At 29.7% G+C, this 72,089-nt stretch overlaps 2 protein-coding genes and 1 long non-coding RNA gene across 6 annotated transcripts; 1 reads left to right on the forward strand and 2 right to left on the reverse strand.

Moving 5' to 3' along the window:
* Positions 1-6,635: 6,635 nt before the first annotated feature.
* Positions 6,636-9,386, reverse strand: LOC129313766 (transcription factor TCP4-like). Its single transcript, XM_054957133.1, has 3 exons — positions 9,051-9,386; positions 7,121-8,969; positions 6,636-7,036 (listed from the first exon to the last, which is right to left on the reverse strand). Exon 2 carries the CDS (start codon positions 8,404-8,406, stop codon positions 7,156-7,158), a length of 1,251 nt encoding a protein of 416 aa, XP_054813108.1. The 5' UTR covers positions 8,407-8,969; positions 9,051-9,386; the 3' UTR covers positions 6,636-7,036; positions 7,121-7,155.
* A 31,958-nt stretch (positions 9,387-41,344) lies between these two features.
* On the forward strand, positions 41,345-49,195 carry LOC129314301 (protein SEEDLING PLASTID DEVELOPMENT 1). Of its 4 annotated transcripts, none has more exons than XM_054957699.1 (10): positions 41,346-41,894; positions 42,427-42,641; positions 42,828-42,978; positions 43,509-43,700; positions 44,129-44,291; positions 44,367-44,596; positions 45,741-45,896; positions 46,162-46,284; positions 47,588-47,901; positions 48,932-49,195. In XM_054957699.1, the coding sequence occupies exons 1-9, from the start codon at positions 41,484-41,486 to the stop codon at positions 47,897-47,899; spliced, it is 1,953 nt and encodes a 650-aa protein (XP_054813674.1). In that variant the 5' UTR covers positions 41,346-41,483; the 3' UTR covers positions 47,900-47,901; positions 48,932-49,195. The 4 variants fall into 4 exon arrangements, with proteins under 4 accessions (XP_054813675.1, XP_054813674.1, XP_054813673.1 ...); XM_054957698.1 differs by having other exon boundaries at positions 41,347-41,894; positions 45,717-45,896; XM_054957701.1 differs by having other exon boundaries at positions 41,843-41,962; positions 45,717-45,896.
* Positions 49,196-55,494: 6,299 nt separating this feature from the next.
* On the reverse strand, positions 55,495-59,748 carry LOC129314303 (uncharacterized). Its single transcript, XR_008594072.1, has 3 exons — positions 59,442-59,748; positions 59,147-59,232; positions 55,495-56,097 (listed from the first exon to the last, which is right to left on the reverse strand). It is a non-coding gene; the product is annotated as an uncharacterized LOC129314303 (long non-coding RNA).
* Between the last annotated feature and the right edge of the window lie 12,341 nt (positions 59,749-72,089).

Genomic DNA, 72,089 nt, shown 5'->3' on the forward strand with positions numbered 1-72,089 from the left:
TATTCGTGCAATTATTTGTTTTTACTTCCACCTTGCTTCAGCGTAGAACATATTTTCTATCATCAATTTCCATCAAGAAAAATATGAAACAAATTGATGCACATTTATTTTAACAATAGTAAAATCTGTGATAAATTTTTGTTCAAGTGAGAGAATGTTTTAAACTTTCATTCGTTTTACATTACAATTAAATAGTTGGCTAAAACAATTGGTTGGTGTCAGAAACCACATCATCCACAAAAATTATTTTTCATTTTATTTGGATTTAATTAAGCTTAAAAGCATTAATTTATTAGCTATAATACTAGTTGATCATCAATGTCTATGTACATTATCCTGTCACATTATCTATAATATTCTTATCCTCAAGCAAAAATATATGATATATTTTGTACGTACTTTTATCAGAATTAATTTAAATAATTAATAATTAATTTTGTGACGACCAATTTCAAATAATTAATTATTTCTTTGAAAAGACTAGCATTATTTATTAACTCAAGGCCCACCATGACCGGAATGACACCCTGTCCGCGTCGTTAATTCATTATGTTATCACAACTAACAAGTCATTCTTCCCCATCCGAACACAATTGAGAGAGAGAGACACAGGCACTAGAGAGTGACCCCATAGGAGCGTTTGATAGAATATTTATAAATATTATGAATTTACATTAATTAATTAAGTTTAAATCGATTGGTTTTCACGATCTTGTATAGACCGTGATAGGTGAACAACACAAATGAATCAAATGAACAAAGATTTAATTTATAATCATGTAGTCGTCAGTTATTCCTTATCTCTTAATTGAATGGGTCAAGGATAATGTGAGATAATTAATTAATTAATTAATTAAAAGTAATTATTAATCTGATCCATATAAGTCAATCACTCAATAACCAAAATACAATATTTTCACTTTCTTCATTATTTTTAAACTCTTTGAAAATTACAGGAGTCTAGTAAATTGTATATCTATCTATACTCGATGTACCACAATCAATTATGAATTCTTCAGATATGCACGTCACTTTACTTGAATCTTATTTAATTTATTTGAATTAAGATATTAAAGTTAACAGTGTTTCTTTCTTTACAAGATGAACCAATCCTTAAATTTAAATTGACTTGGGATCTTGATTATAGGAAAGTTATCCTGAAATCTGACTTAGGGAAACTCATGGATGTGATACATAATAACACGCCTCCTCTTGATTGTCCAAATTATGGAATGATTGTTCAAATTAAATTACTTTTAACAATCAATTATATTGAAACCAGATTGAAATTACACGGTTCGTTTTAGATATTTAATCTAGTTTAGTCTTCGAGTTTTAGTTTTGGTTATTCTCATCCTTACTTGACCTCTTGAATCACATGGGGATAGATGGAACTCACAATCTTCCTTTTTCAAAGTACATGAGGATTCCATTTGAGTTACAAGCTCTTAACAATCAATTTTTCACAATTGAAATGAAATAATAAATGTCCTCTTTTTATTCCATAAAGTATAAAAGAAATGGAATAAGTGGCTTCCAGGGTTTGACTATGTCTCAAAGCTTAAAAGGAGTTTACGTAAGTATTTATAAATTATCTATTTAATGAAATTTTCATATGGACGACAGATTTTAAAAATACAATATCATGTGTTGGGGGTCAAATCTTTATTTTAGACCAATTTCTATTGTTGAAATAATCAATGTTCTCTATATATCTCTAATTGTACTTTTCACAAGTAATATTCCTTCGGATCATGGAGATAGAAAAAGATCCTTCGTCTTGCTCGTGAGGTTTTATGCCAATAGTATTTGCTTGCGTCAATAAATAAGGGGAAAAAAGGGAGAATGATAAAAAAAAAAAAACTTTAAAAATATGCAAATGATAATTATATAACACGAAATGCAACAATTATTTAGAGTAGTTGTTTGTCAGTGTATAATAGTTGCTGAAACCAATTGTATTATTTCGTCAAATGACAAAATGCCAGACATGTATTCATGACTTAAATAATAATAATAATTATTATCACATTTCATCATATTAAAATATCATTTACATATTTTAATGATATTCTTGTCATATTTAAATATCATTTCATCATATTTCTCACGCTTGTTAAAAGTCTCATCTCAGGCACACGATAGCTTAGATCTAAATTATAATAGGAGAAACTCAGAATTTATTCAACTAAGTGTCGATCCAAATTAAATGTTGTGAATTGGGGAAAAAAAATCATATCACCAGAGATATTTTCAATTTAATTTTTCTAATACTTGCTAAATGTCCCACCACACATAAAAAGATAAAAATGTAGGAAACAACTTATATATTTAATCTTATGTGTTGAACGTAATTGTTTACAATTAAATCAAAACTCGTGTATCTTTTATAAATTATTTATTTTATAACATATTCTTATTATTAATATTATTAACACATTAAAATGTACATGTCTTGATTTAGTTTGACAAAAATATATTAAATATATAAGATCAAATATATAAGTTTCGTCCAAAAATTTGTGCAAACGATGGTGGTGGTATCCTGTGGAAGGAATTTAAAGTTAGATATTTAATTGGTTTGAATATTCGTTTTATGCAGAAGATCAGGTAACCACTAATTAATTTGGAGCCTAATGATAGTCAAATAAGAATTAATTGATAGCATCAAATTATTATCACATAATTATTTAAAAAAACAGTTATTCAATATGATAGCAACCTTTCATTTTTTTTTCCATGGTGGTCAAGATTATTGCAACATTATTTCAAAATAAAACAAAATTTCCACCAATAATTGTACCAACAATGCATAGTTTGTTTTGTCATGCAAATCAATGCGTACAGACAAAAAGCAATGAAATGCCAAATTATAATAGACAAAAGGGCATATGCTGAAGATTTAGGCGCCCATTGTATTAATCATTCTTTATCATTCATAATAGCGACAAAAAAAATATTTTCATAATATTTATAGGATTTAGTCAATACAGTGAGTTAAATTTTTAAGGATATGCTTAAATATTTGCTCGGGCAAGAGGTAAAAGAACAATTTCATAAACTATGGGGTCAAAATGTAGTTAGTAAAAACTTTAGAGGCTAAACTAGGAGCTAGCGTTCATGGGCCGGGAATAAATATGAAACCATTGGGCTCAAACGGCATATATATACTTACCGGGTCAATTGAATTGTACCAAAAAAAAGGTCAATTGAAAAGCATTAAAAAGAAAAGTGAGTTAAAAACCACTCAAAACTTGGTTCAACAAATAAGAGTTGCACTAACGTAATTAGAGGTTAATAGTTTGAATTCTAAGAATGCAGCATCATTTGTGGTAGCTAGTAGATTTATCTAAAAGCGTCTCATTTCAGCTCAGTAAGATTGAGTGTCCGTTTAAATTTTAATTGAGTATAATAAATTATGAAAATAATTAATTAAATGATAAATTTTAATTATAATTGATTATATTATAACGCAATCTGTTTGGATATTATTTTTTTAAAATTAATTTTAATAGAACTAAAGTTGTTTAGATAATTTAAGCAGAATCAATTTTAACTATATAAATTACTATAAAGGACATTGCTTTTTAAAATTAAATTATTAATATATTCATATCTAATATTATTAAATTTGTTAAATTTTATTTAAGAAATAAAATATACTATTTAAATTACATATCTGATTAATTCTTAAAATTTTGGTAACATAAAAAATATAGCAATGTCACAAATGATGTAAAATCTCTCTCTTTAGAGCTTTGCAACAATATTTGTCATGACTCTAAATTTTAAATTAATTTTTTTCTACAAATTAATATTTTATTTGAATTAATTTTATAGTAAGTGTCGAGTGAAGGATAATGATTGATAGAAACTTATGCTAACAACTTTTTTGAGGATACAAAGTTTGAATTTTATCAAAAAAAAGAGAAGAGAATTTAATTTTGTTTGCATTAAATTATGTGCCTTTTTTTGTAATTTTTTCTCGGGCCTTTGTTTATAATTTTTTCCAACACTTTTTGATAAGATTTTCAACAAAAGCTTGAATTGGCAGCTTTTGGAAAAAATCAATTTTGCCCCCAAAAATTGATTAATCACAAAACTTGATGTTTGGATAACTTTTCTTATTAATTGATTTTTGGCCTCAAAAATTGATTAATGAAGCAATCAAAAAGGCACTGAGTTTGTGGCTCTAGGTCCTTATTAAAGTTCTCTTCGCTTGACTTATAACAAGTTTAATATACTAGTTACTCTATGCAAGAAAAAAAGAATCTTTAAAAGAAGAGTTAGGGCTTGTTTAATTTTGTTTTTTTTTTGTTTATACATTCTTAAAACAACTCTATAAAGTAATTTTTCAAACAAATTTTGGAAATAAAAAAAAATATTTGGATCATTATTCTGAAAAACATATTTAAAGTATGAAATAAATGATGAAAGAATTATTCATCTTATTAACATAATTGTCATTAATAAAAAATAATATTTTCTGTCTTTTCTCTAGTTTTACGAAACAAAATATAAAAAAGATATTTTTGGTTTTTAGTTTTTGAGAACAACTTTTTTTCTATTTTAGAACACATAAAAAACATAATTTCAGACATTTTTTATTTTTTATTTTTTATTTTGAAGCAAAAAAGTGTTTTGAAAACAGATAATCAAACAATTCTTTAATGAATTAATCTATGAATGGCTAGTCAGCTCGTGCAGTTTATACTAATTGATATGCTCCGACAATATTCGGATCATATAAATTAGGCTTAAAACTCATTCTACCGGGCATTATCAGTTGTCACAGGCTTACGGAAGTGTGATATATCTCGATTTTTTACTATTACGTCTTAGCCTTTTTGGATATATCGATTTTCTATTTTTATAGCTTTTATCTATATTATTTTCCATGATATAATTTAATTTTAATATTTATATTTTTAAAAATTTTTCAAATTGATTACTAATCTTATGTGAAATAATATACAATGATTATTAAGAATTTATAATTTTGAAACGAATAACTCCTCACCTTGATATTATTTTTAAGAACTTATTTTGGAAAGCACGAATGATCTGTTTTGGTAAATAAATAGAATGATAATATTTTCTAATTTTGTTTAAAAGATATCGAAGACTTGAAAATAATGCAGTCTTGGAAAACTAACAAGGGAAAAAATCGAAGTCACATGTCAATGACATTTTCTCCAACATAGCAAACCTCATGTCTAACAAATACCTAAGTTTATTTAGCAACAAGCAGCCCATCTTTCCACTTATTAGATGATCGCTGCTGTATTTGAAAACATTTCAAAAATCACAAATTGCTTCTGTCAAAACCATGTTCTGGCACTTGCAAAAATGATTCTTCTAAACTCACATTCTTATGAATGAATATTTTTAAAGCAAATTCATAGCTAAGGCACGCCAAGCCACTCAATTAAAAATAGACCTGTTACCAAAATCCAGTAGCATATAGTAAAAACTTGACAAATTTTCAACGCTTTTGAACAATTTTAAAATAGCTTGCATCTAAAAGACATGTACATCCAACGAGGCATGATATCTCAAGTTTGAGTTTGTGTAAATTATATAAAAAAATGCTATTAGAAGAATTATCATCAATTAGACTTTATAATACTCAAGTTTGACCCAATCAGATAATCTAAAAAAAAAAAAAATACACATCCAACTATCTAAATCTGTTTTGTTGAGGCATGAGATAATTAAGTATATGCTGTGTATTGTACAAATGATATATCTACGTATACCTCCCAAGAATTTTCTCCGATCCTAATCAATATTTCTCTGCACATCAATTTGAAGATGAAGATCATTTCCCAGCCGTACATATCATAATAAGACTTTTGTGAGACACTGAAATTGACGGGGGAAAGGGACCATCTACTCTATTTGTCACTGCCACTAACCCTACCATACAATTTAACATCTAAGAGTTCATATTTGTAATTTGGTAGTATTATTTCAATATATCAATATAAAAATTTACTAAATACATGGACTATTTATCACAGTCATAAAAATGCAATTCATTCTTCAAATTCTATGCCATTTACTAAGAAACTCCTCTTATAAAGGGACTAAGATTGAAAAGAATACAAAATTTGAATAGATTTTAAAAGTCAAATGCAAAACACCCATTTTAGTACTTCAAGAGAAAGGATCACTTTAGAAACCATATATGAAGAATGCTCCTGCAACATTTTTTTTTTTTTGGTCAAAGCTCCTGCAACATTGATGATGATAGTTTCTTCTGTTAATAGCTTCTACTGTTCATGGACAATGACTTCTCAGTAAAAAATGCTCCCAAAATCGAAACATGAAACAGTTATTAAGAAAAAAAAAAAAAACAGCCTAGAAGGCAGTGAAAAGGAACAGAACAATGATTCATTCGTATTTCCTCCAAGACATTCATTCACAGACACAATGCAACAGCCTCTTTCTTTTCTTGTATTGACAACGTAAGCCTTTGAGCATATTCCAGATTCCAGAAAAGAGAAAACACATTGTCCCTAACCCTCCTTTTAAAAACAAGACAGCAAAAACATGTCACAATGCCTACGAAGGAACTTCTTTTAATCATAAATGAAAATTCAAAACCAAGCACGATATATAGCCCCGCAAGATTCAGTACTTTGAAACATCACTTGCAACAATCGATTCGAGCACAGTAATGGTTAAAACTGTGTATTTTAGGTAGTCACTTCAAAGTGGCAAAGGGGTAACACAGTGATCCAGCAATTATGAAAAAAAAGACGCATAATGAAAATAGTCTCTGGTCAAACACAGGCCAAAACAAAATTAACTGGAAAGATCACATACAAAACCGGGGATTAGGAAACCTGGAAAATTCGACCCAGATTTTCTTCTTTCCCACGGCATAAACACGCCATTGAATCAGTGACTGAAACCCGAATCCAACTCCTTGTACTTATGATGCTTCTTCAATCTCGATTCCCTGAAAATTCCGTTCGTAGTTCTCGATGAAACTGCAAGTATTCAATCATCTTGAGTGCGACCATGAATCCTGGAAGAGAAAAACAGAGTGAAAATTACGTTACGTTGTAAGAGTGAAACAGAGAGGTGCCTTGATGAAATTTGAAGGCGGCACCTTAAAGGAGAGGAAAGTTCGGGATTCTGATGCGTTCAATGGCAAGAATCAGAGGAAGCAGAGGACGGCTTGTCAGAAACGCCGTCATGCTCCTCTTCACCCTGGATTCGTGCTGGGATGCGGAAACCGGAGAAGCTAGTGGAATCAAATCCGATGCCGCCGGAGATATAAGACTGGTGATGGATTGTCTGTGGAAGATAGTGGTGGTGGTGATCAGTCGTGGAAGAGTCTATCCAAGCACGAATCGAAGGATTGTTACTGGACTGAAGGGGTCCCCTCTGAGTAAGATACTGGCTCTGGCCGAACATCGGCGGCAACGGAGTTTGCATCAGTGACGGCGAGTTGAAGAGAAATCCTCCTCCTCCGCCGTGGCCACTGTTGCCAGTATCAGCAGCAGCACCATTCCAAGCCACCATTCGATGCAATCGACCATGTTCCTCTGGGAAAGAAGCCCCATCGAATCCCAGTGGAGTCGTTGCAGAGAATAGTTGCTCGTTTTGTTGATGTTGATGGTGGTGCTGAGCCTGAGCTTGAGCTTGGTGAAGCAGAATCGGGTCCTGGAACGACTGGAGCGAGAGCCTTAGATCCTGGTTTTGGCAGGCACTACTAGTTCGCGAAAGCAAATCTGGTGGATAATTCTGAAACTGAACCGACGAAGAATTTGTCTCCGGCGCCGTCGCCGCAGTCGGGAAGAAGGACTTGATAGAGTCAGCAATGCCAGTGTCCATCGGCTGCGGCAGGAAACCCGACCCCCCACGATTAGGGTTTTCGCCCAATTGCTCCAAAATTCGACAGCCGTTTCCTGCCGGCGTACTTGTTTCCCGGCTACCAGAAGCCATCGTATCCGCCGCCGCCGCCGCCGCACGGTGAACTGCAATCGTATTCTCGTTTTCGTTTACATTCTCGTTCACCTGATTCTGCTGTCCCTCCTGCTCTTGCTGGGCATTTTGATTTAAAGTATTGGGGTTCCATGCGGGAAGCTTGGCAAGCTCATCTATGGCAGCTTTAGCATTCTTAATGAGCCAATCGACGGCTTTGCTTGGGCGGTCGTAGCCGAGGCGGTCTTGAACGTCGTAGAATTGAATGGCAGTATGAGCGGAGAGACGAACCCGCCGATCCCTGGGTCCCTTTGCTGTACAGACCTTGCTGTGACGGTCCTTGCGTCCGGTAGAGCGAACAATGTGGCCTCCTTGAACCTCCACGATCTCTCCCACTCCACCCCTCACCGCCAATCTCGACGACGTCGCTGGTGGTCGCTGGTGATGACGATTGGTACTCTCCCCCATCTTTGTCGCATATTCGACAGTAGTAGTGACGGAAGAAGAAGGATGCGAAGGCGGAGGCGGAGCAGGAAGGAGATATGACCGTTTCTTCGGAGGATGAAGAGAGCTATGTTCTGTATCTAAACCTGCATAAGAGTGGTTTTGCTGCAGATATTGCAGATGGAAATGAAGAGCCGGATCTTTAGCAGACGGAGAAACTGAAGAATCCTTATCCTCGTCGTCTTCTCGCTCTACATGCCTGGAATTCAGAAGCGAGTTTTGATGAGGGAAATGATGGTGGAGGCGGTAAAAGTGATGACGGTGGTTGCTTTGAGGATCCAGACTCAGCCTCGCTGTGCTTTAGCTCTCCCAGCTTTTCAAGAGGAAGTGAACAGCAGGATTCTGGTTTGATTCTGCTGTTCTTGTTCCTCGGTTAGAGCTTCCTTGAAGACGATGACGATGAGGATGACGATGGGGATAGCTTTTTACAGTGAAAGGGGTTGCACAAGGAAGTGTGGTGTTCTCGTGCGTCGTGCAACCGTCGTCAACACTGATGAGATTGCTTTTGGTGAGGCAACCAAAAGTACCTGCCATTCACTCAATATGAGCAGAGGTTCCATTAGCAGAGAAACAGAGAAAAAGCAAAAGCTCGACTCAGAAAACCAAACCAAATCAAACCACGCCCCCTTGAGAGAGCAACAACGTCGTTGAAGAAAGAAAGAAAGAAACCAAACCCTCTCTTTTCTCGTCCTAACCCATCTCCTTCTCCTCTGTGTCTCTCTCTCTCTGTGTCTTTCTATCTAAGCAGCACCACTTTATGGCTTTTGGTAATTGTGCTTGTCCTTTATGTGCCGCTATGATTAACCCAACGAACCGGGGAAAAAAAATCGAAGAAGATAACATTCCGGTTTAGTTGGGTCAGTTAGGAGTCACTGGTTACTTAATTACTTATCATTATCGTTATTACTCACTGGCTTGTTCCTCACTCAGACTTGCGAAATTTTCCAGATAGTGGAGAAGGCGCGAGGTTGATGTAACAGGAAATTAAGAGGGGCTCGTCCGGGTTCCGTTGTATGACACCTTTGATGATGATGATGATGTGGCGGTGTTTACTCAGAATGGAGAGCTCAAGTGTTAAACATTTATTTTATCTACTATTATATAACTCACTTTTAAATAACTTATTAAAATTAAGAAAATGTAATTAAATTATTGACATGATCCTGGTCCTTATATTTATTCACGCGAAAGTCCACGCCTGCCCTTTAATACTTACCTGAACCTTGCCTCACTCGAATGCCTCCTTAAATGCCAATAGATCATTGATAATTAATTTTGCAAACATAAAACCATGTGGATTACACACAACCTCAGCCACTCTTGTCTGAGATATAGATAAACTAAACAGCCAAAATATACATAATCCCTTGAATTTGGAAGCAGTTACATAAAACTTTTCTCAACTTTAAAAATTTAAAATTATTTTTTTTTTACCATAAACTCCTCTGCTATTTTTTTAATTACCGTACTAACAGAAATTGTTATATCATGTTTAAAAAAAAAACACATAATAACTTTTGTTATTATTAACTTAGATTGAATGTCATATAAGCTACTACATGCCTTTTCAGTATGTCATGTCAACTTCTCTTGATAGGATAACAAAAAAAAAAAAAAAATTCTGCAGTAAAACAATAAAAAAGTTATGGAAGTTTATATTAAACTTTTAAAAGTGAATGAATGAGTTATGTAAAATTGCTTCAAAATATATACACATAAATTTTGTATATTTTAACCTGAACTAAATGCATACTCTGTTTTTTATGTTATAACTAAATACATGATTTATTCAAACATTGAGTCGAAACAAATGATAAATTATAAAATACTAATTCTTTAGAACTAAGAAATATTAAATATGAATACATTATTATTATTATTATTATTATTATTATTATTATTATTATATGGCAAGTGCTGTTATAATGGTGCTTGATGGAGATAGATAGATCCTTTTTACAATTTTCACATTGCCATCACCTTCACCCGCTGCTTTATGAAACTCTCTCTCTCTCTCATCTACCAAAATTACTTTATGGGGTTCTTGAGATCACTGGGAATGGCATCTTCACCACCTCTCTTTCTTCCACTTTCCTCTTCTGCAACAACATTGTGCCCTTTTCTTGCCTCTCCCTTGTCATTTTCTCCCTTCTCCTTTTACCATTTTGCCCCCCTTCTTATCACTATTATAGAAAAAACTACATAGGTCCCGTAAAAAAATTAATTGCCCACTTATAAATACTGTAATTTAACACGCCAGTCCAATTTTTGCTTTTTTTTAAGGTAACTTAGTATGCATTTTCATTAATATTTGTCAAAAAAATTAAATTTTTACAATCTTTAGTGTGTAATTTGAAATTTGGGCAGAAGCTTGCACAATTTACTTCTGATCTAACCTAAATCATAGTCTTAAATGTGGTTAAGTGAAAAAGTAATCCAAATATGGTAAGCTCATCTTCCCCGGCCGAGACTTGAGTTAGAGTTGATAATTATATTATTGTCATTCATAGAATTAAGAAATTATAAAGATTGAATTGTTTTGAGTAAAACACCTATAAGAACCGTGTTATTTTAATTCAAAATTCAGAAACTACATTAATAATTGAATACAAATTCAACGACTGAAAATTGTATTTTATATTAACAAAAAGTACACCAACTTCCTTAAAATTATACATTTTTTAAACATCTATATAAATATTTTCAAAATAAATATAATACATAAAACCTAATTTTTTTTATTCCATCAATAGACTCTAAAATCTGGAATTTCCTATATGAATAATTCGTACTTACACTACCACACACAATGAAAATTATGAATAGGAATGGCTAGGCACATCCGTCCTTGCATACAAAAGAATGTCATGATGTGTCACGCATATGGAGTTTAATATTATTAAAAGTTTAATTTTATATTTATAATTTTTTTATTATAAAGTAATATTTTATATTTAATTTATCGATTATTTATCACAATACACCATTCCAGAGTGTGTGTAAAATACCGGGAAAAAGAAGATTCATGAACATTGTGCTGCTGCCCTGTGTAAATTTCTTGTTAAACATGCATGGTACCATTTACAATTTATTTGTTTTATTTTTGGGCCAACGTATAGACATGACTATGAGTACACATGTTTATAATAGGAAAATAAAGAGAAGGTTATTTTTATTTCATTTATAAGTTATATCATTAAATTTTTATTATAAATTTTTAAGAGAATTATAATTAGGTCTGTATAGAAAAATTAATTACTGTAAGGTCCATCAATAATTGAACTAAACTGCATTGATAATTACTGTAAGGTTCATTGACAACTGAACTAAACATTATTGATAACTGGTTGTGTTGTCAATACAATTTAATTTAATTGTTAATGAATCTTGCAATAATTAATTTCTTTATGTGGGATTTCAATGTAATTTTCCCTAAATTTTTTATCCTCTATTGAATATTGAAAAGAAAAAATATATTATTAAATTACGCATATTTAATAAAAGTAAAATTAATATTTTATTTAATTTTCTAGATAGAATTAATAAAATTTAAGCTTTTTTTAATATCAGTAAAATATATTAAAAATCATTTATAAATATGACTGGAAGAGCAGTTAGCATTATTTATTTAAACAACAAATTTATATCAGATATTGAATTATTGATATTGACATATTGAAGATAAATCCGCAGCTAAAGTGCTTTTTGTTTCTTTAATTTTATATAAAATTTCATTTAAATTATTTAATTTTATAAAAATTATTATATGATGAAATATTTTTAAATATTGAGATGTTAAATTAATTTCTTAAGATAAAAATGATTGACATAAAAATTAAGTTATTTGAAACCAACAGTATTAAAATTACAGGGACTAAACTAAAATTTTATAATAATCATAGTATACTTTTTTTCTCCTACTTTCTTTTTTAGTTTGAAAAGACATCTTTATAGTTGTGTGCGTGTGTTTTTAATTCCTAATCTATATAATTCGTTCTTCCTACAATCATCAACTATTCAGTTCAAGCAGCTTTGTGTGGGTGTCTATATATATATATATATATATATTATATAAAACTTAGGATCATGATCATTCAGATAGACTTCAATGAATGCACACCAGCTTTCGACCCAATAAACAAATTCCATTCATATGATCAAGACTCGAGGAACAGCAATTCTCCAAGATGAATGATAGTGATACGAAAACATGTCACACTAAATTAAATATTAATATATGTGGATGCTTCTCTAAGTTTCATATGTTTCTTTCCAGAGGAAACTCTTAAGTATAATTATATACATAGAATATAATTGGTCAAGCGACTCTCAGATCTGCTATTCAAGTGTGAGGACCATCTCTTCTCCTCATCATTTCTACACCACCATTTTGATATGTTGGTGACTTGAGAATCAATTTTTACCTTTTCTATGAGCTTTTCTTCACACATATGGACCACACAATATATATATATAGAAACTAATTGTGGAACATCTATTTCAGAAACTAATTGAAGATTGAATCCCAGTAAACCCTACTTTAGAACTGTTATGATCTCATCTGTGTATGAGATATTTGTTTGCACAAAAGATTTTTTTTTTCTCCTATAGGAAAAGGACCACTTGTTTAATTATTTGGTATGAAATAATGCACACCATTAAATTGAATGCACGTATAAAAAATCACAGAGAATTATAAAAAGGGAAACAAAAAGAGCAGTATATAAACAAACCTGGCGTGGTTGTAAGAGAGAAACTTGTGAAGCAAAAGCAGCTAGCTTGGGTTTCTTCTGAGTTGAGGCCTGAGGGTGAGCAACGAAGAAGAATACGAGAAGTTAATTTGTGATGAGTTTTTGTGTCTGATCTTTTGGCGGGGAATTTTTCAGGCTTTACTTTGGTTTGGAATATATCTGCCGAGTTCTAAGGACGATATATATAATGAAAAAGAGTAAGAGCTCAGATCGAGTAAGTTCTTTCTTCCTTCTCTGTTTCACTTGTATAGTTCTCGTTGAACCTCTTTGGCCAATTTGACAAGCTTTACAAGCATTACACACGCGCGCGCGCACAAATTTCAAAATGTCTCTTGTCAAGTTTCAAAGATTATCTATCATTAATGCCTTGTATGCAGCACATTTTAAGTTTTTGAAGCATATATAGTCTGATCGAGTTTTTTTAAATCTCATAATTCGTTGTAAAATTAATGGTCTTCAATTTATAAATACTATAGACACAAATAATTTTCAAGGTATATATTGTTCATTCATTCAATATACTTTTAATTAAATTATACCTCTAATGAGCTGGATAATTGTCTTTAAAATTATTCACTCTTTTCATATTTATTCCTATTTAATGAAGCATCTCAATTCGAAAATCTTATTTCTTATATCCCTAATTAAGAGTAATTTAAAAAAACATAATTAAGGAGAACTATGTATTATGAATATAATATATATATATATATATATATAATGCATCAGTGTCTTTCTTTTTCTTTCACACACACACATATATAATTGAGCTGAAATATTTTGGGACAAGGGTGATGCATAAAAAATATTGATGGATTTTCTTTTAACTTGAGTCCATTTGCTTCTATACAACTTACATTCCAATAGAATCTCAAAATTTTTGTTATCATAAATATAATTAAAACTCATTATATTTAAGTAAATGATGAAATGAGGGGGAAAAGCCGAAGTGTTAAAGTTTGATTGGAAAATTGAAGGTCAAGGAAATAAGAAAATACAACTAAGTTTTATTCTAATATTGTTTTAATATTTCAACTATATATGTCTGCCAAGGCTATATATATTGAATAATTAAATATTAAATTACTTACTGTATAATTAATTAAAGGAAACAAAGCTATGTAGATTCCGAGCTCTACTTTCCGTGCGTGTCTATTAAGGCAAATGAGCTTTAACAGAAGAAAGTGAATTTTAAGGTACAAGAAAGTTGGTAAGCTCGATGCAACTTTCATAATTAGTTAATTACATTGCAACCATAATTTATAATATTTTCATTTGATAACCAGAATCTAAATGCTGATTATAAGCTGTTTGTCTCCTACGTTTGGTACTGTTGGGTAGTATTCTGGTACGTGCTACTGTTAAGGTTGATGCTTCCGAATCCAAAACAGTAAAAACAAATCACAGATCCTACGTAACCTTAAGTATAAAAAAAAGCCCCAATTGAAAAGTTTGCTCAAAATTAACTAATCCTACGTAACCTTTTAGCGTAGTGGGGAAGAATAAAAATATCCTTGAACAGTAACCCTCTGATATTAATCTAACAACCTAGCTATCATGTCATATAATATGAACCTGAAAGTTCACTAGCTACGTAGCTAGCTTTTGATAATGACCGTTTACTGGGAGATTTATTAATTAGGGATAATCACGTGAAAACTAACATGTCTGTGTTTAAAAGATTACATGTATAGGAAATTATTATAAGAGCGAATTAGATCAAAGTTTGATCACAGTCCACGACTTCTGATCTTAAATAAACACACCGTGCTCGAGGCACAGAAGGCTCTCCCTTTTAGGAGAAATAGTAAAGCAAGGGGGACAAGAAACCATGATTTCTTTCCTTAAACGAGAAGCACCATACGAGGTTTCATTTTCAAACTCTTCGTGGCTTTCATTTCACCCCTCATTGTGTTTCTATATGCTATTTCTTTGCTTTTTTTTTAAAAAAAAATTAAGTTTCGTATTTTGAGAAACATATGTAAACTAGGCAATTTTCTTATGCCCTTACAATATGGAATTTGATGCGTTGGCTACACTTTACTTGACTTCTGAATAGTATAAATTGTTACGTATTTTATACTATCTTTGAGAAAATTAATCACTTATTTCTTATAAATAAAAAATTGAAGAAATTATTATATAGTGATATATTGATTTTTTTTAATCTATGCTAAGTTTAGTGCTTTCAATAATACATGTTTAATCAAACACGTTCGTGCAGCACCTGAAATTTGTGACGCGTGAGTCATGATTTTTTTATAATTCAAAGGGTCATATTATTTATGATTCAAAATAATATGATCTTTCATAATTTTTCTATCATACTCCCTCCCTTTAATATTACAAAGTACTTTTATTTGAATTATACTTCTAATGAGTTGGTTAAGTATCTTTAAAAGTACACATTTTTTTATATTTACTCTTATTTAATTAGATATTTCAATTAAAAAAATATTATTAATTATACCCCTTGATTAAGGGTGTTTTGAAAAACATCATTACTTTCACCTTGAAAGATCCAAAATATCTTATGGGATTGTTTGAAATTTTTTTTATTTTATTATTTTGAGAACTGGTGTTTTGTAAAACGTATTCTAAAAATAAAAAATAATAAAAATAAGTATTTTTTTATTTTTTCTTGTTCTCTAGAATGACAATCCTAAAGCACTTAAAAGTTATTTTTATTTTTTTATTCTCTAGAACAACATTTTATATTTTTGCCTTCAAAACACTTTTTAAAAATATGTTATCAAAAAGATTTTTTTGCTCTTTTATTTTAAAGAACAAAAAACTGTTCTCAAAATAAATTTTTAAAGACGCCCTTTTTAACATCTTATTAAAAAATGATTTATATTTTTTAAGGGGGGAGTAAAATGATAAATGTGTTGCTTCTTTAAAGAAGGGACGCATAAAAAATGTACTGTTTACTGCATATTTTTCATCAACTCTACTTAAGCTGTGTGTGTATGCGCGCGCGTTTTTTTTTTTTTTTTGGGCTACCACGTATCTCAATTTCATAACGTCTAAATTACAAGCTGCCATGAAGCCTTAAAATATATTTTGCATCTTAGAAGAGAGAACACCTTAGTAGTTCCAAACAGCTGCTATATGCCATCTTATTTATTATATATATGCTTATAAAAAATAAGTTACAGTTAATTATAACTTATTTCTTATAGATTGACTCAAAGATAATATATTTATTCTATTACAAAAACATATATATTGTCTCAAAGAGTAAGCCATATATGTATAAGTATATGATCTAATTAGATATGCACAAAATATACCAATCCCAACAATTATACTTGTGCCCGTAATAATTTGTTGATAAGATTGAGTTATATCACAAGGTGAAAATTGTGGCTTAGTTTCAATTAAGGAATTAATTACATGTACATGTGCGTCAACATATATTTTTTTTATGTCATCTTCAATTACCCTAAGAAATCTAGGACTAATATTATCATCACTCATTCAGACTAATCTAGACCCCCCCTATTTGAAACCATTTTTATCATGAAAGCCTCACCGAAACCTCAAGGTTGGGGGACATGAATGTCTTCAACATTTTTATTTAATACATCTACACATCCTAAGATTTCAATCCAAGACCCCAAAATAAACTAATTTGACTCTCTCAATCAATCAAACCAAGCACCACTTGGCTTTCATATATTGCTTAGCTATTGTTTTTTGTTATTGTGTATCTATATATAAATTGTACTAGGAATGATTGTGTCTACTGAGGATTTGTTTGGTTACTTGACTTTGAACTAGAATATATGTTTAAACATTTCTAGCATGCTTGTGTATTATCTTGAAATGTATATATATTATTTTGAATCTTTTCAAGCTTACTAGTGTCTTGGATTGGAATTTGATGACATATTATTATATGTGATTACTCAAGTCCCTTCAAGCATGCTTGTGAATATTTGAAATTGTATAAGAAATAAGCATTCCTCTTTTCAGACATACTTGAGTATTTTGAAATCTTGTGGATGTGACCAATGAGTATGTAGCTCAACTGGTAAGAGGTTATGCTAGCTTAACCAATGGTCTTAAACTCAAGTTCTAAGTGTGCAACTGTGTTAAATACTCATTGGGAGAACTTCGTTGCCAATGTAGTCTTACTTGGCTCGACCTATGAATAATGGGTAATTGTATTAAAAAAAATTCTTGTAGATGTGACACATTTGTAGAGAGTATAAAGGTGGATATTATGATCTATTGTAGATGTGCTAAGAGATTATAACTTGATTAATGCCATGCGGTACACCTTCACTCGATGCACAGTGGATGGTTTTCTGCTAAGGCTCCTTTTTTTGGTTTGGGATTATGGGGAAAAAAAACACCTTCTTTTGAGGAAAGGAGTCTAGTTCTAAAGGCAATACACTACTTTTGGTTGAGCATATCTTCAATCTAGACTCTAGCTAGCAGTATAAAGTGGTTAAGGTGAGTTATAAGGATGGGCCAAGATTTTCGTAACTTCTTTGGTTGTTTTAAATGAGTAATCTTTCTTCCTTGCTATGAAAACTGCACTCCCATTATCATGAAATTAGTTTGTGAAGTGAAATCGTGAAAGTTATATATGGATTGTAAAATGAATTTGTACTACTTTGCTTATGTGTGTTAGAATATCCTATGTTACAAAGACGTTAGATCTCATATGTTTTCTTACAATTTTCAGGTGAGTGTTCTGGTAGAATATAAGGGAAGCCACCAGAAAGTTGAGCGATAGCTCAATTGTCTTGTATCATGCATGTCCAGTTTATTTTGTTTGTTGCCATGGCTTAGGATTGTGTGTTTAATTTATTATTTCATTGATTTTGAAATATTTTAATAAATATGGTATTTTGGTTCTTTTAGAAGTATTTTAAAAGAGTTTTTATTGAACTTTGCGTTAAGCCAAAATATTTTTAGTAAAATTCTTTTTCATCTATTTAATTTTGGGACTCATTATAGAAATGATTTATATAGGCTTGAGAGCCTCAGTTGTTTTATTAGAATCTTATTGATTGTTAACGTGCCAAAGTTTTATTTAAGCTATTCTTTACTATTAAAGACAAAGCACCGCGAAATGGCAAAGTATTTTTCCTTCACCAAGAAAAATCACTGTTCAATAAGACTGTCAAACTTGTGAGTATAAATAAATTTATGATAAGAATGTAAACTCAAATCATAACTTGAATTGTAAACTAGTAAGAGTTTATTTTTATTAATAAATAATCATTAAAAATATATAATTAAATAATTAAAATATAAAATATGATTCTAATTTTATTTTAATATATTTTAAATATAAATAGAAATCATTGAAATTAAATTTAACTATACTCAACATAAAAATTTCAAAACAAGGCAACTTATTTTTATTGTTTTCTTTTTTATTAATATTAATTTTTTACTTTTTGAGTTTTATTTTTCTTTGAGCTATGTCTTACCGCTTCTATGAGCGAGTACCACACAGTATATACTAATTTTCTCAACTCAATTAAAAATTGACAAGTTTAGTGAGTTTAACCAATTGTATTTAATATGAGTTATAAGTAAGTTGACACGATTTTATGAATTAAAAATGTAAAAACAGTAAACTTAGAGAATTAATTTATGAGTTTAATTGAGTTTTATCTAATTTAAATTTATGAGAGAATTAATACTATTTTATAAATTAAAAATATAAAAATGATAAATTTAAAAAATTAACTCAAGAGTTTGATAACATGTTATATAATTGTGTATTTCTTTGTACTTTAGCGTGGGATTGTGCGTGTGTTTTTTTAATATTGTCGTATAAATTCACCTATTTAATAATATAATATAACCTACCGTGCGTCGACATGCGCATCCAAATCATAGATATATTTGAAAAATGCAGAGATATTAAACTATATTATTTGTATCGAATTGATAATTTTAATGTACATGTTGGGAATATTTTTTGGTCCTTCTTTATAGGCGTGTCTTTTATGTTGTCCAGAATGAGCAGCGAATGAAAATTTGATTGGTCGTCACGTGGTTAAATCGGATTTGGTTTGATTTAAGTAAAGAGACTAAATCTTAGACCTCGGAATCTCAGATTGTCACAGTAATATAAGAGAAATTTTTGCACAATCCCAATGCACCATGTTATTTGTACTTTGTCCAATTAAACTACATCAATTCAATTAAATAAAATTATATGTGTTATTATTTTTAATGGCTTTATTTTTTATATAAAAGTTTGCTTTATCTTTTCTCTCTTTGTTATCTTCAATGGTGAATCTAATTTATATTTAAAATTATCTAACATTGAATGTTTTTATTAGATAAAATATGGATAATATGGTGCATTGAATCTATATAATAATTTCTCCAACAATAAGCAGTTATATGATAATTACTTTTAGTTTACTATATATAGTAGTTCATTTCCTCATGCAGAACATTAATTACATACAGAACGGTAGGCTAAAATGTTTTGATAAAATATAATTAGATCATTTTTAATTTTTCAGGAGTCTTTAGTCGTAATTCATGGTTATAGCCTCTTAAAGTTATATATATTATAATTATGTAAATTAATTTCTTCTATGTAATTTTAACTTTAGGAGAAAACTTGTAAATAGAGGCCGTGTCCCGTGTATGTACCAAGGATTACATTTTTTAAGTGAACGAGAAGTGTAATCCGCATTTTCTTTCTTTAGAATTGTCTTTATTTTTATTAAATTACCTGTATTTTCATTAATTTTATTGCCGTAGGTAAATATTTATATGAAGAAAGGATAACTTGGTAGGGAAGTAAAGTTAAAAGAGGTGATTTAAAAGTCAACTGAAAGAAAGCGAGAAGGAAGTAAAATCTTGAAAAATTGAAGGCAAGTTTTGTGTAATATAATGCAACTTGTAGTGTTTGGGAAAGATCATGTAGGTTTTAAAAATACGAACAAAATAATTACGATGAAATGGAGGGATCATAGCCATATTTTGCTCTTATAATAAAACCTCAAGATCCATTTTCTATTCTATTTGTCTAAAATCCTAAGAACCTCTTTTATTTTGGCAAAAGTACTAAGAAATAAAAATATCAAACAAAGCATTCTTCTTGTAATTTTTATTATCTCTTTGTTTTATATTTTAAATATATATTTTTCATCAAGGGGTATCTCAGAAACACACGCGTGTTTGTATTCAAAATTTAATGTTTTTATATTAAAAAGTATCAAACAAAAATATAGATATTTTTTAATTAATTTTTTAAATTACTACAAAATTTGTATATATAATTTGAACCAGGCAGAAAAAAGATGTAAATAATAAATATATAATGTTGTACTAATAAAAACATCACAATCACAATATTGCTAAATCTCCAGCTTTGCATCAAGCAAGACAAGAAGCAGATTGATGCACAATTATTTTTTCGCGAAAAAAGACTAATATACAATTATTTGATTGACAATAAAATTTAATTCATAAATTTATGAAGTTTAGATTATAAGAGGGAAATAATGCTTTTATTAAATTTTGTGGTCTGCATATAAAATAAAAAAAAACGGCATCAATTTATTGTTACAACGGTTATTTATTTTATTAATGTATTGCAATTATTTAAATTACAATTTTTTATTAGAATCAAATAGTTGGCACAACACATTGAATTTGAATAATAATAATAATAATAATTAATTATTATTATTATTATTATTATTACTATATGCCAATAGACATCATCCACTAAACTTGTTTTTCATTTGGTTTGGATTGGAAATATTATTAATTAATTTGCTAGATGATTGTCTGTCCCGTAAGACGTTAGTTCATTTTCAGAGCCTATGGCTATGAAAAATTGAACATCACATTATCTTGTCGCATTAAAATGACCCCTAGCTAATTTACTAGAATATTCTTGTTCTCAAACAAACGGAATATAAATTTTGTTCTTTTTATATCAATCATTTAAGATAATTAGTTATTTCTTTGTAAAGAAGAATCATTATTAATTCAAGGCCCACCATGATTGGGACGACACCCTATTCGTATACCACAAGTCGTTGTACTCAATCCGAAGAAAATTGACAATGTCTCCAAAAATCATCGTGCCATTTGTGAGTCAATTTTCAAGATTGAAATAAAAGTAAATAATAATAATAATAATTACTCTACTGTAATTGTACTTTCACAAGTAATGTCCCTTTCGATTAAGAAGAATAAAAATTTATCTTTTTCTTAGTATTTACATTATTCATCAATAAATAAATGAAAATACAATCGGTAACCCAATTGAAAACAGTTCTTTCAAACTCCCAAAAACGTTTTTTTTTCCCTACATTTATATATACTCAAACCCGAGGCTTCTTGCTCAAGCAGTCATAATCTCTTTCATAAGGACCAAACCTGTAGTTAATACAATTAATTTACGTCTCAACATAAGGAGAGTTTAGAAAGTTATGTAAATATTATAAATCAACAAAAATCATGTAAATAGATGCACCATTATTTTTAGAGTTTTATAATTTGAATAAGGATTAATTAACCAATAATATTTCCAAATATTAATTAGCTGTATAAAAAACGTAGAAAGTTATTGAATATAATAAAAGCTACGTTTCATTTTCTTGCTTATTCGTCAATGTCATTCCAATTTCCAACATCATTTCAAACTAAAATGAATTTTTCCAGCTCGTTGCCGATTACCACAGCATAAAGTCGCCTACAATAATTGTGCCAACTATAAATAATTTGTTTTGTTGTGCAAATCATTGCATACAGAACGGTCGGCTAATTATTTTGATAACAAATATAATCGGGGAATTTAAAAGGTAAACTTGAAAAATAATTTTATATGTGCATTTTTGATATGTAGGGAATGCTTACATGTCCTTTTTATTTTGAAAGTTAGAATTATCGATCCCTACATTTGCTTCTGGTGTTAATTAAGAATATCCTATACCCTACGTAATAATACAAATTGACACACACACACACACACACACACAATTGCCAAAGCTCGTGAACTATCTATCAATTAATTTATATAGGTTAAGCTTCATTCGTCAAAAAATTTAATATCATACGCATGAACAATGAAATCCAATTATTAGTCCTACGAGACAAAAAAGCATATACTGAAGATTTAGGCGCCCATTGTATTAATAATTTTTTATTATTTATAATCGAGACTAAATCAAATTAATTATGATGCATATATGGGAAGCGATATAACATCATAACAAAAAGCATTTATGCATTTTGTTTAATGTTCAATTAGTGACAAATTTCACACATGAATTAAATCATAATCGAGATATGACTAAATTGTACAAAATTTTCTGTAGCTTGATAAACTAAGGATCAATAAGTAGTTCACTCTTAAAATTTGTCTTTTTATAATTTTTAAAATTGTGTATACAATTGTTTGCTATTAATGAGTTTGTTATTTCACTGGAAAAAAAAAAGTACGCCAGTTATGTTCTGGTGTCAAATTAAAAATACAGTATAACAGTGAAGGAAAAATGTTATGTTTAAAGTGTTGAAAATTTGCGTTGGGGAAGCATGTAGAGTGCCAAAAAAAGATGGGTTGAATTAATTAGACAGAAGGTTGTATTGTCTGTATTTCTTTGTAGTTTAGGGGAAAAAGAGGAAAAGGGTCCCAATATTAATTAGCAGGGCATGAAGGTCTGTACTCAGGACTCACTGTGGGTCATATGTCCCGTTTTGCATAAATATGTAATTATATACCAACAACATATTTATAATATATATTAACCTTTCTTTCTGTTTGTTACATTCACACACCCTGACATAAATATATGAAAATAATTAAAAATATATATTTAAAAAGAGATGATGTATGATATATATATATATATATATATAGAAGCTGCACTGTGACTGTCTATGTTCCATGTGTTGTCTACCTCTCCATTAATTCACTATTCCTTCTATCGTTTTCCGGTTACCGTTTCACCTACTGACACACTTCACAACCACTTGAATCTAAATATCTCCAATAAATAACCGCAACACTCAATTTAATACTGTAAAAAATAGGCAAAATTAGCTGTGTAGCTATATATAGTTTTTTTTTTTAATGAAAAGAAGGTTGTTGAAATTTTCATCTTGTTATTTCTAATGTTTAAGCAGAATTTTCCAAAGTAGAAAATAAACTATATGTATAATAATCCCTATATTTTACTAAATTATACAAACCTCCATTTTATTTTTAAAAATTACACAAGCCATTTGTGTGTGTGTGTGTGTCTGTGTTACTCGGATGATTCTTGAATTTTTCTGACATTATATACTGCTCCCTTTATTTTTAGGGGAAATTTATGAATTTTTTTAGAATATTTCTGTATAAATAAAGATATTGAGGTTTGTGCAATACTGTAATTTTAATAAAATTAAGAGATATTGCTATTAATTTTAAAATTTGTGCTGGGAAAATTTAGTGCAATCTAAAAAAAAACTCAAATAAAAAATTGATAATTTATTAGAATAATTATAATTATAACTATACCACTTATCAAACTATTAAGTCTTTTTCTATCCAAACAAAGTTATATGTGAGTTGGGTCTTTATCAGGAATCTCATTTCTCAAAAAGTTCATATAAAGATAATTATATTTCATTTATTGAAAAGGGTTTTCACATCTAGAGAGATCTAGTCCACATCTTTAAATCGGCCAAAAAATAATAATAAGTTTATGAGGCAGATTGATAATTATCAACTAGATATATAGCTACATAGCCTTTATTAATTGGCTTTGAATCATGCTGATCCATGATTATCACGGGCAACTTTAGAAATATTAATTCTTCCATAATTAAATTCATGCAACATGCCAACTATTAAGCAGAATATATTTACACTGACAGAGAGAAGCTAAGCAAGCAAATTTATACTCCTCTGACCCTTAATATAAGATGAAATTAACTAACTTTGTGCTTATTAAGAAATTTCAGTTATAACCTTCAAATTGTAAAAAAATTTAAATTCTAAAAATTATCCTTCTTTGCAATTAATAATCATAATAAATTGTTGTCTAGGAATTTGAATGACAATAGAAAAAAAGGGGTAAGAATGAAAAAAAGGCATTAATTACTCTAAATTTATCTTATATCAAGGATAAAAAAATTTCAAGGCTCGTCATATATTAAAGATAGGAAGGAGTGAATTATATATAGCCTGAGAAATATAAGATTAATTTGGTCTTTGGCTAGAAAACAAAAGGGATATAAAATAATTTCTTGTTTATATATAACATGCTAATGAGGTGCTAGCTGGTTATGGGACATGCATGTAGGGTTGGGGCAATAAGGAGCATTAATGTGAGCGGGACGTGAAATGGGTCCTCAAAGTTGCCCTAATTTGAGAGGCCATGTGAGCCCTCGGTCCACCACAAATCATTGGTGTGGACATAGTTGGAATTTCATCTTTCTCTCCCAATCAATTCATAATTTTTTTCATTAATTTACTTCTTTATATATATATATATATATATATATTCAATAAAGATCAATATTTGGAAGGATGAAAGGTAAGTTCACAAAAAAAATAAAATAAAGCCAGTTAAATTCCTAATTTTTTTTATAAAAAATAAGTTGTAAATTCAGGGATTTTGATTGCAAATGATATATTTAATTAATTTATAAATATAACTCTTAATTTACAACTGTTTGAATAAGTATTTATAATTTTTTTAAATTTATTATAAATTTAACTGTCATTAACTTGATCAATCAGGACTTTACTGTGATTCCACCTACGTGTTTTGAAGTGGATTTTTACCATAATAGAAATCCACTCACATTTTTCACTAATCCAATTAGTACGTTCAAGATGATTGACGCGAGAGAGAGAGAGAGAGAGAGAGAGAGAGAGAGAGAGAGAGAGAGAGAGAGAGAGAGAGAGAGAGAGAGAGAGAGAGAGAGACGCCATATTGAAAGAATTGAAATAGACGTTAGGTGCGAGTTTTGAAAATGAATTGACACCCTTAGCCAATATAGTTTTATAAAAATTTCTGTTGATTATAATATACATATAATGGGTAAAATATATAAATGTGCTGAGAAACTATAACTCGAAATACCCACATACATAGTTCCATATAAAAAAAAGTCCATTTTTTACTATCGTGTTTGCTATATATATATATATGTGAATAAATTAAACAATTAAGATTCTAAACTTCTGTTAATCTTTGTAAAGTGGCCCCCATAAACTTATTAGAGTGATTACATATGCGATCTATTATTGCTGAGTTACCATACTACATTGCTAGGGTCATATATACATATAATGTTATGTATATGCGTATATAATTAACTTTTCACATGCCACCTAAATCTCTAACTAATCAAAAGGATTAAGGAATTCCTTTTGCAACACACACACACTTGGTGTGCTTGAAACTATACTCTATTAAAAAAATATAGTGTATTTTTAATTGAATTTCACTTCTCAATAAAATAGTTACTTGTCTTTACATTAATATTATTTTTTTATATTTATTTCTATTTAATAGAGTATTTTAGCTTAAAAATATATATGTAATTATTTATTCAATATGGACATTTTTAGAAAAAAAAGGTAAAGATTACATCTTAAAAGATTAAAAATGCCTTATATTTTTTAATATTCAATTCCTAAAAAATGCCTCATATTTTTTAACGGGAGAGTATCTTTTACCCTTAGTCCTCTTTAGTTGACACTAAAAAAAATTATATAAGTTATATATTACACTGCGTGTGGTTTCAATGCAATATAACTCGATGTTTCTTTGTTGAAAAAAAAAAGGAATTGATCCTTGTTATTGGTCAATTAAATATTTTAAAGGGCAATGTTATTATAAGGGCCTAAATATTGAATTAAATTGAAATGGTACCACAAGTGCAAAATTCAAAATGAGGGCCTAATTTATAAGTGAAATCTGTTAATTTCTAAAGATGTTTTTTCAAATATATTATTATTTGAAAATTATTTTCCTTCACTAATTAATGAATTTGACTTACAAATAATTTACGTTCTGAGAGTTGCAAAGCGCTAGAAATGATGACATGTTTGACAAGTTTTTTTCTTTACAAATTAGTGAATTTTATTTATAAATTATTGTTTTGATGATTGCAAATCATGAAATGAGAATAGTAAATTTTTAGATCAATTGACTAATGATTAATGAGAGCGACATATTATATTTTTTATGTTGTAATAAAAAAGGTAAAAAATAAATATAAGTGCAAACCCTCAAGCACAAGGGTGTTCACGAGTACAGTTTGGTTCAATTTAAAAGTAAAATTAAACCGACCCAAATGAATCGGTTCACCAAAGTTTGGAACTTATTTGATTTTTTTCATTAATTAGCTTAGTTTAGTTTTTGAACAGTTTGGTTTTTTTGATTTAAGTTAGATTTTTTTTTTTGTGATATATTTTTCATAATCAATACATCTAATTTATTTATCAATGATTTTTAACTATTAATTGGTATTTTCAACTAAAAAAGATTTCTCCAAGGCAAAAGAATATTTTTTAACAACTAGTTAGCACATTTAACTATCAAAAACTAATATAATTATAGACAATATTTAGTTAATTGTGATATATTTTTTTATTAGCAATTTAAGCTTATGAAGAGAAAAAATTACAGAAATTTATAAAAAAAAATACTCCCTTCCTTTCTATATATAAGAGAAAAAAACTGCATTATAGAATTTAAGAAAGTTAGTTAACTATAATAATTTTGTCTGAAAATAAAGAAATTGAACTAAAATACCCTATATTAATCAACATAAGCATGCATTAATTTTTTGTAATCAATGTAAATTATAATGGATGATTTAGAAAATGTATAATAAATACTTATTGAAATATATAATTTTGCTTATATAAAAATATAAGTAAAAAGTGATAATTTTTTTTTTACAAATAGAAACGAAGTAATATATAATAACTATAGTAAGGTTTTGTTTGGTTTAGTTCAAGTTTCAAGGGAAAAGAAAACTTAAACCAAATCAAATCGATTAGTTTTATTAAAAGAAAAACCAAACCAAACCTTATCTGTAATCGGTTCATGTTAGTCTACCTTGGTTCGATTTGATGTACTCCCTCTGTCTCACATTGTAAGGTACTTTTAGGGAAGATTTAACATTTCAAAATATAAGACATTTTGATAAAAATAATGTTTTATTAATAATACTTTTTCAATATTATCATTTCCATATATTCTCTCTCTTTAATATTTTTTTATCAATGGAGTATTAAATGAAAGAAATTTTTTAAATTTTTATATTTTTATTTTAAAAAAATAAAGTTATAAAGTATATTTAATAAAATTTATTGATATGTGAGATTTTGTTTAATTTTTTTTTATAATTTAGGATGGAATGAGTAGTTGGTTTGGATCAGTTTTGAGTAACTTTTTCAAATTTATCATTAATTATCAGCTTGATTTTTCTTTTTTCTGGAAATTTGTATGTGTGTGTGTATCTAGACACACTCGAACGCAGCATTACACAAGTTGAAGTAATCCTAATGACGAGTCTTCATTGGTTTGAAAGCTCCATGTGGTTTAGTACGAAAAGAAAAAGAATAGACAGAAGACACAAATAATTAAAAAGGATACATGCAAATATGCATAAGGCCTACGATTCATTGCTGCCACCTAAATAATAAGGCACATTTTAATAGAAATTTAATATCTCAAAATATAAAATAATTTAAAAATAATAAAGCCTTATTAAATATACTTATTTTAATATTTTTTTTATTTAATTTCTATCCCATTTCTTTTTAATATATTAAATAAAAAACTTTAAAAATTTGTATTATTATTTTTAAAAAATAAAATTTAAAGTGTACTTAATAATTGATATATGAGCTCTTATTTAAAAATATCTTATAAATTAAAAAGAACGGAGTATTAGGCCATGGAAAAAAATAATAATAATAAAGAAATCTGAGACAGCTACAAATGTTAATGAAAGTAGGGCCTTTGCATGCACTGTATAAGGAATCTATTAATTATTTCTTTTTGCATCATTAATATTGCTTCCTGTCTTTTCGGCCTTTGTTACTGATTCCTCTCTTTAATTTGTGCATTTATGTGTCTAACTAATCATTCATATCACTTGTGGAACCCCTTCATCATCGATAATATTATTATTACCCAATTCTAATTTATAAGATATTTTTTAAGAACAGTTGACATATTATAATACAGGATATTTTGATAAAAAAATTTCATTAATAATATTTTTTTAATATTATCATTTTCATTATATCCCTCCTCTCTCTAATATTATCTCACAAAGCACTATTAAATGAAAGGCATCTTTGTAAGGTTATATTTTTGTTTTAAAAAGATAAAATTATAAAATATATTTGATATGGTTTTTATTGATACGCATAATTTTGTCTAGACATGCTTTATAAATTAAAATGGGGGAGTATATCATTTCAATTTTTATTATAATACACCTCCAATCACTTTATCAAAATCAAGAAAATGTGGTTAAATAAACAGATTTGTTTGAAAATAAAATAACTTTTTTGATTTCAAAGCCTAACATCATGGGAACCTAAGAGTATTACAATCACCCCTTACTAATCCGAATCCTCGTTGTGTGGGGCATTTTATTACTAACTACAACCTCACAAATACCTTGGAGCCAGATGCTTTTAACATGTTTATTTGACGCGGCTACATATAATAGAGCTTAAACTTAAAATTTTAAGATAAATTGATTCAACTTTCTTAACTAGTTCAACCAAGCACCTCTCGCTAAAATATTTTTTTTATTTTATCCATAGTATTTGAATGAATTTTTTTAATATTTGCATCACATTTTCTCTAATAGTTAATGACTTTAAGTAAGGGGTTGATCCAACTTAACCAATAAAAAGGTCTCAAGTTTGAGGCTAGAGCATGCAATAATAATTAAATTCTCAATGGGAAGCATGTCTCTAAAGAGACGCCCATAAGCTGTTGATCGGATTATTCTAGGTCAAATATTTGAGTAGGTACCGGAGCTTGTGAAAAAATAGGGGTAATATTGAAAAATTTTAATTAATACCTCATCATCATCAAGATACTTATGATAAAAACCATCCATTTCTTCTAGAGTATAGGTATAGGATATTAATTAACATGTTCTATTTAATTATTATTACAGTATTTATATTTTGCTTTGAGAAAGAAATTAAAGCATGAGATTAAACGTGGCTTAATTAAATTAAAGGATAATATAATTGACCATAGAGTAATTACTGTGTTCATGTGTGTTGCCAGCTCAAAGCTGATAGATCTCTGACATGCACTGAGACTGGCATCAAATTACGACCATCGTGTTGATGATTAAATTTGTGAGCAGAAGATCCGTGCATTTCTGTGAATTCGCAATCCTGAGATGATATTAAATTTCATGCAATGGACATTTAAGATTCACCATGTATAGCAAGTTGCTCTAGTTTTGCATCAGTGAGAAATCAGTATCAGCAAGTAATGGACCTGCATGCACGTGATTCTATCACTATCTCATGATCGTTTCATCAACAATATAGCGCTCCCATGTACAAGTTGTCAATAATTAATATTAATATGCATCATTATGTTAGTCATGAATAATCATGATCGTTTCAAAGGCAAAAACGACAGTTCGTATTCATTAGATTCCTTTAACTAAGCATATTCAAGAACTTGTCTTTGGGTATAATCACCTTTGAGTTTGGTGTTTTGAGGAAGCGTTAAAGTTGTCACCAATGTGATGATAAGGTGGTCACACATGTTCTAGTTGTGTAAACAACTTGTTCTTCTTCTTTTTTTTCCACAAAAAAAAAAAAAAAGTCGTGTTAGGCTTTGGCCATCAGTAAAGTTTTGTGCAACCCACTATATGCCATCAAGCAGTCAATCAAATTAAAGTTGTAGATGAAAATATAGCTTGTCGAAAATATAAAAAAAAGTTTGAGAAAATGATTGATAAATTTTAAGAGGATTAATTAAATCTTAAAGTGTTAAATTTTAAAAATTTATAAGATTTTTTTAATTTTATAATTTCGTTGTGATAAATTTATAATTATATTTTAAATTTTAATATAATAAATAAATTTATTTATTCTTTACCCATGTTGAAATTTTTAAAAATAAGTTAAAAATTTATCATAATAAAATTATAAAATTAAGAGTTAAATTAATTTATAAATTTTTTAAATTTGATACTTTAAAATTTAATTTAAATTAATTAATCTCTTTAAAATTTATCTATCATTCTCAAAATTATGTATAGGACCAATGCGAAGAAAATCTGTAAAGGTTTGTGGATTTAATTAATTAATTATTAAAACTAAAAAACAAAAACAGAATGAAATTAAAATTAAATGAGAGCTCAGCTGGACCTCTCTGTCTGTGCGTGTCAGTTATAGAGAGCAGCTTTTGACAAAAGCAATAAATGGGACCCATGCAGCCCCAAAGGTAATTCCATACATCGTCCTTCCTTCTTCACTCTCCTCCGCCTGCAAGCCGAGCTCGCGATCCAACGCCATAGTTATGTATCAAAAGCTCCCACCAATATGGCAGTGTCCTTTTATTTTCAGTACGAAAATTAATATAAGTCGAGTCTATCTCAAGAATTTATTGATTTCAAAAAACGTGCTGTCATTTAAAAATATAAATATTTTTAATTAAATTTTATTTTTTTATTATTTATTTTTAAATTAACTTTAATTTTTTATATTTACTCTCATTTAATAAAATATTTTATCTTAAAATAAATATAAAATAATTTATTTAATGTGAAAATTAAAAAAAACAATAATTATATTTTAAAAATTTAAAATATTTTATATTTTTAAATATTTAATTTTTTTAAAAAAAATTTATATGTTTAAATGAAGGGAGTTATCCTTTGATCAAGTTTGCATGTTTATAGTGAAATTAAGTAGAGTTTAACCTTGTTTATATATTAATAAGGCATGAGTCACCAACAAAGGTTAGATTTGATTTAAGAGACTGGTCTCTCTCAAACTATAACATGAAAAATTAATATTTAAATTTTTATTAAAGAAGTGCTAACATTTAGTATACGATTATATTTTAAATAAAAATATTTTTAACAAAAAAATTCCCATGAACAATAAAAAAAATGCATGAGTCATATACTCGTATAATTGCCAGTTGAATTGATTTTTGTGGGCTTTTGCTTTTGTTGGTATCTTTTTCCCCTTTCAAACCATCTAGTTAATTTCATTTCATATATTAAAAATAGAAGAATCACGTCTTGATAATGTGAGGCCCATCTTGCTCGGGACTCTGAGTCAGTGTTGTACGTGAAGAGAAAAGCATAAAGAATATTACTTACAGAGAGGCACTAAAACTTCATTTTATAATATTTATTGTAAAAAAAAATATAAGACATCAACGACAACCATGGTCAATCAACACTGGTTACGGGTGAGATAATTAAGCAAAATAAATATACATATGACACCATTGTGATGCAGATTCGTTTGGAATTTTAGACTACATATATGCGTATTCCTACATTTTAAAACCTGTTGGAAACATGTTTTGACAACTCCAAGACAAAATTATTCTCGTATTAGTTACTTTTGCTAATGTAATTTTGACCAACATGTTTCCAAACACACACAAGATTATAATAATATATTATGATGGCATCAATTGAGTACGTCATAGATGCCATGTAATATAAAACAACTATGGCGTAGGTTAAATTGAGAAGTAATATAAATCGTGATGTTAAAGTTATACTTTATACTTGTAAATGCTACAAATCTTATATACTTTCTTGTTAAAAATTGTAAAGAATTTTTTAAAAAATTGAATGTTCAAAAATGTAATACATTTTTAACTGAATTTCACTCCCACTATAAAATAGTTAATTATTTTTAAATTAATTTTATTTTTTTATATTTATCTCTATTTAATAGGATGTTTTATTTAAAAAATATAAATTAATTTATTTAATAAGGGTATTTTTTTTAAAAAATAATGATTATACTTTAAAAAATAAAAAATATTATGTATATATATATATATTTTTTTTTTCCTCATGAGTTGGCTGCACGTACGTACTATATCCAAACAATATCATGCACGCGTCAAACTATCTACTTGAAAGGCAATCTATATGTCCACAAGTTTCCGTAGTATTTGTGCCATAATTGCAATGTAAGTTTAACAATCATGATGTTGATAGAAATTAGTAAAAATTCAAACACAGTAAAATGTAATAAAACACAATAACGGTGGGTGAAAGTTTTCTAGAAGTGTCTATATATATTTTAATTTTATGTTTGATGGGTCTGAAATCGAATAAGGAACCCGCTTATGATGGTTAAGTTGATGAGATCGATGAGGACCATGGAATAATGTGTGGTTATGAGGGCAACAAAATAAGGTTGATGTGTGAGCTGTGGCAGATTGTGAATATAATCAATAATGGGGTCCCACTTGGATTCAATTCTTATTATCTGGATCCAGTCCTGCCATGGATAAAATGAATGAGACTGAGAGTTTTCTTTTTGTGAAAAACTCCAGGTTTATCTTGACTTCCTGAGGGTTAACTAATTTTCTTTAACAAGTTTTTTTATTTTTTTTAAAATAAAAAATTACCAGGTTCAAATTGAGGGTTTTAATTTTTTTTTGAGAAATAAATTTTTAAAATAATCAAGTATAAAATAGTTTTAATATAGGATTTATTATTTTTATAATTTTTTACTACTAGGCAGCATTTCACATTGAAATTTCACCTAATTATATTGTTCAGTAACATCAAGTAGTAGCATTTCTTGTAGGAAGCGATCCCTAACATTGTTTAGGTTCATTTTAATTGCATTTGCTATGATGATTGGTACAAGCTGTCCACTACCAAATTCCAATATTTTTGTAGTAGTGAGAGTGTCACAACCATAAGTCATCTAGGTAGAACTTACATTTTATCAATGTGACCTCCCGATATGGGACTCATAACAAAGAGTCTATTAATAAACAAAGACATTGTTATGGGATGGTGGCACCAAAATCATCATCTATGAATTATTCATTTCTTGATTAATTAGGATGGAAGCCCAAACTATATATATATATATATATATAGGGTTGACATGCAATTTAGACTTGAACGATAGATTCAAGGGCGATTTAAACTTTAAATTTATATTTGATCATTTGATGCATTTTGAATTTTAAATAATCAAATATAGAGCACTTTCACCCTCACCATTAAATTAAAACAAAAATATTTTTTTAAAAAAATGTGGCCTTATGCGCACTTAAATTCTACTCACTTTCTCTCTTACTTTCCATTGAAAAAAATTTCACATCAAACCTTATTTTTTAAAAAATAACAGACGTTTATTTTAATTAAACAATGAGGGCAAAATTGCCTTAAGTTTAGTTGTTTATAATTAAAAATGTATCAAATACAAGTTTAAAATTAAAATTATCTCTTGACTTATAGTTTACGATCCAATTACATATTAACCATATATGTGTATATATATATATATATATCCAAATGTAAAGAGGATATATTCTCAATATTCATATACACGAGAAATGTTGTTGCTGAATTAGTGGTTTAGCGTTAAAACGTGAAGCTGATGGGAGAGGACAATATTTTATCTGAAGTCATAATTAGCTGAAAATGTTGTAATATATGGTCAGATATTCAACATTACTTTTCCAAGTGTCCTTCCCCTTCATCCACACAAAAATGGAAAAAGTAATATTCTGTCCACACTTTGATGTTGAACACTGAAAAATGTAATGTTTTTTGTTCAAGCAAATTAAAATCACACCTCTCTCTCTCTCTCTCTCTCTCTCTCTCTCACAGAGTGCATCTTCTTCTCCATTTGACGTCTCTGTCTGTACATCTATTAATTCCGAGTTTGATCTCTCTCTGTGCATCAAAGGTCACACTGCCTTGGCTAGACTCTGTAATTACAAGTTCGATCAAACACAAATTACACATCAGAAAGTTACGTGGATCCAGCCAATGAATAATCACATTTCAAACATATGTGTGAACAGCACTAATTTATTTCTTATACATTGGTAGACACGTTTCCATGCATCGCACAGTTTGATTAATTAGTTACATATGTTGTTCATAATTTACCAATTTTATAACTTTCTTCATATTTAATATTCCATATTTATTATCAGTATATATTTGCTTGATTATGTAAAAGATCAATAACCATAAGAGATGTTAGGATGTTCAATTGAGTTGATTTGAGCCAATATAGAAGACATGAGGTAGGATTGAACTTAATAAGTAATATAAATTAAAGGGATATAAAAATTAAAATTGTAAAGTTTTGAGCCAATATGTGATTTTTTTTTTTTTTTTGCTTATCTGCTCTCTTTGCTTATTTCCAAGTAGTTGCTCCCCCCATTCATAACAAGAGGAAATTAGGAGTTGCTTTATCGGTATGCATTTGCCTGTATAGATAATGCCATTTTGAAAGAGAGATACAATTAATTAAGATATTAAAAGTTAGACTGATTTTTAAACGATTAAGATATCAGTTCAAGAGCTAATATATATTTATATATAATTATAGTAGAACCATGGTTAGACCATACACGAATAAAGCATTTAATCCAACCAGAAAAGGCACCTATTAAACAATTTTAATTTTAGTTCAATCAATGGAGTGGATCCAGATTTCTATACTATAAAAAAAATCAAGGGAATGGATCTTCAGAAGTTGAGAATTTGTAAATTTCACGGACTTGGCCTTTTTTCTATGGAGGAAAGAGAATATTTTATGATTTAGAGAAATTAAGTACATGAATGTGAATTAGTGTCACCACCCACCAAGAAATTAATGCAAAGCGTGAAAAGGATAGTGGTGAAGGCGTGCTTTAGGTGGAAATATGTCCCCACTTATGAATTTAGATTTTGATGCATGCTCTCCCACAAAATAGGAAAAAGCTAAATCTTATATTCCCACCGTGATGTTGAAAAAATGCCATTGTTCGTGTTCAACTTAAATTATCCCCTCCATTTGCGCACGTCCACGTCTCGCCCTTCTTTGCTTAACAGCCAAGAATTTTGGTAAATTCTACACCTCACAAGGTCTCACTTCTACACTCTATAGTACATATATAAATTAAAAGAATACATGTGAATACATTTAGATTCGTTTGGTTGTTAGAAAGGATGATAATGTAATTGATTGAAAAAATCAAAACAAAATTAAACTAAATCATTCATTCCTTTCATAGTAATTAAGCATGATAAAATTTAATGTACTATTTTTCATAGATATCGGAATCATCACACTATCTATAATCTAATGAATTATGACTCTCATTCTTATAAATTAAATTATCCTTTTCTTTTATGAATATGATTCACCTATTTTCTTTTACATTTTGATCATTTTATTTATGCTTTTATTTTTTTATACATTCTATTCCTTTTTTTTAGCAACCAAATGGGCTCACTTATAGTCTTTTCCCAAACATATGCTTAATCAGATCAACAATTAGTTGTTTTAGTAGCACCGCTGCCTCTACTCTTGTTTTGGAAAAAAGTCTAGAATTGACATATTTATATATGTACGTGTATATATATATATATATATATATATCTCTCTCTCTCTTTTTTATAGGAAATTACTGGGGGTACAATGTTAAAAAAAAAAACGAGTATATTACCATCCATTGCTGGCTCATGTCCTTCTTAATAGTCTTTAATTAATATAAAAGATTATTTTATCTGTAATATTTCTTTCGTCTTAATTTATAAGATATTTTTAGAAGATATTCGTCATCTTTTCTCATTAATTTATAAGATACTTCTTCCTCACTTTCAAAGAATAAAGTTTTATCAATGATATTTTTTTGATATTACCCTTCTTATTATATTATCTCTTTTTTTAATATTATTTCACAAATAGAGTATTAAATGAAGAATATTTTTAAAATTTTATATTTTTGTTTTGAAAAAAAATGTTGTAAAGTGTATTTATTTAGTAAGCTTTATTAATAAGTGTAATTTTCCTAAAAGTGTCTTATAAATTAAAATGAATGTAGTATTAATTTTTTTTGCTTATATGTCGCTTGCATTGATATTTTCTAATAGGAAACTAGACAATCTTCTGATCAAATGAATTGAACAACCTCATCTAATGAATGAACTTCGTTGAGGGTAATTTTGAAACTCAAAATCATTAACTGATTTTAATTGTCATTTTGATGATAAGAAAATTATGAAATTAATTGTTCCTAAAGTTTTACATTGGATCATTAACCATGATAAATTCACTATTTCAAATTTCCAAGTTATTTATTTTCGGCCATAATTGACCAAGGCGTGCTCGATCAACTTATAGCGCTAATTACTTCTTTTGGTCTTTTTTATAAGATGCTAGCTGCTAGTCACTTTTCTAACTTTATGAAAATTATTTAAAGCTAGTTATATGTGTGAGTGTGTGTGTGTTAAAATCTTTTATATTTTTCCAAAATTACTCTTTGATCGGTATAGCTTATTGGGAAAAGAAGACCAAAAAAGTCATTATAAAAAGATAGGACATTTTGAAAATTAATCATGAATGTTTCATTAAATTTTCTAAATAATTAATCTTATAACAAGAGTCAATGTATAGGATCTTAGAAATAAGACAAGAGGAAATATTGCAATTTTTAACTAAGTGCTGAAATTAAACTTTTAACAGTATTGGTTGTAGCTGTCACTGTTGTTATTTACCATTGTCGCCCCCTTGTATACATAGCCCAATATTTAATTTTATTTATCAAAGTTGGAGTGATAATAAACTATTTATGTTCTTTATAAAACTAATCAAAGGTGCTCTTTCAACAATATTTTTTTAGTCTCAAGGATGTCATGATAAACCAACTATAAAAATAATATACCAATCTTTAATTGTCACAAATATTCTTAAGTAGTAAAATTTTGATCTAATCAAACAATTTCAATAACATTTTTTTTAGAAATGATGAAACAAAAGGAAACATTTTTAGAAATCCCATTTTTCGGGGAGTGAAAGAGTCATTCTTAAAAATGCAAAATCTATCGTATTTCATCAATTATCTCGAGTCCTTTTAGCCCCCATCGTGATCGAAAGGAAAAATCTTCTTCGGCTTACTGACACGGCACTGCCTCTTGTTTTGTTTACTTTGCATTATTAAAAAGGTAACACGATGAATAAAATTAATTTAATTGATAAGAATTTAATTCATAGTAAACAAAGTTATCGGTTCAAATTTTGATGTTAATGTGAGATTTTTATTAATAAATAATATATAATTATTTTTATGAATTTTTTTTATCCCGGAAACATACTTTGGCTTTGATAAATTCTTGAAAAACTTTCACTAAAAAAAAAGAAGGGACGTGTTTGCTTGTCCAGACGGGGGAAAAAGAGATATTTTTTGACGATTATTTAGTTGCATCAAGGGCGTTTATATCTTGATATTTCTTATCTTGAAAGCGACAAAAAGAGAAAAAGGAAACGTGCTTGAAAGTGACAAAAGGAAAAAAGGAAACGTGATTAAAAAAAGCATCAATACTTGCATAAATAACATTGTAAAAAGCTTAAAAATAATTAAAAAAGTATAGTAAACTGTGAAAATAAAACCCATAAGCAATTGTTTTTTTTTTTTGTAGTAATAAGCATTTTTTTTTGGTGAAGATAGTAATAAGCAATTCTGTTGTAGGATTGAAGGATCGGATCTAGTGGATTTAAACTACTCTCGCATGGGCTGACAGGCCCATTTAAGATGTCACGCTTCATTTCACTGTTTGTTATTTTATTTTATCTTTTGAAGTTATTTTATATGGCTTGCGACTAGCGACCCTGTTCACTGTTCATTTTTTTTTTCTAATAAAAAAAAAACTAAGTGAGTTGGCTGTTAGGAGACTTACTAAGGTTCGAACATGCCTTCAAACTTATTAAACACTGACAGTAATATTTATAAATTACTTATTAATAAGGTTTTTACATCGATAGTAAAACTTAAATTTCATGATTTGATGGATTGTGAGTCAATCTTTATCAATTGAACTAACATTTACTGGTTATTCAATGTTCATTATGATACAGCCGCAGGCAAAAATGAATTTAGCTTTGTTTGGTGGGTATGAGTTATTTGGGCTTTGTAAATGATTCAAGTTGGGAAGTTGGGCTTCTGTCAGGCCCAATTTGAATCATCGTCACCATTATTTTCTCAATGCAAGGTCTATTTAAACTTGTTTAACAGCGTGTTAATTGGTTATGTGTTTTTTCATTATATGTTTTAAAGTGGTTGTGTCCTTTGTAGGTTTAAGGGACTACTTATGGTCTTTATTAATTATGTTCACCAAGAACTAATGTTTGTGTTGTAATTTTTATTTGAAAAGGACTAACTTAGTCTTTTTGAAACACCATAGAAGTCATTATTAATTAATTTATATTTTTAAAAATAATTGATTAAGATTTTGATTTTTTATAATTTTTTTATATTTTTTTCACCCGTATCCTAAGGTGGAATAGATGTAACAATTTATTTATTCAAGCGCTGTAGCTAATTATTTGGGTGGAACGTAATAAAATAAAAGATAATTAAAAATATATATAATCTACTCATTGTCCTGTATTTTGGATTGAATGAGACTCATAAAAAATATTTTATATTATGGTTTGAAGGGGTGAGCATTTAACCTTATATACTTAATACTTTTATCCAGATAAACAAAAACAAGTGACTTAAAGTGTTAAAAATATTAATAACAAAAGTTTGTTATAAAAAAATAATATAAAAGACTCACACATCTTGATTTAATTAGATAAAATTAGCTTAAATATATTAGGTTAAGTGCATAAGTTTTTCTCCTTTTATTTTTACAGGTCTATGTTGTGCTAGTTTAATGAAGTTGTTGGATGAGATTTTTTTAGTCAACAATACTTCCTCTAGTTCTTGTTACAGGATTCATTGGTCTTTAACATGAAGCACTTGATGAGATATTGATTACATTTTTTAATACTATTTCTATTTAAATGTGTTAACTATGAGAAAAAATGTAATGTAAATTTGAACAAAATTAAATAAGAACAAATTAAAAATTTATTCTATTTTTAAAAGAATCCAATAATTTAATCAACTCTCACCGTTTTGATGAGGTGATTACGTATGTGTTTGATTTTTAATTTTCTAAAAGTCAATTTGTTAAAAATTTATTTAGTAAACATTAGTTTAGTGAAAGTCAATTGCTATAATAAATTTGTGTTTGAATACATTTTTTTTAAAATTAGCTTGACAAACTGAAAGTCGTTTGAATTAATGATAATTTAAACTTTTGAATATGGAATGGTAAAAAAGGATATTGATTTTTGACAATTCATAATTTTTATTATACAAATATAATATACTCTCTTCATCCCAAATCATAGGGCACTCTTAAAGAAGTTTTTCCATCTCAAAATATAAAATACTTTGAGTAGATTAAGGTTTCACTAAATGCACCAATTTCAATATTATCTTTGTTCTCTCTATAATTAATTTCCATGACTTCTCTTTTCAATATATTAAATGATGGATATTTTAAAAATTTTTTATTTTTGTTTTTGAAAAGATAAGGTTGTTAAATGTATTTAATGAAATTTATTGATATGAAATTTTATCTAAAAGTGTCTTAAAATTTGAAATAGAAGGAGTATTAGAAACATTTAAAAAATGTGAAAAAATTTTAAAATAACATATAATTTAAGATATTAAATAATAAGAATAAAAATATATAGTTTAATATTATCTCATTTCAAAAGGACTTTCATAAAGTAACAAAATAAAACTTTTAAATTTTTACATTCAGCTCATCTTAAAAGGACTTTCAAAAATCACATTTAATCTTATTAAATTATATCCAAATAACTTTTCATATCTCAGATGTGAGAAAATGATTTTGGAATGTAACAAGTGTAATAATTAGACGGTGCCTAAATGTTACTTATAATATAAGGATTGGGGGGAGTATAATTAAATATTTACTTATTCATAAAATACAATAACATTGTGCAATCAATTCCATTTAGTGGATAAGACATTTTTTTTTTGTCCACAAAAGTTTATGTGAAATGAATTTAGAGAACTTACAATTGAAGCTATTGAGTCAGTATGCTTTCAAATTCAAAAAATGTTTACAATCACCCATTAACAAAATTTTTATATTGATAGCAGGATTTAATTTTTCAATCTTAATTCTTTAAGGTCAAGGCAAGGTTTGTTAATGATTGTTTTATATAATGTTTTTTGTTGCTATTTGTCTTCCTTACTGTGTTTTGTGGTTTTTAAACACGACGATATGCACTTTTCTAATGAACAATTTAATGCACGGATTTTGCTGGCAAGAAAAAGAATTGAAGAAATTTTAACGAATCAAGTAGGCTTTTTTAATTCACGTAACGCACTGAAGATAAAACCCTCCCCTCCTTTCCTCCAAACCAAACAGCCTAGGAGAGAGAACAGTTCAAGTGAGTTTAAACTTTTTTTTTTTTAAATTTTAATTCAATTCAATTTAAGGAAGAAAAATTAAAAAAAAAATTTGAGGGTGAAAAGACTAAATATCCTTCACTTATTATATAGAATAACTAATTAGTAATTTTTTTATTATAATTATTAATTTATCAATATCACTTGCTAACTTTACTTGTTAATTTATTAACATTAATTATAAATTACTAAGGTCAGTAATTTACAACTGATATTAGTAAATTATAACATCTATTAATAATTTATAACTAATTTTAATAAATTAATAAATAAAGTTAATAATTTAATAACTGATGTTGCTATTTATAATTAAAAAAATGATATTAAGTTTTATATAATTATTGACATATCAATTTATATAATTTATAATTTATATTCGTAAATTAACAAGTGAAGTAATAAAATTAATAATAAGTGATTCTGTATGATAAGTGAAAAGTATTTTAATTTTTTTATCCTTAAAGTTTTTTTAAATTTTTTCCTCTGAACTGAAATTTTAATTTCTTTTAAACTTACCTGAAGTTAAATGTTTACACTGTTACCTGACTAAAATTCTCCATATGCAAAATGTTTACAAAGTGAGAAATTGGAAATTTAGAAATCACAATCGTAGGATATTTGAAGACTGGACTGACATAGAAATTAGACACTAGAACACGCAAACAGACAGAGTCCAGAAATTCTTTGATTTCAATTCCATTCGCTCCAGAATTTGCTTCGTCCCACTTGGAAAGGAAACATTTTCCTTTGATTTACAGGAGCAAGCAAGCCTCTCTTCCCGCCAACACGGATGCTTGGGTTACCGTCATTTCACCGTCAACCTTCCTTAATCTCACCACCACACACTCTGTTTCCGAAGCTCACATCCAAAGCTTTCTACTTTCACAATCGATGCTTAGAGTTCGCTTCTTTGCCTCAAGTTCTGCCCCCAAACGTTTCTGGGTTCCCAAGACGTTTATTGGCTTCAAATATATCGGTTTGCTTTTCGCCCGATGATGATTTCGATGTTGAATTGGGCCGTCTGTTGGCGCTGTTGCCGGAAGAAATGCGGCAAAGGGTCAGTGAGCACCCTGAGCTACTTCAATTGATTGAAGTAGTCATGGATTTGGGAAGGAAGCCTCTCGCTAGATTTCCCTCCGGAGATTTTGTGATCTCGGACTATCCTATAACGGTTCAGGATATTGAGCATGCAACCTCCCAGGTGCAGAAAACAATGCGCACTACCTGTTTGATGAATTGACTGAAAAAAATATTGTTTTCGCTATGAAGGTGAAATGACATTTTCTAAAATCAAATCATGAGATAAGTGTGTACTTGTTTTAAAATATATTATAATATAATACCTCTATGAGTTTTGACTTACAATAGAACTGAATACTTAAGTCTTAGTTAAAATCAATTTCATGAAGGTGAAGGCACATCATCCTTGTGTAACTTTTCACATATTCTTATTTTTATACCAATCCTGTGTCAGTCGTGAAAATTGTTAGGAAATAGTCCCTTAATATCAGTTTTGACAGAATTTAATAATTTTATTTTAGTTTAAAATTTTTTTTGATACATCTCGTAATCCAGGTAGCAATTTAATTTTGTGATTAAGTTTTAGTTGGAGAAGGTAGTGTCATTTGATTTGGCCTGTCTCTCTTGGGAAATATCTTGTACTATAACCTAACATTGTTCACAAGAAGATATAGATATGTTAACTGTGAACTCAATGGGACCATCTTTTTTAGGTTGGGGACTTTGCTGTTGATAATCGAGCAGGAATCAGTAGGACATTACATCGAATTAGTGCCATCAGAAATCGGAAAGGTGCAATTATTGGTCTTACTTGTCGAGTTGGCAGGGCAATATCAGGCAGTGCTAAGTTGTTGCGAGACTTGGTTCAAGATGGGGCCTCTTTGTTGCTTATTGGGCCTCCAGGAGTGGGAAAAACTACGATCATTAGGTTAGTGTTTCCTTTGTCATTCCACGCCCGAGGAATTAGTTATAGTTCCAAGTATTAAAAAATAGGCAGCTGGTGGGATGCACGCTCATTTTAATTTGATTAAACAGTTACTGATTTTTTCCCCTTGTTAGCAGCTCTTCCCCCCCCCCCCTCACTTGAACTCAATGTGTATTTCACTCCATGTAGGGAAATTGCCCGGATGTTGGCAAATGATTACAAGAAGCGTGTGATGATTGTTGACACTTCCAATGAGATTGGTGGTGATGGTGATATACCTCATGCAGGAATAGGTAGTGCTCGTCGGATGCAAGTTCCTGACTCTGAAATGCAACATAAGGTATTATTGGCTTTAACCAAAGGTTCTTGAGTCTTGGTTGTTCAGTAATATGGAAAATGTATCTGTTTTATCGACACTGCTTGAGAATAATTGACACATCCAGATTGGCATTATAGTTTAGTGAAGGGTTGGGGCATAGTTTTTCAGCAAACATTCTTAAAAATAGTATGGAATGAAATGTTATTGCTGTGTTCGCTAAAATATTAGTTCAACAGGTTTCCAGGACCGTCCCTTTTATGTAAGATGTATTCCGTAAGTCAGCTGCTCTTATCTAATATGGTGGGAGTCTTTTGTTTTTGTTTTCTCTCCAAAGTGTTGTTTTTCCTTCTTATTTTTTTTTTTGACAACTTCCCGCACGAGATTTTTTAGGTGGTTGAGGTTGAGGGTTGGTTGAGATTTTCTTTTTCTTTTTCTGGGGTGGATATTCTAAACAGGATCCCCATGATTATAGATGATTTTATCCAAGGATTCTCATGTCTGTGTTTTCTTACAAAATTCTTAACACGTGTTTCTGGTATTTCATTGTTCAGGTGTTGATAGAAGCAGTAGAAAATCACATGCCGCAAGTAATTGTAATTGATGAAATTGGTACAAAACTTGAAGCAATGGCTGCAAGTACAATAGCACAACGAGGGATCCAGCTTGTTGCCACAGCTCATGGAGTCACAATTGAGAATTTGATAATGAATCCCTCATTAGAGATGCTTGTTGGAGGAATACAGGTGAACTTACTTTGTTTGAAGTGAGATGCCAAATTAAATTATTGGATAGCTTTTACCTTCTATAGTTAGTACTTCAACTTGTTTATGATCTAAAAAGTAACTAAGACCATACTTTGTGCGTATTTAAATCTACTATGTCACAGTCCAGATTTCTTTTCTTAACAGGTGCCATTGGAGCCAAAGGCCATTTGATAAATTAATGCTAATTATTTAGATTATAGATTAAGTGCCAGACTGAAGAGAATTTTATATTTTGAAAAATTATAAATTGTTTATTATGATGCTCTTATAGTGTTATAACAGTTTTAGCCGACCCAATTTGTTGATACCCTATCATTTTCTTATCCTCTTTGTGAATCTTTTATATGACAATCAGACTTTGTATTTTTTTTTTCCTTTGTTACATTAGAGCTACTATTATTTTCTAGAGTGTGACGCTGGGGGATGAAGAGGCCAGCCGCAGGGGTGTTCAGAAGACTGTACTGGAGAGAAAAGGTCCATCAACATTCAGTTGTGCAGTTGAGATAATTTCAAAGACAGAGTTGCGGATTCACCGTAGCCTTGAAGCAACTGTAGATGCTATTCTTTCAGGTAAAACCCTTCCTTGGCAGATTAAGTTGTCCTAGCATATTGTCTGTTATTAAACTGTTTGGCTTCTTGGTGAAGGTCGCTTTCCACATGTGGACATCCGCAAGATGGATTCTCAGGGACAGGAAGAAACCATGCACGAACCTGTTACAAGCAGTTCTGAAAAGAATGATGAACTTATGCTTGAAGATGGTCCAGAAATGTCTGGCGACCAAACCTGGCAAAATGAAACACTTTCTCGGTTGCCTGTTGACATGGTTGAGAATTCATGGCAAAATGGATTACCACTTCGCCTTTTTTGTTACGGGGTAAGATGCCATTACTCACCAGCTTTGATGAATAACAATTTGTAAGACCACCAAGATAGATGATTTATTTGGTTTTCTCTCCTTTCCTTTTGCTCTGTTTTTTCCCTTTCTTTACTTTGTTGAGTTATGATCTCATATAAGGCAGCTGGAGCTTTATTTACACTATAAAGAAAATTGCATTTAGGGTCAGATGACAAAGATATTGACGAATATGAGTTACAAAGACCATAAAATTAACAAAATTAATTTTACCTCAGGAAAATGGACTGAAATGCTATCATTTTGGCACCAGCAACGTATCCTCTTATTTTCACTTCCCTGTTGAACCACCTACCTCCAAAAAGCATTAAAGACACCATCGATCCATTGGATATTAACACTGTAATACGCTATACTATGTTTTCTAGCCAAACGCTATACATCAGATTAACATTGTAATTGTCTTATTTCTAATAAACCATGCTATGGTTCTAGCTAAACACTGTAAGTTTTAGGATTTAGGATTGAAAGGGAAGAAATGTGGATGTGAGAAGTGTCAACCTATTTCTTCTCGCATGAGGATTGATGTCATTAATGTGACAGTTACCTTCAACTCTTTGTATAATCTTATGCTTAGCATTAACAACACCATAGGCCCGTTGGATATTTAGTCTGAGTCTGTTTTGTGTGAAATTTAATCATTTTAACTTTCTCAAGAGATGGAGAAAAAAATAGAACAGTAGAAATATGCAGTTCTTTAAATCTCCCAAATTTCATAGAGTATGCTCTTACATGTCAGGCCCCAAAAAAAAGGAAAAGAAAAAGAAAAAAGAAAACAGTATGTTCTTACACGCCCACAGCAAGTGAGGGAGGAGCTTACCAAAAGCATAATGGTTTCCCTTTCCCTTCCCTCCCTTCCATTTTCTCCCAGACAGACCCTGCTCTTTGTGGCTATTCTTTCAATTGTTTATTGAATCTTAATTGCAATTGGATAAACTTTATTTACTGTAGATCTATTTCTCCTAGAGCGCTATCCAGTATTCTGTTTACAACTTGTCATCAATCAAAGCATAATTAGCGTACTCTTCTTTTCAGTACTTTGTGTTGGCTATTTAACTTACAGAATGAGCAGTAATTCTAGATTTTGGAGGCAACAATTATGCAAGCAATTAAACAGCTGAGAATGAATGATATGGCCCTTCAATTGACTGATAATATTAGTGAGGCAAATGCGTTGCTTGCCTTGCAATCGAAGCTTAAGAAGAATCCTCGGATCCAAGCTGCCGCTAAGTCTCATGATATACCCATTTATGTAACTAAGGTAATATATTTAAAAAAACATAATTTTAAGTTCTTACACTTTGCTCAAATTTTGTTATAGGTCATTGCATTTTTTTTTTTTTGATATTCTAGGTCTGAGGACCTAGAACACCGGAAAATAAAATTGTAGGAACCTATAGCAAAATTCGAGCAAAGTGTAGGAGTCCAAAGTTATGTTTTCCCTAATATATTTCTTAAATTAAATTTTTAGTTGAATAATTATTCTGTCATAAATTTATGCCATGGGCTATGTGTTTACTTTCTAGACAAGTTCATTGGTGCAAGTAGAAAAAGCTATACGGGCACTAGTAAGTGACTATGAAGATGGTTTAAAGGTGGTTGGATCTGTAGAGAACATAAAATTGTCAGAGAAGGTTGATGCCTTGGAGGTAACATTTATACTGTAGTTTTCTTTCAGCCATTCCATCTGACTTTTGTGGTTGCAGGTTTCATTTCTTTTTGTCTTTCTCTGTGGTGCCAAATGTGGTTTTATGTTGCATTGGGGGAGTAGTAATTCATGCTCAAAATTGTTAGGCTGTGAGATATATGTTGCTGAAACCCTAAATTTGAGTTCTAGAAATGATGAAATAGAGCGGGAAACGAGAGTGCAAATATCTAGAGACCAAATCCATTGGTTTTTTCCCCCCCTCTTAACCATGTTGTCTTGGCTCATCTTTCTGAATCCCCCCTGTAGGTCAAGCCTTAAGGGGAACTGTACAAACCTATGGCTATTAGAATTAAGAACTTCTTCAAAGACATGGATTTTTCATGAGGGAACCAAAATAATATAAATGTGAATATATATCATGGAAATTGACATGGTACTCTAAATTTAGCACCAAAAATTGTCACATATTAGTGAAACAGTAAACGATTATGAAACTTCCCGTTTTGCTCCAATGAGTCACTAGATACTAGTGAAGTAAAGAGTAGTTTCTCCTATGTTTTAGGAGAACATTAACTGTGCACATGTCAGATGTAATATGATAATGCAGCGAGGGAGATAGTCATGATGGTAGTAGTAATGATGTTAGCTTGGCTATAGAGTTGTTATAATTTTGTTAATGGTGGAGGTGGTATTACTGGAACAAATGTGGTTCAGGTAGACTTGAAATTGAGTGGCAGAAAAGATGGGGAACGAGCCAGTGATTACCATGCACCGTCATTGTTGCTGGTTCTTCCAAGATGCTGATCAAGCATGTTTTTTCCCTTACAAACTCTGCAATCATATTTGTTAATTTCTTATACCCTTTTACTTCGATAATATTGGCTTCTCTATACGATCAATATATGAGAAAAGCTTGGGGAAGTCTGATCCTTTCCACTGTAATCAAACAACACTTATTGGTGGATGCTACTGACGAAATATGACTTTGGGAAGACTCTGGTTTCCCCACAATTATAGTTTGATTGTGTCTGTAGGGGTGTAAGGGCCTGGACATGTTTGTAGATTGATACATTGATGAAAACATATTGTGACACCTAAAAGTAGAAATTGAAAATCCCTCCAAAAAAGAGTGAGAAACAAAGGCAAGTTTTATTTGCATGATTTATATCAGAGCTTCAGGTAGGTCTAGACCTAGGAAGGCTGGTATGATATTTCTATTGTTGAAATTGAATGCTTGTCAAATTAAATTAAAAAGAAAAAGAGAAAAGAAATGCATGCCATTAATTGTCGAGTCACTCTTTCAGGAGGCAAGAATGGCCATAGAGCATACTGTAATCCCAAAAGGAGAACCTGTTGATCTCCTCCCAAGGTCATCTGCCATATTATCACTTCAGCTAGAACTTGCACAAAAGTACCAACTAGAAGTAAGGAAAATCACCGGAGATTCTGGTGTACATCTATGCATCCTTCCAAACCATTATAGGATTGATGAAGAAAGATTAGACAGTGAAGCTTCTGATCCTGACGTTGAAGGACTTGATGAGTTTGCCTCTCCCAATGGCAGTGTCAAAGGCTCCCCTTGCAGCTTGGACAGGCTGCCCCTCCTGCCTGAGTGACTGTAAGTTTCTTAATTGTCTGCATATCCCATTCTTGTATTGCATGGAAAATGATGTTGAAGAACCCAGAATTTATAATATTGACAAAGATTCAAAAAAAAAAAAAATTCTTTTAAGAGTTGTAGAAAGTAGTTATCTTTGATGCATTTTAAGATTATCGCTCATGTTCTTTAAATTACGATTTGTAAATTTTTCTATACACCCTTGGAACATTCGGAAGACTAAGTTGTAAATCAAACTGGTAACTTATTTTTGTGATCCTAAAAGGAAATTCAATTTTTTTTTAACGTTCTTAACTATCAATAATATAAGTCATGGGTCCTTAAGTGTCATTTCTCTGTATATTATTTACTTCTGATTTAAGCAGCAGCTATGGAGCATTATGTTGAATTGTTTTTGCACCCGCCTCTGTTGATTTTGTTTTTTGAATATGGAGGAAAGACAATAGCCAGAAAAAGTCCCAAAAAACTTAAATGATAGGACCTAAAAGCCTCTTAGTCAAATCATATCACATAATATCTGCGCACTCAGGTTCTAGTTCTAACATGATCATTTCTGAGTGTGTTTGATTTTTTGGTTGATCAAAAGTTCGTTTTTTAGAAGTTCATTTGCCAAACTGAAATGTCCAAAGTAAGGCTGGGGTGTTTTTTGCAAATGATTTTCAGATCTGCTTGTTAAAAATACGAATAACATTGTTCCAAGAGCTGGTTTCATGAAAGGACTTTTCGGTGTCAAAAGTACAAACCAAACATATCCATATTTATATTATGAACATAATATACAAGCTATTTAGTACATTTATTGGCTTATCTAAATACATGATCTTAGATAATCTCTCCCAATCACGCATGAGGAGTCTTCTAATGATAATTTCTTGGAATTTTGACAAGTATTTAAATCTTTTAGGTCTCATTTCTCCTATATTATTTACTTGTGATTTAAGCAGCAGCCATTCAGCCTTTGAATTGATTCTTCACCCACCTCTCGATTTTATCTTATAGTTTCTTTCTTTTGTTTTTTTTTTAACGGCAGGTGTAGCGCTTGAAAAGGCATGGGATTGAACACGGAACCTAGTGCCACAAAGGTACAACTTGGTACCACTAAACCCCAAGGTCTTCAGTGTATCTTACGGTTTCTGCTCATCTTGTTTTGATTAGTCTCATATGATTAGAGCCCTAGTAACAATTATGCCTTCTCGGATCCTTGAAGTTATTTTGTGATATAGTCCTACTTGAATCTTGGAAACTTACGGTTATGTTTAGTATATTGAAAAGAATTTCAAGGGATTGAATGAAATTATGCGAGAAATAACTTTTAAATTCAAAGAAATCTAGTGATTAACAATGGGTAATTTTAAGTCAAATATTGTTTTCCGAAGACCAAAGAGTTCTGAAAGGGAGACCAAAAATAGGTGAAGAATGACGTTGAGTACACATAGAAAAGAGAAGTGAATACTTTTCTAAATGATGTTTTATGTTGTACAAATGGAAGAATGGAAATAAATGGAAGGAAAAGGAATCAAAGCCCTTTACCTAAAAAATATTGGAGAAAATAATATGAGGGCTTGAAATTTATAAAATTAGTTGTTACATTTGGAAATTAATATTTTATCTAAAGTTATAATGTATTTTATTTATGTTATTAGAGTATTTTAGATTAATAATTATAAAAAATAATGACAATAATTTATTAATATAACTATTATTTTATTTTTACTTTTTGCAGTAATGAGTTTTTCATCCTTGAAAATTGTTTTCTGCCAGTGTTATATTAATAACAATATGCTAATGGATATAAACCGATACCTAGTACAAATTCGTTGAACATAAGAAACAAGAAGAACACAATTAAGATGTCCTTGTTTAATTCAATGCTCTTTACTTTTCTTTTTTACCTATCAATTAAAAGACAATGATTTTGTGGCCATTATTCACCAACTTGTGTGCCAAAAATTAATATTAAGAAATAGTGCTGATATTATAAGAGATAAGATCTTGTTGCACTTTTTTTTTCCCCAACTAAGGGTTGAAAAGCTTATAATTTTAATTGGTCAAAAAGAAAAGCTTATAATTTTGAAGTTTATTGAGAAAGATCGGGTCAAAGTTAGCGTGGTTGTGGATGCCTTTCATAGATTTCACAAATCACAACGGATCTGGATGTGACATGGGCTGTGGGCTAATCAATCAGTCTTTCTTTTCTTTTTATTTTTTCTGGATATATATAACAATTTAATTGAATGAGCATTATTAAACTTTATGGAGAGTAGCAGTTCTAAAGATAATTTTTGCATTCGTACAAACTTAAATTTAAAAATATGTGCTTAAGCTGTCAATTTTTTTTTTTTACTAGAATCAATGCCTATTGGTTCAATCAATCAATCTTTTGAAGAAAATAATTAGATTTTTCCCTAGTAAAATATTTTTAAAAAGTAAAGAGAATAGATAATGATGATAATGGATTAACGAATTGTGTGAAATTTAATGAAAGTTGCAATGTTTATATGGCATTTGAATAGTAAATTAGAGAGAAGACACTGTTTATAGTGTATAAATAGCACTGCTGCTGTGGCATTGTTTTTTTGGGTTATATATAACTATAGATTGGCAGTTGTACTACTACTGAATCTCAAGTTGAAAGGCTCTCGCTGAGAATTAAAAGGATAAAAGTTTAATTTTTAGACAATTATGACTTTGGCCAAGAGAAGAAATTATTTGAATAATAATTGTTCTAGTCTTTTTTAATCGAATAGATTTTTAGGGAAAAAAGATGAAAGGATTTTATAAATAAAATGTTTATGCAAGTTTTTGATATTTTTAATTCAATACCTAACCAACCAACCAACCAACCAATAATATTTTAAACATGCTTTTATTTGAGACAAGTTAGCGTCACCAAGTTTGGTTTTCATACAATAACAACGTATTGAATGCTTCCTCCATTAAAAATATAAATAATTTTTTTGAAGGGTTGAAATTTAAAATGCAATGCATTTTTAGTGTTTCAAAATATAATTAATATATTTTTTAAAAATATTTTTAATAAATAAATCTTTTTATATTTGTTGTAAGTAAAACACTCAATTAAATAAAAGTAAATGTAAAAAGATAGTATTAATTGAAAGACATTTGTACTATATTTGGATATATATGGATTTGAATTTAAGTCAAATTCATTATTTGAAAAAAATGTATGGATTTGGATTTGAGTTCTACCTAAATCTTTTTGTAATTTAAAATCCTTTCTAAATTCTTATTATTTCAAATCTTAATTTAATCTCTTTGGTAATTTTACCCAAATCCATAAAGGTTTGATTTGCCCACAAATGGTAACAAGACTGAACCACTGAAGCTAATGAAATCAAGCTACAATCGTTGATTAGGATGGAACTGTCATTGTTGACCTAGACTGCACTGCTGGCATCAACTGAGACCAGATGGCCAACTTCCATTAGGACCAAATTGCTCGTACTGGTAGGGATCGAAATGTAGTTGACAATCAAGACCAGACAGTTGACTTTCACCAAGATTGGACCACTGGCATCAACTAGAAATAAACAGCCAACTTTCATTGGGATTAGACTACTGGTGAAGACCCAGACAGGCCTTCGACTTACATTGGGCCAACTTCCACTAGGACTGCACCTCAACGAGGATTGAGATAGAAAGATCGACTTCCATTGAGATCGGACTGATGGCAATGACTGGGACCAGATGGAAGACTTTCTTTGAGACTAGATAGACGACAATGACTAGACTTGACGAATGACTTCCAACAGGAGTTGGACAGCTGACTTTTATCAAGATCAAATCGACGATGATGATTGGGACTGGATGGTCAACTTCTTTCGAAATTAGATGGCTCATAATGGCTGGGATCAAATGACCTCTTGTAATGGGGATTGGATTGTCGATGTTGACTGTGATCAGATCGTCAGTGATTCGCTTTAGGTCAAAGTTGCCTACTCGATCTCGATTAAAATTGTTGACCCAATCACTGTGGGAGCCGGTTATTTGATCTTGATTGTAGGTGAAAATCCAATCCTGATCGGTAACTGTAGTTCAGTCTCGATCGCCTCTTTGTTGAAGTCAGTAGTTTGGTCTCGACATTACTGTTGATCCAGTCTCGGTGGAAGTTAACCATTCGATTTCAATCATTGTCATTGATTTAATCCTAGTAGAAGTCGATCATTTGGTCCCTATCATCACCATCGATCTCAACCCTGGTGGAACTTGACTGTTTGGTATCAGTAAGTTGGCCATCCAGTCCTAGTTGTTGCCAGTGCTATAGTCACAATTGGCATCGATAGTCTAGTCCCAGTGAAAATTGGCCATTTGGACCATTGACTTTGACTAGGAACGGACTGAAGCCGTCGTCTAAGTTTATTTTAAATTCAAATATAGAATTTAAAATTTAAAATTTAAAATTTAAAATTTAAAATTTTACTTTATATTCAAACAAAAGATTTTAATATTATAATTTAAATTTTTTTATATCATTCAAATAAAGAATTTAGAATTTATGAATTTTAAATATGAGATTTCAAATTTAAATTCTCAACATAAATTCACCCATACAAATACAACCTTAACTAATTTATTGAGAGGTATAATTAAGTTAAAAATATTTATATTTTTAAACCGAGTAAGTAGTTTTGATCAAATTGGCTGGGGCATTACCACCAAAACATATAAAAGATTATTTATAGGGGGTAGTCTTGGACAGCTGCAATTTGTATGGAAAATATTCTAATTATTTATTTGAAGTAGAATTTTTTTTAAAATTAAAAAACTTATACACTGGACGTTGTTCTATCCATATGTTCATAAAAAATATCAATATGATGTGTGTATATATAATACATACTCCCTCTGTTTAAAAATATAAAATATTTTTAATTAAATTTCACCTCCAATAAAATAATTACCTACTTTCTAACTAACCATATCTTTTTATATTTATTCATATTAAACACCTTATAATAAATATAAAGTCATTATCAATAGAATTTTTTTTTAAAAGGCAATAATTATACTTCAAAAGACTAAAAATGCCTTATATTTTTGAACATCCAACTTCTCAAAAAATATCTTACATTTTTGAACGGAGGGAGGGAGTAGAAAATTTAGCGTTATAAACATTTTTAAAAATTAAACGAAAGTATATAAGTTTGCATGGATATCAAATAAACAAATTCTTGATGAAAAAGGCCCACTGACATATAATGTAATATAAGTGATATATTGCCAATATGCGCTTTAAATTAAATTATGATTAATTCTGGCACTAATAAATAGTGGGTAGGTAATGGATTAATTCATGGTTAATTGTACTCTTTTGGAGAATATAAAACGGAGCACATGGAACAACTTAATGTACTGGTTAGCTATTGAAATCCAGCTAATTAACAAACTAAAAGCACTGTCTATATATATATATATATATATTAAAAAGAGAGGGATGCCTTTCAAAAAATTTACCATGATTTATATTTTTAAACCTAAGTTGGATTTATTTCATTTTAATCTTTAATTGTAAAAATGTATTTTTTTTAATTCCGCTAACACCCCAAGATGCCGAACAAGAAGTCACATGTAACTATATTTCCCAAACTTTCACCAACTAGAATATATTTTTATCATAACATGAAAATAACTTATAACATTACATCTTTATTCAAAACACATTTATTAAACATATGCTTATTATTTTTAAAAGAGAATTTTGAGTTTTGACCATCAAAATTTCTTTCAAGAGCATTGCTCACTTGGTTTAACTAGTAATAGAGTTGTGCTTACTTAATTAAATATCGAATTTAAATCTTGAAAATGTAGCAATGTTGATGGTATAACTTTTGCTCAAAAGGGTCATGATCAATCTAGATTAATTTGAGCTCCTATTAGATTCATTCAACTCAACATAGAGTAGATTCAAGATATTAGTGCTCCATGGAAAAAAAAAAAAAGGGATAGCTCTTCCAATATAATTTTTGTCATCTACAATATTTAAACTCATGACCTTATTTAATGTACATAAAGTATTTTCCATACAACTCAGTTACCGTGGCTGAATATATTGCTTTCATTGGTATAATATGTTAATTAGTTAAAAGCAAAACAAGGACGGGTATCTTGGGGACCTTCACATTTTGCACCTATGTTCAATATAATTCAGATTTGGTTATCCAATACTTATCTTGATAGCTTTTGAAATTTTTTTAATGTAAATTATGGGAAGGATTTTTCTTTATGTTAAGCATGGACAATTATAATATTAATTTGGTTATCAAGTCAAGCATAAAAGATAGATAAAATAGTTAATTTATTAGTGCTCATGACTTCAATATTGTACCCTAAAAGATCACTAGGGTGCATAATTTGAGTATTCTTTATTGATATTTCAAAATTCATTTATTCTGCAATGATCAAGGTAACTGAATAAAAGGGTTTACTAAAAATCTTGGTTATCACCTTAACACAGCCGCAGAACTTCTTGGTATCCTTAAAGGTCTTATTCTTTGCTGGAGGCTCAATTTCAAGCAAGCTAATGTTCACACTGATTCATTAGAAGCTCTGGTGCTTATCCGATCTGAACACAATCCGAATCATCCTCTCAATGACATAATAGAAGAGATTAGATGCCTCGCCATGAAGGATTCAGTTATCACCTTCAACCATGCATTTAAAAAATCTAACAAATGTGCGGATTGGCTTGTTCAACATGCCACAAACAATAATACTGATATTTTAATTTTTGATGTTCCCTCCCTAAGATGTCATCCTTTTATGGGACTTGACTTGATTTAATTCTTTTTTTATGCACGGCTTGCTGTGGCTTTGTAATAAAAAAAATCATTTAATCCCCAATGAAGCGGGCATGCTCAAATTTAGTTATAAATATTATAATTTCAATTATAAATTCTAGAAACTAAATTATAAAAACCTTTTGCAATTAAAACTAATCTACTTATTTTTATAGTCGAACTTTCAAGATTTCTAAAATGTTTCAAAGGTTTACATAATTGCAGCAATTTATAATTTATTTGTAACTAGTTTTAAATTTACCATTGAGCTGCTGCTGCTGCTGCTTTTTTTTTTTTTTTACTGCAATTCAACTTTTAAGATTTACAATTGAGTTCGGTTACCAATTTCTTCGGGGTATTTAGTATTTTTACCCATTTACCTGTTTATTTAAATCTAGATTCTTTTTGTCATTTCACAAATTTGTAGTCCCTCAATGTCATTTTCGTCTTTCAGTAATCCTTATGCGTCATCCCTCCCCCCAAAAAAGTGGCTCGAAATCGAATCAAAATTAACTAAACCCAATGAAATTGATAAAAAAAAAAAATCAAACGAAACCAAAATGAAAAGAATGATTATTAAAAAAAAAACCAAGTATATGAAGTCAAAATGAAAAAATTGACAAAATAAAATAAATCGAAATCAAATTGTCCAAAACTTAAAACCAAATACATTTTCTTTTATTTTATAAAACCAGCAAACAATGATTTAATTTAAGTTTTTTAGTTCACAAGGTACTTGCAAGCTTTATTAAATAGGAACCGAAAGGAGGACAGAAGCAAAAAGTGGCCAAGACCCTATGCAAGGTATGGAGCCAACCCGCCAATAAGTTTTTCAAGGAGAGGGGAAAAAAGAACTTTGCCATTAATATATATAGATGTATAAACACACACACACACACACACACACACACACACACGTACAAACACAATACAAACACAAGTTTCTTAAAGTCAAAGTAAAGAACAAACGAAGGTCAAATATTATATTTATACAATGTGCGGGTCACTAGGAAAGAGAAAGATAAGCAGATAACAATGTACATAGGCAATGTCAAATTTTTTTAAAAGGCAAGTGTGGTGTGGTGTGGCGCATGTGGTGAGAACATATATATGAGGTGACAAGTCACGGATTCCAAATGACGACTCACTCCTTCACTTTCTTCTCTTTTATTTTCTGGACGACGACGCCATGTGAAGCATCTTTTGCTTTAACTGTCTTTGGCGGCAATTTTTTTTTTTTTTCCTTGGGGGATAACCTATCTTCTCTTTTTATATTTGGTGCTTCTCTCCCTCTTGTTTGTTTTCCTTAAGTTCAATGTCATCCGCTTATTGTTTCTTTCCCAATTTCATTTCTTTTTTGAGATGGCATAGCTTTTGCAGAAGTTGTTCTCCATTTTATCTGTGACGAGTTCAAAATTTTAAATTAATTGACCCGACACACAGAATTTTCAAGAAATAAACAAGTTCCTAAATTATTGCAGAAATTCAATCTCAGATAGACAAGGATAGTGTATAATATTATTCAGCACTGCTTCCAAAATGAAGAGATGAACAACACTAATGTATAAATCTACAATGTGAGATTTAAATCTAGTAAGGGTTTTACATCTACTCAATGAGTGTCTCATGTGGCATAAAATAACACCATTTGATTTAATTGAATGCTGGAAGGGATCTTGTTATATAATAATCAAAAAAATACTAAATTTTAGATTTTTGAAGGGACAATGCATGTGAGAAGTGTTTTGATGGTGATGAGCATTTTGAATTTTTGGATGAAAATGAATTTTGATAATTTTTATATATGATGAATTTTAGTGATTGTAATTAAGACACTCATTGAATAAGTAGATTCAGATCACTAATTGAAACCAAATTTTCACAACGTGATGATCACTAAAGAAGAAAAAAGAAGTGCTAGAGTCATTGAAAATACTAAATCAGCCTTGACGAATGCAATGGTGGATTTTGAACTCGAAATTGTTCTCAACCAAACTAAACTTAGGCTTACAGGCCGATGAGTTTAGAAAGAGCTTTTCATTGAAATGCAACCGAAGTCACGTAACTCTTATTGAAGAGGAAGTTGTGAATGTTTATAGTAATTAGTTTTATTTATGTCCGACAAATTATTTGGTATATAATTCGTTGCCCTGCTTAGCACACACCAAATAATTATCTGCTAGATGTTCTAAGGTATAGATAGACCTACCAAGCTAGACGAAGACAGAACAGACTCCTAGCACACTATCTATTTGAACTGAAAAGTAACTCTGAAGATGTCTGCAACAACATTATTGAGAGTGTCAAAACCTTAATAAAAGTGAAGCCAGTGCTCTAGTGCCACAATGGCATCAAGCGCCTTCTTAATAGGGGAGATTGCTAATTTTATGCCTAAAATATGTGGGTGTGTGTGAATTTTCCTTCCCTGTAAAAAAATCACAATGTGATATTTTTGATCGTGCAATCTGAAAGGCCTCCCATAATTAGAATAGTGAACTAATCAGCTGGTCCATTATAAGTACAAAGTTCTTGTATATGCATTTTCTTCCATTTATGGGTGTTCATTTAATGAAGATAACGAGATTGGAACTTTTCTTTTCTTTTCTTTTTTTCCTTTTTAAAAAAGCTTATATCTACGTTTCATTTGCCTATATGTCCCCTGAATGTTGCCGCTCCAGAATATTGCATTTGGGATGAATAATCATTGACAAATTAGCTCAGAAATGTACAAAGTGAATAAATTTTTTCTGGCAAACACACCCTATCATACTATTTTAAAATATTATTCATGAAGGATAAATAACTAACCAAAAAAGGAAGGAAATAAAAATTCTTGTTAAGTAAACCTGATTTAACTTTGGTCACTCTCAAAGGAAGACAAGTCTACATAAACATATAGTGGGATAGCCGTATCAGATGATAAAATTGATCCACATTCACATAAAGTATGCCTTGAAATCTCTAGAAAGAAAGAGGGGCAATGCAACTAGAGTGAAAATAGTCGCCATTCATTAGTCACTCAAAAGTATCTTTTAAGCCTAACACCCTAAGATCCTACACTCTGCTTAAACAAGCTAGCTAGGGATCATTAGGCGTCTTATCTGATCAAATCACTCTCATATTACCTCATCATTTTCTTCCTTGTCCACTAATAAAGTATTTTAGTGATGTTATTACTCGTAACCAACAAAAGAGAAAGACCATTTGAACATCTTTGTCATTGTCTCATTCTGCAGAAAGATTCATGACGGGCATATAATCCCCAAAGATGCTAGTTGCAAGTTGCTATTTGCAGTATAATATATTTTGGTGGTGATGTTCTCTCCAATCTCAATTGAATTTCAAGAAGAAGATGCTTTTGATGAACTTGCAATTTGCAATGAAAGCCATTAAAAGAGAAGGACAATGGAACCAATTTCTTAGGATAATTCCCTAGTTCATGTCCTACACATGATGTCTGAATTATTTTAGCTTTTTAGTCCGGCAAATGTTTAGGTTTGGCAGCTTCTGTAATCTTCGACCAAGACAATGAGTTTTATTAGGTTCCAAAATATAAAGTGCTGCAAACTTATCACGCTTCCTCCTTTTATATATGACTATCTTTTGTCTTTGCCTTCTATGTATTTTTTTTTTTTTTGGCGTCACCATGGACGCACTCAATGGAATGTGAAGGTGATGCTGTCACTTTATCGGTAGGTGTTTTCTTTTCAGACAAGAGGGATTGGATTTGATAGAAAAATAATACAATTAACCATCAGCTTAGAATATAAAAGATTCACATTGATGAAATTCTTAAAATTAGAAATTGCTCAAATCATGTGGTTCTGGATACTAACTTTTAACTTTTAAGGACTGCATTGATAAAACATGCATCTTTCAGCAATTGTTACTCAACTTTAATATGAAAATGTTAGCCACTGGAGAGCTCGCAGTAAACTCACCATCAAATTTACTACCAACTTTCAAACACGTTCATCATAAATTCATGTATTATGAGTCAAATCAAGTGACTGGGTGAATAACATTTTAACAAATTATATTTATTCATATTATTGTGTCCTTCCTTCAATCCTTATTATATTTCAACCATTTCATGTGTTTTAAAAATTTAATTTTTTTAATATCATAAAAAAAGATATACTTTTATTTTTACCTATAATTTTAAATCATGATACAACTATATTAAATATTTTCATGTTAATTAATAAAAGGTAAAATTATAAAAAATAATTTAATTATTATAAAATATCTTGTATTTTATATTAAAAATTACTTTTAAAATGTGCCTTATAGATATGATTTGAGGAAGTAAAACTTAAAAGCTCTTACCACTACTTTATCTAAAATGCGTGATCTGGATTCATGACTAAATTTTTTGGATCACGATTTCATGTCCCCAACCGAAACCCAAAAGCAGTTGGATAATAATGCAGAAAAAGCAGACTTACTTGGATAAGACTGCAAATGGTATCAGCAATATACTGCAGACTCAGGTCACAGTGATGGCAGCCTTATCTGTTATAGACGACCGAACCTGAAAGCAGAACTACTAGATATGAAACCAATTTGACTAATTACTTTACATAAAGCAAAAAAAGAAGGAAGAAATAATTGAGCGCAGCTATTTTGTAGTTTATTGATATTTAGAAATAAGGCATGCATATCATGCTCTTCCTTTTGCTAATATTCGCCCCTCCAAAAATGCTTGTAGATAAGGTCATAAGGATAAGAACTTGCACATACAATCACCAAGAGAGAGAGAGAGAGAGAGTTGAGGCACAGGGAAAACCGATCCATGCAGAGTTTAGCTTCTGCAACATCGACCTGAAACGGGGGATTTCAGGTGCAAAATTCGCGTAGGATTGAGGATTACATATAAAAGGGATAAGGGAGGTCCCGACAGACATATCACTTAGAGATTTATGGGACTCTTATCTATCCATCTTTTGAAGGGGAAAGGTGAATGGTGATCCATCCCTTTCCGAACCAGCTAGGACTTCCAAACGGAAGTTTAATCCGAGTATTTGACACTGACACGCCATTTCCTGCATAAAGTACTGCAAAAGGTATCAAAGGCCTTGACCATACACCACCCCTTGTCCAAAAAACCCGACGTGGTGATTCCAAATCCTACTGGGCTATTGAAATGGATGGGATGCAATGAATGTCCTTTTCGTCATATTCAAAGGACCCCCGTCTTCTTTTCGGATAAAACTTATGAACAGGTTTTAAATGCTTGTTTTTCAGAAAAATAGGACAATTTCTTCCTTAAATTTCAACATCAAATAAATGCGAACTGCTCTTTCGATCATTTTTGCATGTCGTGTGGCTATTAAACAATTTGATAGCAATTAATTATAGGGCTATACTATAGGTCTAGTTTTCTCTTCCCCCTAGGCATTGTTGTCGAAGTCAAAAGCCAACCATTCATGTGGAGATTAGGAGATTTACCAACACATTTTTTAGCCAACCCTTTAGGCGGATGCGGATAAAGTTTATGTTTCAATATTGCATAAGAGGGTTTTATTTTTATTTAAGAAAATAAAACAAAAACACCTTTACATACTTCATCATCCCTACATCTCTGAGGATCCATCTCACCCATGGAGTCGGGAAACTCTTGCTTTAGGTGAATCGAAATGGGAACCTAGTTGAAGAAGATAGAGTGGGCGGTGAACTTTTCTTCATTGAAAACTAGTAACTGGTAATGGCAATTGAAATGGGACGGACAAATGGAGATTGACGGTAGATGGATGCGTTTTTTTTATAAAGATTCTTTTTGAAAAAAATTAGTTATTGACTTGGAATCTTCTCCTTCCTTTATAATTTGCGTCGGATTGGCACTTAATCATCCGATGAATCATTTTTTATTTTTTATAAATTAAAATTATTTTTTTAAAAATTATTTTTTAATAACATAAATTAAAATTAAAGTTATATTTTATGTCTTAGTTTTTTAAAATTAAAATTGTACTCCTTCATTTAAAAATGTAAGACATTTTTAAAGAATTTGTATACTAAAAAATGTAAAGTCTTAAATATTTCAAGGTATAATTAATGTACTTTTTTTAAAGTACCTATAATAGATAAAGTACTTTATATTTATTTTAAAATAAAACACCTTATTAAATACTTTCTTTGATCTTATTTATAGGGTAGAGAGAGAAATTTTTTTATACTATTTAAAAGTCATTTTATCAAATTTTCATCTTAAATTTTTTCATTTAACCTCTATTAAATGTTGAAAAGAGAAAATGTATTGTTAAATTATGTGTATTTAATAGAAATAAGGTTAAAAAATTATTAAATTTCTTGACAATTAATGAGTTTTAGATGTTTTTCTTGGTTTTAATAAAACATAAAAAATGACTTATAAATAGGATTAGAAGAGTAAGGACAAATATAAAAATATAGTATTAGTTTGAATTATTATTTTATTGGGAGGCAAGATTTGATTAAAAATATCTTCTATTTTTTAGAATAAATTATGTGAAAATAAAATAAATTATTATTTCTATTTGTATATTATAATAACTAAAAGAACTTCTTATATTGTACTATAAATAAAAAATATAATTAATAGCAGTTGCTAAAGAAATTTAAAACTATAGGTATTTTTATTTCTCCTTTTTAAAAATAATTAATAAAATTTAATTTTCACTCTTTTCTCCTTTATTTATTCTAAAGTATGTGGATTAATGCTCTCGTGCACGGGGTCTAAAATATAGTTCTATGAAAAGCACTTCTTGAGTCTTTGACGTGGAAAGCAACGTTCCATACATCTGCTAAAAATAGAGTTGCACAAAAGTCTCATAGTTCCATCCAACCCAGTTCAACTTGAATAAAATCGATCCAGTCTGGTCTTATAAAAAAAAAAAAAAAGGATCCAAAAGACTAAAAAAATAAAAAAGACAAGACTTTATCTTTGAGTTGGACTATATAGAGAACTGAGATGTCATACGACTTGGTCTAGTTAGGTCCTATAACATAAATTTAATATATAATTATAATTATTTTTAATATAGCTGAACTTTAAATCCTGGACTTGAATGTAGTTTTCTCATCATTTTTAGTTTTTTACTCTTCAGTCTTCAGTGAACCTGCCCTAGCCTTGTAGTTGTTTTTATTACACTTGAGTAAGGCAAGTAGCAAATTACAATTTTTTTCCCAAATATGTGCTGCAAAATACTGGTTTTTTTATTGCTTCAGACTTGTATTTTATTTTCACATCGAATTATATTGTTTGGAGTTTGTTTCTGCAAGCATGTTTTAAAATTTAGGTCATTTTTTTTTATCAAACAATTTGTTGAATGCTATGAATTTAAGTCTTATTGATTATAACTGAAATGCTTTTTATTTTTGTTGGAGATATTTATGGATTTATCATGATTAGCCTCTAATGTTTTGTGATAAAATTTTTATAATTATCAATATTTTTATTATTTTAATTGAATTTATTATATTAAAATGAATTGTCATTTCTCATAAAAAAAAGAAAAAAACTAAGTAATATATTGCACTATCAAGACTAGTCTTCCAATTTTATGAATCAAATTTGGTCTTATTCAATTTTAGGCTAAGTCTGAATGAGAACAAACTATAAATTATATGATTCAATCTTTTTCATAAAAGAGACTTAACTTCTTGAGCTAAAATTTTGTCTTTTGTGCAGCCCTGAAGTACATGTAAATGAAAAAACAGTTTGAGCTCCTATATATACCTAGCCATTCTGACCAGTCTCCACACCATTTACTTGCTCAAATCTCAAGCAATGACTATTATGGCTATGAGCAGCAAGAAATGGAGACTCATGTCCATTTTCCTGTGTGTTTTCCTTCTTGCTACGCCAATTTCAATCTCTCAAGCTCGCACTCTTCCTTCCTCATTCTCCAACAGTCATGGAGACAAATCACACCATGCATTTGTCGAAAATGCCAAACAAGTGTTGAAAGAGATCATACGAAGACATCAGTTGCTTGGAACACAAGACATGCCCGCACGACTCAGCCCCGGAGGCCCAGACCCTCACCATCACTAATCTCCCTCTCAAATTATTTGAAAAAGAAGAAAAGAAAGAAACAAGCTAAGAGTCACGGGTTCTACTTCCTATTCAGATGGCAGATATTCAATTCTTTTAGCACAAGGATGAGAAAAAGGCCCACACAATCTTTATGTTGTGCTATCGATGTTTGTACCATTCATACCTGTGGGCCTTTTTCTTAATCCTGGAACTAAAATAATAGCGAAGCCAGAAATCAAGCTAAACCCAGAAACAGAGTAGTGCTGCTGCATGCCATATAGTTCATCTCACATACAAATGGTACGAACATGACAGCACAACATTGAGATTATCTGGGCCTTTTTGCTAAAAGAATTGTGTATCTGCCATCAGGTTAAGAATGTACATCTATATAAGAGGAAAAACCCAGATACAGAGTAACGATCATGGGTTTAGCAGTGCGGTTTCTTTCTTTATTCAGGCTGAGGTTTTTTAACCTCTCCCGCATTCTTCTTTGTATCCTTTTTGCATGAGTATTTAATATTTACATTTACAATGAAACTTTAGAAGGTTGCCAGGCTATTTCTTATTTGGTACAAGATCCTGCCTAATTCACTTTGGTTTCACAGAAGCATTTTCTCATTCAGTTGGCAGACACCAAAGGGAGTTACCGTAACTTTCTCGAATGTGATGGCAAGTGAGATGTCTAGTTTCCTCTGCCTGAAATTACTGATTTGGCATAATAGGAATGGATCTTGCATATGGTTAAGCATCTTTCACTAATTTAAGTTTTAATTAACAACAATGTGGAGTCCTATTTAGTGGTGTTCCACTTGAGCAAAATACTCAGAACAGGACAGTTTCAATCGCATTCTTTAACCCTTAGCCAATTCCGACAAAATGAGGCTTGTGTCCACTTATATCTTGTTCTCATGGCAGAGGAAGGTGTCAGATTCATACACACACGAGAGCATATTCCAAAACAAAGAGATTAAAAAAGTAGTAACTGCTTTAACAGAAATACATGTGCATGCTGCCAGTATTGGAATTCAGATCAAACCTACCTGCCATGAATTTGCAAAAAAGCAAGGCTTCCGAAGCGAGATTGACTGACGTGAAGACACTGATTCGCTTTGCCGACTTTGCTGCAATCCACTAATGCATTTGTATCTCCTTTATTATAAAATCAAAGAACGCACGAACAATGATTTCCTTCGATATCTTTCTCTTCGGTATTTGGTATTTGTAGATTCATGAGCGTGCGTTGTGGGGTCGGAGAAGCATATACTGATCGCTGTGTTTTCCGGCCGCCACAAATTATAAAATGATTGAGAATTTTTACTGCTTGATTGCAATTTTGGAAGGATAAAGATTTTTTTTTTTTTTTGGGTAATAGAAGGATAAAGAATTTGAATAAAGAGGTAGGCCCCTTCCTATTTTTTTTCCCAGATTATAATTTTGAAATTAATGATGAATTGGTATTTTTATAAGAAAAAATAATAAAAAAATCCTATCAAAATGTATAAATAACAATCATATTTTTAAAAATATTATAATTTCTTTAAAATTCTCGAGTGCCTAACTGACATTAATGATTTTAGGTAAATTACTAAATTGTTCCTTGATTAGGTGTTATTCTATTTTTTTAATGATAATTTTTGTTCTGTTAATTGTAAAAATTAAACAGTAAATTGCAACTTTCTATGCAAATTTTTTTATGATTAATAAATAAGTTTTAAAAATAATTAATCCTAATTATAACTTTTGTTTAAATAATCACAACTTTTCACTTGAAATTTTCGTTATCATTGAAGCATAAGTTTTTAAAATAATTAATCACAAATTTTATTCTATGAATTGTAAGAATTTAAAAAATCATAATTTTTTATGTGAAATTACTTTTATCATTAAAGTTCAAGTTTTAAAAATAATTAGTTATAAGTTTTATTTAGACAATCACAACTTTTATTTTATGAGTTGTAAGAATTAAATAAAAAATCAAAATTTTTCACATAAACCCATTATTTTTTTATTTTAAAAAGTGATCAATTTAGTAATTTAACCTAAAATTATTAATGTGAGAATGATACTTAGGGATTTTAAAAAAATTATGGCATTTTAGAGACCTAATTGTTATTTACATATTTTGGTGAGATTTTATTGTTATTTTTATTTTTTAATAATTGTTTAAAATTATTTTATTTTTAAAATATTTGTAATAAATATTTTATATATTTTCAAAATAAATTTGCAATAAAAATATTTTAACAACTAGGATATTTTTTTATTATTATAATCCCTGACATATTTTTATAAATTTGAAGTCCCAAAAACATATATTACTTTTCAAACAGAATGAAAATTTAATCTTTGATTGATATTTCATTGATAAAAATGTTGTGAGAGATATTCTTGTTTAAAATTGATAATGTTGGAATTTCTTCATATGATATTAGAATTGATGACAATGTTGTGAGAGATATTGAATAAATTGGATTATATTTAACTTTATTCGAGCCGAAGAAATATTATATTCTAAATTTTGAACTATTAAAAGTTAAAATTCTTGATCCTAAATGTTAAAAGTACAAAGCACTATCATATACCGTTAAAATTAAACTCTAAAACCTAAAAATAAAAAACGTGAATTATTCAATCAACGTTAGTCCTAATGAAATTGGTTATATAATTTTTTAAATGTTCGAATTCAATTTCATTTAAATATAAAAATGTTTTTGCAAGAACTTGGCAATGCCAAAATTTGACATTGTTAAAATAATCATTAAAAAGATATCGTGAATTAGACCTTATATCCTAAATCATAAACTTTGAATCATAAATCTTTGACCCTATAAATTGTCTTAAGCTTAAGACATACTACCTCTATTTTTATTTATAGGAGAAAAAAAATGTATATAATTTAAAACAAATCAATTAATTATATTAATTGTGTTTAAAAATAAAAAAATAAATTACAATACCTTTTGTTAATTGTGTTAATCAAACTTTTATTAATTGTTTTTTATGACTATAAATGATAAAAGTATGAAGAATAATTTAGGAAGTTTGCAATGAATGTCTTTTTTTTTTTTTTGCCAAAAAGTGTCAATTTTATTAATCATAAAAAAAAGTTTACAATCACCAATAGGCCAAGCCAAACAAAACACTCAAAAAAACCTTGATACAACCTAATACAAAGCTAAACCAAAAAATAAAAACACAATAAAACCAGTTAATTAGCCAATACCAGTTCTAAAAGAAATAAAAGAACCAAAATTAAAACAACTAGGATTGACAAAAGGCAAAATATCCTTGAGCAAAAGCAAAGCTAAAGAGGATGATGGCGCCACCATCCAATCAATATGGCCCATCCTCCTTTTAGCCAAACCTGCTAAAAAATCAGTAGGTTTATTACCAAGGTGTGAAACCAAAGAGAACCTCACATTCAAAAGAGACTTCTTAATCTCTAACAGCTCCTGGAACAAACAGCTACTCTGCCATTCGCATCCCTTCAAAGAATCCTTGCATATCAGATCAAAAGGGTCTTTACAATCAGTGTTAAAACAAATATGTAAATCAGTAAACTTATTCCTGATCAAGAAGCTTCCTTCAATGCAAGACACTCAGTCATAAATGGAGTAACAGCTTCAACACTCCTACAAACTTCCCAGCAGCAACACGACACACAATGCCCACCCCAGCCCACAAACCATCCTTACTCTAAGCACCATCTAATTAATTTTAACTCCACCAGCCTCAGGAGCTATCTACTTTAAATTCCTCACAGACCTGTCCACATTAGATCTACCACATTTCATCTTCTCCATGCCTTTAGAATCCCAAAATTTCTTAGTGAGAGCTGAAACAACTCCAACAATCTATGTAGCATCAATCTTCTATCCAATAAATATTTATTGAAAAATATGATTTTGTTTATATAAAAAAAAATAGAAGTGATAGTTTTTCTTATAAATAAAAACAGTGAGAGTAGATTGCCTTAATACACAACTCTTACTCCAAATTCTAAACCTAATTAGAATTTAAATAAAACTCTTATTCTTGAACCCTAAATTCTAAAGACTAAATCCTAAAATTAAATTCCACACTCTAGGTCCTAACTCCTAAAACCCAACTCAAAAAACCTAAACCCTATCTTCAATGTTAAAACCTAAGGCAAAAAGTCAAAAACTCAAAACCCCCAAGACATGCATCAATATAAAATTTCAAATATTATACTTTATCTTTGAGCACTTAACCCCAATTCTTAAATCTTATCAACTTCAAAATTATAAGCCCTTGATCTTCAATCCTAACCCTAAATCCCTGAATTCTAACATTGGTTTTGGGTTTAGTACTCAATGCATTATTAGGATACTCTTCATTTCAATGGATCAAGATTCTATATAATTTAGATTTAAAGTTCTTTATTTAAAATTTTTATAATTATATTCTTTTTAAATATAATTAAAAGATTATCTTTATTCTAGATTTTTTATATATTGAAATAAAAACTATTAAAAATAGAATATTATTAACGTTTGCATGATGAGCACTTCATAGAACCCATTTCCATTCATATCTAAAAAAATATTAAATCATAAATCTCCCAACTACTGTTCATTTACGTACTACGATGAGGTTGGGCCTTATTTTTTCTATGTTTTTTTAAGGGGAAAAAAATCATATAAGAAGGCATATAATTGAAAAAATATGCAGTTTTCACGAATATGAGAATCAAAAAGTGTAAGGAAAACGCAAAGTGTGATAAACAAACACAAACAATACAATAAGATAAATTTGAAATTATTATTGTTTAATTTTAAACATAATATTTTTTAACTTTTACTCTAATATACTTGGCTTTTGATCTCAACTAATCACTGACAATTTGCAAATGCCTCTTTGAGAAGCATACCTCTTACAATTTAATCACTGCTATAAGCTCATGATTTGAACTCGAGCCTTTTTATTAAATTAGATCAAAACCTTAACTAGTTGATCAAGCGTTTTAAACATCATCTTTGACATATCTAGACAGATAATGGATATAAATTGATGGGGTCTTTTTTTAAAAAAAAAAATCTATATTGATGGGCATGATGAGTTATTATGATATATTATGCTTGCATTACTCATAAGGCATCTCTGATGTATAAAACTGCGTGGCTCCTAGTCATTCATCAGTCATCACATGCACAGACGTTCAACAAACCACCTCACTTTCTTAGTTTCTTTCGGTTAATTGGGTTTTCAGTATATAATAATATCATGACCACATGATCTCTCTCTGTTTTTTTTTTTTTTTGGGTTCCTTTTCAATCTTCATCCTCTTCAAATACCTTGATCCTTGAAAAAAGGACAGCAATCAGACAACAAAAGGGATAATATTAATATTGCTTACTATACAAAAAAGTCTTAAAATAAATAATTATATAATGGAAAGGTAGAGTAATATAATTAAAAAATTCGTTAGTGTATAATTAATTACGAGGGTTCATAATATGTTAGCAAAGCATAGAGATGAGTGGAACAATTGTGGGTCGGTTGTAGTCTAAACATTCTATTCATAGGAGTGACCAGCCACATGAAGGGTGCTTTTCTCTTTCAATTTCAATTTATTTTTAGGTTGAAGATTCTCTATTCTTTTGTGTCAATTCTCCACATTAATAATTTTCTTTTCTTGGTAAATCCTTGTTTTTTTTAAACAATCTATTCGACAATGCTTGAGTTTATGACTATTAGAGATAAAAACAAGTTCCTATCTAGCAATTTAAAGATAGATCATTAATATATAAAATTTGGAAGTGTCTAACTAATTACGTATGAAATGACTTAAGTTATTTTAGTAAAATAAAATATCCTTAAAAATACTTAATTAAAGAATCTAATATAATATCAAGAGTCATTTGATCATGAACAAAAATTTAAAAAAAATAATGAAAGAATGAAAGATAGAAAAAACAAAAGAATGAAAAAGAAAGATAGGAGAAAAAGAAAAATAGAATAGATTTGAAACTTCTTAAACTAAAAAAGAAAGTATAAGTGCGGGAAAAAATAAAAAAAATGAAGAAAAAAATAGTAGAAAGAGCATTAGAGAAAAAAAAAAGTCTCGCATTTACAAATTAAAAAGATAGATTATGAATATATATATATATATATATATATAAAACTTGAGATGTGTCTAACTAAATGACTTAAGTTATTTTGATAGATTAGACTGTTTTTAAGCATACTTAACTAAAGAATTTAACAATGGCATCTCCCTCAAGCAAGATCAGAAATATTCACAAAAAGAATTTTTATATATTTTAAAACAACAAAAATAATGTAATTAATTAAGATTCCATCAAAAACTTATCTATACTAATAGGATTTGAGTTTAGAAGATGTTAGTTCAGACTGATATTTAAATTCTCATTAGGATAAGTGTCAAACCATCAAACAATATTGTTTTTAATAGGAAAAAACTCATGAGTAATAACTAACCTCTCTCCTTTCATTTTTTTTCTTTTGGCGCCGACTTTGTTGCTTTGAGTAGTTGTTACATTCCATGTCGGCGGTGTGAGAAAATATTATAACAGTAGCTGTCCGATCCGGTCCCATGTGCGGATACCTTAATGAACGTTTATATTGTGATTCGGATAACCTCATTAACTACCCAACCAAAAGAATTCCATTTCTATATGATTATTTTGTGCTGCCCCTAATTATTCTTTTTTTATTAAAATTAAGTAGATTGTGAAGATAAGTGGGTTGACAGATTATATATATTTATATACATATTGTAAAGGAGTTACCATATAGATCGTTTCAAAGGGAAACTGATCAAACAATTATTTAATCACTCAAAACGTCCACCACGAAAGAATGTTTTCCTGAATGTAGTTCAAAAAAATTTGTTCAACTCAATCACTTTTTTTAATTGAAAAAGGATAAAAAAAAAGTTTTGGCAAGTTAGGTTCCAAGGACTTGCCAAAACAATTACAAAAATAATAATAAATCATTTATCAACAAAATTCTCATATCAATAATAAAATTTAATCCCACAATCTTGTAAATTATTAGTCAAATTCTTGACAATTGAAGTAATGTTTGTTGGTTAAATTAATCACTTATATATATATATGAGTAAGTGATTCCGTGGCTTAAAGAAATGCTTTTTTTTTTTTTGACCAAAGCTTAAAGAAATGCTTAGTGAAACTGAATGAGCCAAACGACACATGCGTTCCAGTGATGCAGAGACGACATTAATGGTTGGAGTGAACAACTTGTGTGGCGTGGCCACATGATTTGTCGTGGAGAAGCCATAACGAGTAAACGACACGCTCTGATGCGTATCTGAAAAAGCTAGCGGCTGAGGTACAAAACGATTTTAATTAGGGTTTCTATTGTTTACTTAACTTAATCATAATGTATGCTATAAATATATAAACATTTTGGATTGGACACAGGACGATGTAAAATGAATAGGTTTGGTCGGCTAATTTAATATTTTTTGTTACCTATTGGTATTATTCTTCTACTAAAGGTAATTTATTTAATACACTGTCATTGTAAGCACTTCTTTGCATCAATTTAAATTTTAGTTCGCTATGTTATAGGGATTAACACTTCTCACAAATGAAAACCAGTTGATAATTAACGCTTTTCACCATATCAAACCCCATTGATAATTTTCACTTGAGTTATGGAAGAGAATATTGGAGTTAAAAGATTTTTACCTGAGTAGGAATAATTACAAATTAAAATAAAATATTTACATTGTAATTTTAATAAAAGATCAATGAGTAGTAATTTGAAAGTAAAATTAGGTGATTAGATTATATCTCAAATAAAAAAGTTCAAATATTTAAGAGCTATTATTTAACATAATGGAAAAATTAATGGAGATATTACACATAGAATACAAACTGAATGGTTTAATTGAAAAAATATTAAATGAGTTATTTGCAATCGCAAGGTAACTAGTAAATTTAAAAGGAAGTTTTATCAAATTGTTATAACACCAGCAATATTATATAATAGTGAATGTTGGGTTTTAACGGGATAGCAAAATCATAAAGTTGAAGTAACAAGGATAAGAATATTGAAATGGATGTACAAATATACACGTAAAGATATAATTTGAAATAAGTGCATACGGGGAAAAGTGAACGTTGCACCTATTAAAGACAAAATAGTAGAAAATTATTTAAAATGATTCGGACATGTGCAAAAGACTACAGTGTCTCACTTGTGAGGAGAGTGAAATAGATAACTTTGACCCTTATTAAGAGGAGGGGTAGAAGAAGATCAAAGAGAAAACTTTTAAAAATTATTGATCAAGACATTTTAATTAACATAGAACAGTTTGATAAATGATATAGCAAAATTAGGGGCAAATCTACTTGTATAGTGATTTTAAATATTTTATTTGCCTTCAATTCAAAAATTTCAATTGCCCTGGCTACTCAGAAAAGGGAAAAAAAATTCATGTGGTACCATAAAAAATTTCACTAATTTCCTAAGAAGTTTATTTGACCTAGGTCTTATTTATGTGTTTTAACCTTAAATAGAAAGAATTTTAAAAAGAAGGGAGCAATAATTTAAAAGAATAATTTTCTCTGATTGTATTTTTAAATTGAAAATTTTATAAAAAAAAAATACCATACAAAAGAATTAAATCTTATTGGCAAAGAAAATTTTAGATGAGACAAATCTTAAAACATCATGAACTAAGTTCTTATCAGTTGAACTCAATTATATTAAATATCCAATTTTAGTAAAATATCCAATTTACTAAAATTGGATATTTAATATAATTTAATAAAAATTATAATAAATTTACTAATAATATTAATATTAATATTAATCTTATGTACAAATTTTGCCCCCACGAGCTAATGTTTCTAGATCCATCAATGAGCGCAATGGCATTATATAATTAATGTAGTTGACTTCATTTAATAGGATAAGGTTTATTGTTGTTATTATTATTTTGTAATTTATTTAACACATATGAATGCAGCCTAATACAAGTATGATGAAAATAATAGTAATAGAGAGTTGTGCATTTATGATTTATGGAAACACATTATCTATGTTTGGAGAACTTGAATTTTTTTTTTCAATACATCTACATGACTAAATTAAATTTAAACATTATCAAGTCGATACATACATACATACATACATACATACATACATACACATATATTAACACCATGCATTAAGTAGAAAATTAATCAAGATTTAATTAGAGAATTTTACAGACGCCATTTGCATCATGAACGTACGCTAGTTTGTCTTTGCCAGTCTTTCATTATCCTCTTCCTCTTGTTAGCAACTCTCCGACGGAGAAGAGGTTTCAATGAAAATTCATGCACTATGACAAAGATAGGCTTTATTAGCAT

The sequence above is a fragment of the Prosopis cineraria genome, unplaced genomic scaffold (assembly GCF_029017545.1).
Source record: "Prosopis cineraria cultivar Desert tree isolate PC_DT_omini unplaced genomic scaffold, ASM2901754v1 PC6, whole genome shotgun sequence".
NCBI lineage: Eukaryota > Viridiplantae > Streptophyta > Magnoliopsida > Fabales > Fabaceae > Prosopis > Prosopis cineraria.

Excerpts from the sequence above, each read along its gene's own strand:
- LOC129313766 (XM_054957133.1), bottom strand. The coding sequence starts at position 8,406 with ATGGGGGAGAGTACCAATCGTCATCACCAGCGACCACCAGCGACGTCG.
- LOC129314301 (XM_054957698.1), top strand. The coding sequence starts at position 41,484 with ATGCTTGGGTTACCGTCATTTCACCGTCAACCTTCCTTAATCTCACCA. Across the intron at positions 43,701-44,128 it reads TGCTTGTTGGAGGAATACAG|AGTGTGACGCTGGGGGATGA; the intron begins GTGAACTTACTT and ends ATTATTTTCTAG. Across the intron at positions 44,292-44,366 it reads TGTAGATGCTATTCTTTCAG|GTCGCTTTCCACATGTGGAC; the intron begins GTAAAACCCTTC and ends TTCTTGGTGAAG.